Source organism: Poecilia reticulata, linkage group LG20, assembly GCF_000633615.1.
Source record: "Poecilia reticulata strain Guanapo linkage group LG20, Guppy_female_1.0+MT, whole genome shotgun sequence".
NCBI classification, from domain to species: Eukaryota; Metazoa; Chordata; class Actinopteri; order Cyprinodontiformes; family Poeciliidae; genus Poecilia; species Poecilia reticulata.
Window position 1 is genome coordinate 20,857,809 of NC_024350.1, and position 72,089 is coordinate 20,929,897.

Here is a 72,089-nt window from a genome sequence, read left to right on the forward strand (position 1 = left end):
ATGACATGACATTATGTCATGGTTTGGTGGGTGGAAGTGGTGAGGAGAAACGCTGAGACCCAGGTTATAGATGAAGATGATTTTAATAATGAATAAACTCCGGACAGTCCAWACACAGGCAGCACGGCAGGAGAACTAGCACACGGCTAACACCGGTAGCAACTGATKCGGGACTGGACACGGAAGCTGATGCCGACTTAGGACTTACAGTTCTACTAAGACGACTACTAAAGTTTAACYGACTCAGGACTTAACAGTTCTACTGAATGGCTAACTGACACTAAGAACAGGACAAAACRACGTGCGACTAATGATGACTGACGTTTGTCGATAGACAAGGATCCGACGAGGAACACAGACAACAGGTGAGACTAAATACACTAGGAGGGTAATTACAGGAACGAGACACAGCTGGGATCCATCAATGGGGAGGACAGGACAGAGACTCACAGGGAAACAGGACTAAACACAGAAAATCTCAAAATAAACTATACTGAACAACACAGATCATAACAATTTAAGGCTAATCTTTCATTTTATTTTCACCAATGATTAATCTGCAGGTTATGCCAAACTTAAATAAAACAATGAAAAAAAAGCTAAATGACCAAAGATCCAAGTATTTGGAACTTGAAAACGTTGTCAAGATCTTTTTTCAAGGTGTACTTGATAAGGTAAACTGTTCTAAAGATAAAAGAGGCTCCAGTGCCATAGCAGCAAAGGGAACCATATACAGTGACTGATAGTACTTTTTTTTGGCTTATTGATTATTGAAAAGAAACAAAAAGGCTTTTTGGCAGCAGTTTCATTATTTTCTGTGAAGATAGCAAAAAGGCCACGAAAGAGATAGGTTTCCAGTAAAGTGGCATTTTTAGGATGTCAAGTCTCCATAAAATCCAGTAGAAATTAATATGGCAACTGGCAATTAGAGAACTACCATTATTATTATTATTATTATTATTATTATTATTATTATTATTATTATTATTATTATTATTTGTCCTGGCATACATGTGGAGGATGCCACAAAATAACATTTTAATTGACATTGTGTGCAAGTTTTCAGTAACAAATATTTCCTTTTGCCTAAAATAAAGAGTTACATTGTGACAGATCATCATAATGTGGTGACGATCTGCCTGAGATGTTGTGGGTCTTCTTTTTTTCAAAATCCCTAAGAACCGAGTTGGTGTTTTCTTCATGAGCTCTTTGAAACAGAATCATTTTAAAACTAAATCTAGTGGACTCCATCAGAAAACTCAAACTGGCTTGTTATTCCTTACCACAAAAGGAAAATGATCCATGAACATCTTCAATTTAACACAGAAATTGCTTACCAGACACAAATTCAGCCTCATTCTACAAACACCTCAGTTCCCAGATGTAGAAAGCATGTGGCCTGATCTGAAGATCCGGAGAGGGAATGCATAAGAGAAGACCCGAGACTTAAAAAGGAATGTTCAAAAACCCCGTTCTCAGTTTTCTCCAACCCTCTGAAATCTTGTAAGAACCAAAAAAGTGCTGCCCTATTTATGCAAAGCACTAATATCAGGGTTGCCAACAAATGTTGTTTTCAACTATTTTTAAGACGTGGATTCATGTCTCTTAGTCATTCAATTGACTGATTTATTTCTTTTGTTAGGTTTTGGTAGCATAAGTCGTGTGTGTATGCAGACAACATGGTAAATTAACTCTTGGCATTCACAGGACCCCCAGGAGAGCTGCAAAATAATTTCTGGGGGTCGCCAGATGGTTGCTGAGGAAAAAAAAAAAAAAATCAAAAACAAAGTGACTCACTTAGACTGGATAATGGTTTGTACATTGCTTTGCCTGTGCCAGAGATTGGGAGTTATCTACAAAATAATAACTGAACTTCCAAAGATAACACTGACTGATAAGCTCAGCTATTTGCTTAAAAAATAGTAGCTGAACATCCAAAAGTAACAATGACCTACAATAAGCAACAGACATGAACCATTAAGAATTAATACTGAATCAAGACTATGACTTATGCTCCACTTATCCCAGATCAGCTTGTGGGGCCAGAAGGCCCTTGAGAAAAACTCTATCCCTCTACAATCTCTAACTTATTCTGTGGGATCTTGGAGTGTTCCCAGTGGGATGTCCCTGAAAAACCTCCAAATCGGCACAGAAGGCATTCTGATCAGATGCTGGAATCACGTCAACTCTGGCTCCACAATGAGCCTCAACTCCCCCCAGGGATGACCTGGCTTTTTCAGCAGAGCATCCCATCGTTTTGAAGCATTGCTCAGCAAATGACCAAAATTAGTCAATGCATTTTACCTTTTGAACTGGAGATTCAAAAATGTTAAAACAGTCCTTTAATTTCAAATTGTTTGGACTCTCTAACTGAAATGCTAACTTTAGCAACCAGGGTTTATAACTCTCAAAATGCTCTCAAATTGTTCCATTTCAAAATTAAAGCACCTTTTGAAAACATCAACCTTTTAAGTAAGTGTTATACTTTCTATAAAGCCCACATTTATCTATTCTAAATGTTTTTATTGGTCTGATGTAATTGTTTAATCTTAAATGTCATGTTTTCATTAGCTGTGAGCTGAAAATCATTTTCAGGATTTCTATTATTTGTAAAGATGAGTGTGCAAAGAAGTAAAGGACACAAAAAAACAACAAAAATACAGAATAGAGGAGCCGAGCCTGATGTTGGCACAGCTTTACCTTGAACATCTCCTTTCTGTCATTTTGGCTTAAGAAACCTTTAAACTCTCTAAAGGTCTTCCTCACTACTTGTAACATTTCTTCACTTTAGCAGCCCTCTTAAAGTCTGAGTTGCCGAAGTAACAACTTTTACCTAACCGAGGTAAAAATCTTAGAAAAAACTTGAATTTCGATAAATTTTAAGAATTTTTCTGAAACTAACTACGATTAGTCTTAGGATTCTTTGAGAATATGGACCCAGTCCTGTGTGTCTATGACAAAATAAGTTTGTGCTTCGCTCTGTTGTCTTTAGCACCGTGGAGTCCAGGTCAGCTTTGAATGTTCAACCTCGCGTAAACACTTTATCAGATGAGATCACACGTTGACACCAACGGGACAGTGCCTTGAAAGAGAGACTTCACTTAGACAAAACCTTTGTTTTTCTTCAGTTATTAATTTTCCTTCAGGAAAAAAAAAAAAAAAAACATGTTCTATTTATCTTAAAACCTGACAACATATCCCCCCCTCTGGTTTAATTTTGACATGGGTATACATAATGTGATGAGGAATTATCAGGTAATTACAAAATCCTGTTTACATCCAGCCTCAGATACGTATCAGGAAACTACAGTTGACAAGTCGCCAGGGGAAAAATATCCGGTTTTCATTTGTTATTTGACTTTTGGATTTTAATCAGTTATGAATGGCAGCTAATTAGAGATCTTCAGGGACCATCACTCTCTGAAGCGTCAGCGTCTCCTAAATGCACTGTATGTCACGGAGGTTGGACATTGACAAAAAACCTCTCACTACTTCACGGATTTAGGTGTCTTTTTCCTGAAGAGTCTTCACCAATCATCTGTGGAGGAATGTGCCGGGTGCTTGTGAGAATGTGCATGAGGGCGCGAGAGACAGAGAGAGAAAGAGCGCGCGCGCGCGCGTATGTGTGTGTGTGGGGGGGTGTGCGTGTGTGGGAGCGTGTGTTTCATAATAATAAGGCGGAGTGAAAATGAAGAGGAGCTAAACTGTGTAAGTCATTTCTCATTTCCTTGCTTCAGTGGCTGTCAGGAGAAAGCCCCACGTTTCTTGAATGATGGTTCAGAAAACAAAAAGTGAACAACAAACCCCATGGCTGTAGAGAGGAAAAGGAGAACAAGAAGAAAATAAAAATACTTAGAAGAAAAAAATGACAAATGCATGTTTTTTTTTTTTTTTTTAAATGACCAAACCAACAAACAAGGCAAAAAATCCCAATATCAATACCCTGATAATACCACAGAACATGCCCTGAGAGTGAAACATAATAGAGGGAGGGTAAAAAATCACCTGTACAGTTGGCACTCGTACAGTTTTAGAAGGACCTTTCAAGGGGCTGATTTAATGTGAGAGCATCAATCCTTTTGCAGCGCAGGGCCTTGACAGCAAGTGAAAGTAATCTCTTCTTTATTAATGGGACTTTTCACTTTGGACCCGGGGCCTTTGGTATTCCATTATGGTACTTTCACACTACAGACCTAAAGAAAGAACAATATGAAATCAGATCAAGTGGATGCGTTATGAATCGTAAGTGGGAAGTATTCCTTTGTAAATCCAGAAGCGCTCTTTTAAAAAAGTGAAGGTGGGGAAGAGAGAGAGAAAGAGAGAGAGAGAAAAAGAGAGAGAGACATGCAAAGCTAAGCTCTGAAAATAGCTTAGACGCAGAATATTTTACATTCTTTAAAAATGTGTCAAGGGATGTTTTTGGAGGACCTTTTATAACAACAGGGAACATCTTAGGTTTCAAACTATTTTTTAACGTAGTCATTCTCAATCTAAGGATCTCCTTCTGACTGTAGACCTACTAACTTTTCACTTTTCTTCAACAGTTGGATGTCGACATCAAATGTTTTGGGCAAAAATATACCCAGGAGCTGCAAAACGTACTATTTTCTGAGATAAACCCTTCAAAGTGTATTTTTCTAAAGTTTTTGGATGTGCTTAGTGTTTTCTAACATTTGGTGTTGTGGCTTAACCTTTGTTTGCTTTTTTTTTGTTACCATGAGTGTACCAGCAAAATTAAAAATGCATCTAAAAGTAAAGACTTGCTCCAACTCAATCAACATGTAACTACATCTAAAATGATGTAGTTTACAAATTACAGCTGTTAGTATACTTATATGCACTGATTTGTTCCATGAAATAATGAAAAGCTTGTTTCCATATTGTCAACTTGAATCTGCATCCCCTGAAAGAAGAAACCTGTAATTTCCACTGGGTTGTTTGTTGTTCACATTTTGACTACAACTCTGTTTTATGCAAATGTGGCCTGCCGAAGCTGAGAGGGTCACTGCCCTTCACCAGCCTGTTGCTTGCAGGAATGTTGCTGAATTTGTCAGGGACAGAGGCAAACAAAGACGCCTGTCATGAAAACTACACTCCCACTCCAAAGAAATATTGCACTTTAATATTCCTCTGGACCGCCTTCAATTTATATTACTATGACTTCCATGCAGAGTTGTACTTTTTATTTATTTATTTTTTCAAAAATCTTGTAAAAATGAAGAGTAAGTCTGAGCACCGTTCAAACTCTAGATGCAGTGGAAAGGCATAAACACCACATGTAAAGAAGCAATAGAATAAGGCAGCTTTTAAAATAATTGTGTCCATAAAAGTAGAAATGTCATGCTGCCCATCTGCTTTGTTCTCAGTTCCTAATCTATCGCGTGCTACTTGAAGAGTAAAAGTCATCACTCGGATAATCGTGTGACTTTCGATTTGCAAGTTTGAAACCATTAATCCAGGCAAGATGAAAAGGAAAAAAGAAAAACAGAAAATCAGAAGTAGAGAGAAGCTGCCTCTTTCACTCGTGGCCAGAGGAAGTTTGAGAGCAAGAAGAGCATTTCAGACTGGAAAGGAGGTTTGAACAAACGTCGTCAAATGCGAGAGAAGAAGGAGAAGAAGAAGCCTTGACAGAGGGCAGCGCAATGTCTGAGTAAAAAATAAAGAATCCTGGTCTTAGATTAAAAAAGATACACTCTTGAATAATAAAAAGTAATTTAATGACTTTTATTTATTCATTTTTGTTACTGTGAGATCAAACTCTCTCACACATGCTGAGAGTAAACAATCTGATTAAATGTGAAGCCTTGTAGGATACATGGAGGATTCCTGCTGGTGTCACTTATATTACAGTAGAGGCTGGAAGTTGTTCACTGCTGATGACTCTTATGTTTATTCATACTCATCATCACGCCTTGCTTTGGTCGTGCCTGACATCTCTATGTTAATTTAATAAATAGAACTCACACCTTAATACATATTCATACATCTACTTAGTCTCAGATAGACCCGGCCACTTGCTTTCTGCTCTTCATCCTGTTCAGTGCTATTAAAAGGTTGGAGGCTCTCTATTCTCATCAGGACCGAGTACTGTGAACGAGTTGCATCTGTTAGTTAGAGCAGCAACAACAACAACAAAAACTACTAATCGATTCCACTGGGTGAATGACACAGCATTTGTAAAACTAAGGCAAGTAAATTTCAGGATAATTTAGAGCGATCATGAGAACACAAAAGTAAATTCTCAATGGTGCTGGTCACTATTTGGCTGCGTTTGACATAAAAGTACAGAAATACGGGCAGACTTTCTCCAAAAACTCACGCAGTTCCTCATGTAAATGTGTGCAAACTGCAAACTGTTTCAGTGCTGAGGCTTTATTTGCTCAGTTGAGCTCATTTTGGGCCAGACGTGCAAATATGCTGGTGAACTTGTCGTTTTTAATCTGAACAATGAACTTGTCTGTGAGCTGCTTCTTGTGGAGTTATTGCTGAAAACTCCCAAGATCTCTAATATTTTCACAAATCTTTTTTTTTTAGAGAGAAACAAAACAAAATACATATAACCTACAGATCCAGCACCCATCTTGATCCATACAGTAATAGTTAACACAACCAGTGTTGTAAAACTCAACATTTTTCCTCAGATTTGAATCCTTATATGTTATAATTATGTTCACATCACCAAACTGAATGTGAATCATTTGCTCCCACTTCAGAAGCTTAAGGCATACATGCAACTAATGAAAGAAGGAATGGCTCTCCAAATCCTTTCAGGCATCTTTTCAATCATCTCACTGTCTGCCTAATGAGAGTCCCTCTTAAAGACCCTCCAGTGTGCATTGTGGCGCTGCGTGATGAGTTCGGCTCTGGGTTTGGAAAAGGGGAGCTGAATATCAAACCTGTGCAAAGACAGAGACAGTTGACAGAGTGAAATTCTTCACGTTGCCGTAATGGGTATAATTACACAAAGAAAAGGGCTGTTAGGTTAAATTACCCGTAATATTCACCGTGGATAATGGCAGAAATTCAGAAGGTTAAATGACACCAGTAGCCGAACCCCTTTCGACATCAAGGTACAATTGAAAAGGAAATTATAACTGCGCTTTTACAGGCAAGTCCAATGCATGTTAGATGGTGAAGATTGGTTTGAAAAGACTTTTAAAAGGCCTTTAGAAGCTATTGTGAGGTGATGATTTAGTCTAAAAAGCACTGGCCGGTTAGATTGTTTCCAACAGTGGAAGCTATTTGAAGCCCACTTTGAGTTCGGAGGATGTCTGGAAATTGTCCTGCTGAGTGCTGCACCTACTCATACAAGAAACCACAGAGGGAAACGCTGAATAAATCCTTGCAATTAGTTGTTTCCATTGCCTCTTTCTTCCTTATTTCATGTTCTTTCTTCAAAACAGACTTGTGCATGATTGTTTTTTTTATATATTCCTTCAGTGGGAACTATATTCTCTCTGGTTCAATCCCTGACCTTCACAGCCAGCAAACCACCCAATTAGCGTATGGGCAGGTGAAGAGGGCTGGCCCTGATCACCACGCAATTACCTCGAGTCATCCCACGAGCAACCGCCTACACAGCTGCATGTGGTGTTTGTCTAATGACCATGAAGAAAGAGGGGAAAAAAACAGATCCGGCGTTATTCTATATAGCTTTCTTACTATAGTTGGTTCCCAGCAGTTCCTTCATACATCTCAAATCTCTCTCTCTCAACCTTAATTTGCAAGGAGTTATAAAATAAGTCGCCTCTCTGCCCTTTTGATTGCTGGCTGTTCAAAATGAGTGGCTTGATGGGCTCTCAGATTGGCACATCACACAGCATTATGCATGTGGAGGATTTGATATTTGCTGTATGTACCGAAAGGAAAGAAATGCAACACGTTTTGAGACATGACTCGGTTGAAAGAGTGAAAATGTCCAAATGTTTTACGAAACTTAGGAAAACCAGAAAGCCAACAAAAGTATACGAGAGTGATCGAGTGAAAATAACACAAACGTAAAAGTGTTGCATTTACCTGCAGCCGAAGTTTCACAACAATCGTCTGATAAAACTATAAAAGCTCGTTGGTAAAGAAGCTGACTTTTAACAGAGGACTGTATCCCAGCTTAAGGCTAATTGAGCAGAAGGGAACAGATATAACGTAATGTGAAGCTCATTAAGGAAATATTCACAAGGTGTGGATTGTGGCTAGAGTCTGTCCTTCAAGAGCCGCCACACACATGGATGCTGGACATTGGTTTCAGTTTCACATCCCTTGTATTAGACTTATCCTAAATCACAGATAGAGGAAGAAGTATCTTACCTCAACTAGGGAGAAAAAAGACATTCTGCAGTCAAGATCGCAGAGTCCATAGGAAAAGTGGAGAAGTACAGAATTCAAGTAACTTGAGGTTTGATGGAAAGTTTCCACAGTCAGTGCTTATTCAGGATCTATGTCATGCTGGAGTTGGTCAACCCTAACGAATTTTATCCAGTTTTAAGAGCCGTCTGTCAATACATGTGTGATCCTTCTGCAGACAAGCTTTGTGTCTTTGTTGCTTTCATTTTCCAGCAGGACTTTGCACCTGCCCACATAGCCAAAAGTACCAATGGCTGCTTTAATAACCACTTATCACTGTGATTGATTAGGCAGGAAACGTGGCCTGGCCTAAACCACATAAAGAAAACACAGGTTACGGTCAAAAGGAAGAGGTCACTAGAAAAGCTTCCTTAACACTTCAGCAAAACCACAGGATCGCCTCCACTGATGCAGCAGTTCCTGCAAAAGGTACAGGAACATATAATGTACATTACATGAACATACTTTACAGTAAACCTACAATTCTGTTATAAAAACATGTTAAAATACCTTGTATGATATTGCAATTTTATGAGAAACTAAATTTTGGGATTTTTTTCTAAATTAGTTGTAAGTCATAAAATATAAATGAAAAGAAATAAATGTTTGAAAGGTACCAAAGTTTGAATGTAGTCAATCTAGTCGCTCTTAAATAAATTGACATTTCTGTGATATTCTAATTACTTTAGGTGTAAGAAATGAAAAATGAGTTGTTATAAATTACTTAGTCATACCTTTTAGCAATAATGAAAGTGCAATGTCATAAGGAGATGAAGAAAATAAAAGTGTTAGTGACATTATGTTTTATTCATCTTATAAAAAACCACTACAGACTGTTCTCAACAGACTGTTCAGTCCCAGCAGATCGTGTGCAGTAAAGCTAATATGCACTTCCTGCTCAGTGCAACAAAGAACAAAGTCAGGGGGAAAAAAAGCTACAAACTTATAGCTTAAAGATAACAAGATAAGCAACATTAAAATTGGTCCCAAGAGTTGGTGGAAAGCAGAGCTAGATAAGCTGGACTATGTGATTGTAAGTAACTATTCTGATCTGTTTCTAACTGAAAAGTGTTTATGGTTTAACGCTGGCGTCCTTATCAGACCTCTGTCTGGTGTGTAAGAGGCGATTGGTTAACTACTTCCTTCAGGAATGCTTCTGTTGCTAGGACACAGTTGTGATCTACAGCTGTAAGGTTACAGAGCACAGGGCCTACAAAGAAACATCTCAGGTAAAACTACAAAAAAAAGTGAAAAAGTGAGCTTCTTTTAAGTTTCAGACGCAGCAAACAAACTATATGAACTATCTTTACATAGCTTCATTTTAGTCTTACTAATACTTTAGGAGCTAAGACTAAAATAAAGCTGAATTTAATAAAACGTTGGTAGGTTTCAATGTACATTTAGATGTATAATGGACATCTGTACAGCTCCGTGGCTTTTGCTGAAGGACAAAAAGGATAAAATGTCATGAAATTTCTGTATAAAACATTAGTTTATGTCTGTGCAGACTAATCTATCAAACTTTTACTAACTCATTTTCTAAATTTTCAATTCAACCAGCTGCTTTTTTTTAGCTTATGGGATAAATATCATATTGTATTTGGATTAAATTTGCACGATTTTGTGATCTGCTGTGAATGTGAAGTTTAAGTACCTCCTAAAAAGATAAATAAACTGATGAACAATAGAAGAAGAAAGTAGTTTGAAATGAGAGTGGAGAGGAGAAGATGGAGAAAAGGGGGAAAACTTGGAATATAAATTGGAAAAGGGTAAAACAGAAGCACATTGTGGACTAAACCACTGATTATTATAATATCATTATAATTTGAGAGCTTTGTTCAGATCCAGCTTTATTCAAGTCCCGAAAGGCTATTTCATGTTACAGGAAGTGGGGAAAAAATCTATAAGAAGTGATAAAGAATATAAGAGCAAGCTTTTTAGTTCCTCTAATCCCCTTTTACATGATCTCATTGGAATAATGTTTCCCACTAAATGGTGCACAATCCCAGTCAAACAGGCTGAAATTCTGTACTAAGTAATAAATATAGCATTTAAAAGAAGTGAAGAACATAGAGGAGAGTTAAGCAGTATGTATGGTTTTAGAAAGCAACAGAAATACAGCTGCCAAAATGGATTGGATATGTGAAGCTTCCCAGCAGTAGCTGTTTTTATATAAGGCTTGATATTATCTTCACAGCAATGGTTTGACATTTTAAAAAGTACACTTTGTCATTGTGCAAACTGTCAAGATGAAAAAAATATGTCAAAGCCTGCAGCCTTAAAAGCCCTAACATCAGGGAGAAGAAGTGAGCCTGAAATCTAACAACAACAAAAAAAATACAAGAAATATTGGTACAAATATTTACCCTACATTATTTATATATATATATTTTTGTCACATTTTACAAGCACAATATATTTTCTTTAGGTTTTATTCAGATTTTATGTAGCAAAGCAACGCAGGGCATCAGGAACACGGCTTGCAATTTCTTTTAAATAAAAACCTCAAATGCGGGTCAAACGTTTGTGTTCACCTTTACTCAATAAAAAATAAAACATTTGAAAGTCACGAATCATTTTCTATCATCTTCAAAATCGAATGCTGAATTACTTTGTGCTAACCCAACAGATTAAGTCCTAATAAAATGTGAAAAATATTCAATGAGTGTGAATATGCCTATGAGAAATCACCGATGTCTGTTTGATTAAAGCTTACTGGACAGAAAATGTCCTGGTCTTTTTACCCTTTAACAATTATTATCAATATATAAAAGGTTGGGGAGGGGGAGGGGGAGAAGGCGTTCTTTAGAAGAATGTATCCTCCTCTGCTCCTCCGTACCAAGGGGTGAGTCTTACTGCATAAGGCTTGGAGTTACACACAGGTTTCTCAGGTTCAAATTCCAAACAGGAGTCCAATGAGCTCAAAGACCCTGAGGACGACCCTGACCCCTCGTACGCGTAAGTCCGAAGGCAATCAAATGGTGGGACGTAAGGATCCTGATCGGCTTCTGCCAGTCTGTCCAGGATAAACTGCCTGAATACCTCGTCCTCCGGCCCAATGAGGTGTGACTCTCGGAGCGACATCCGTATGCTGGCCCTGACTTCCTCCCTCCGCAGCTTCCTGTCCCTCCTCCTCGGATGGGGTCGCAGCGGGACGGGAGGCTGGCAGAAGTCCAGGCCGGCTCCCCTCTCTCCGTAGTAAAGCACCTTCTGGGAAAAGGTGTCGGGCAGCTCCAACTCCTTCACCTCCACATCCGTCCCCTCCTGTTGCTTACGCCTGTGCCTCCTCACGATCAGCATTAGAACCGACAGCGCTGCAGACACGACACAGTGCGAGATCATTATAGTTAAACACCGGAGCATGAGCTTAGCGAGAAGAAAAAAACCTCAAAAAAACAAAGCAAGAAAAAAATAGACACAACATACGGTGCCTGATGGAGCATGCATGAAAATAATAGCAGCCAGATTTGTTTTCCTGCAACATGTTTTCCTGCAAATATGGAGAAAAAAAAACACATTGGTAATATCTTACTTTTTTTTTTTTTCACTTCAAAAATAAAGAATAAATTCTTTTATTCGCTCCATGTGGCACAGAATACTAAAAGAACATTTATCTTTTTTTTCCTACTGTTTTATCAGCCTCTTGTTCTCTGAGAAGTGTTAGCATAGCGGGTTTTGTCATTAATCTTTCATGTGATGGGCAAAGGGAGGACACAAAGCAGCTAAGGTCATAATAAAGCTCTTCACTATGCACACCCATCAGTGTCCCAGGATGGCATTGGTACTGATGTATTGCAACCAATACACTCATTACCTGGCATCATTGCACTGCACGCTCCAGCATTGTAATCGTGTGTTAAAGGCACGCTGGTGAGTTAAAAAAAAAAAAAAAAAGCGGTGGCTTCAACAATGAAAGCGGAAATTTGTTAATGAAAACCCTGCTGTTTCATATACTTGCCAAATAGTTGTCAGGTGGAAGTGCTTTAGTTCACATCTGCTGGAAAAGAGGGACTTTATGAAAACAACATTTCAGAGAAACATGACTTAATTTATTTTTTTATGCTAGCAGTTTTATTTTCTTTTAAAGTGTTTTATGGTTTGTTTACCAATGAGAATCCCCGGAAATGTGTAGTTTAGACTCTTCTATCACTTATCTATGTCACCATGTAACACATTACCTCACTGCTGGCCCAGCAGCTATTATACACCCTCTGACAAAGAACGAGCTGTCATCTCTTTGCAAAAGGTGCTTCTGCTTAGTAGAAAATGTCTGAGCCTTAGAGCAAAGCAGATGTTCTGGTAATAGCGACAGAACCGAACATGAACTCCTGGAATAGAGGGAGCTCTTCACATAATGGATTATGTGGGGGGGGGGGGTTTAATCTGCTGCCACCCAATCGTATTAATGTTTGGAACTGTTACCAGCCGACATCAAACATAACTAATTTTGAAAGTGAAGCGGATTTCAAAAAATGCAGACAACCCAGTTCAAATGTGGGTTGTCTACATATGAACTGTCACCTTTTGTTTGCATTTTTTTTCCTATAAATAAATGCAATCAAAGGGTTAAATATGTCAAAATTATTTTAACTTGTTAACACAATTTTAAAAATGATCTACTAAGATGCATAGAGTGCGCACGCACCGAATCTAATATTTTGGTGAAGCATCTTCTCGTTTAATTATAGAAATGAGTTTTCTTTAGTTCACAACCAGCATTAATCATAGTGAGGGTTATTAACCTGATTTCAAGCTCGGCTGTCCAAGAATAGGATTTTTATGACATTTGATCTTTTGCATCCTTTAGCTTCAGCTTGCAAAGAGGTGACAAAGGATCCAAAGGATTTCAATTTGCCAAGATGTCTGTCAGTAGAAGACTATGAAAAAGTATCCACATCATACATCTGCATCACGGCAGTGAACACAGTTATCATGAATATTAGAAGTAGAAGGAGTACTGGAGAAAAAAAATAACCTATAAATATCAAATATTTCTCAACATTTGATGGAACCAAACTTGGTCTTCATCAGCAAAACTTGGTAACACGCAGCAGATCGGAAATATTTTACTCAGTTTTAGATGTCTACATTATATGAAAATCCACTTGCTGTGGTAGAGGGCAAAGACTGTAATTATATTGTCTGAATCCAGACTCTGGGAGATCTGTTTTTGCAAGGTTGCTGTTTAAATTCTTCCTGTTGCTGTTCCTCAGGTATTTTTATTTCCCCCCCAGTAAGAAAAACCAGAGAAGCTGCTCTGGCAGCTCACTGATGTAACAAGAAGGGTAAAAGATACAGATATGAACTTATACAAGTTTAAAACATGCGTCTATGGAATGCCGGATAACATATAAAAATCTCAGAGAGTTGTTACTGATATTTCCTTCGCAGTATCTGACAAACCTGATGGAGCTCTACCTCAAAGCTCTGACTACATAGTGACGCAACATAAGCAGAATACATTGTTCCTCCAAACTCTGCAGAAACTCCTCTGTTGAGCAAACAGACATGATCTGTCCCAATGCTAGAATCACCATGTCAGTTCATTATTGTCTGAAATTTGGGGTGGGGAAAACCTTTTCATTTTCTTGCGAGCTCTACTGCTCACTTACAGGATGTGCAACGAGGGCATGGGTTCGTCATCCTTTCATATTCTCTGAAGTTTTGCTATTGTTGTTTAATTGAAATTCTTAAATAAATCAGGATGCCACACGGCTCAGTGGTAGAGCAGGCACACCATATGCAGAGGCTACAGTTCTCAGCGCTGCAGTCCCCAGTTTGATTAGTGGAACCAAATGTACGTGCTGCTGCACGTCCTCTCCATCTCTCTCTGCCCCTCTTCCTGCCACTGGTACAGCAAAAACCTTTAATAAAAATAATAACAATCCAATTTAAACATCCAGTGGATGGCCAGTATTTGCAGGGACTGGATCCACAGCCGCCAGTGAAAGACTAAAATGCACAAATTCTTGAGACCCTTTGTTGAGAAATATTTATTTTATTAGCTCAAACGCCAAAACTACCTTAAAATGCATTAATATGCTCGGTGGAAAGTAGTACCAACTACCTCTAGGAGGTCCAGCCAATCAGTGTGGCAGAGTAGTCCTGGCCAGCCAATAGTGTGTCAAGTAGCATTGTACCTATGTATTTCAGGTCCCCTCTCTGCATTTTCCTTAAAGTATTTTAGATATACTCTATGAAAAAAATATTCTACAGTCAGGCAGATGGAAAGAGAGAAAGAGCTGAAGGATTTTCCAACATGTACTGGCACTATCCTCCATATGTCTGGAGTAAATACTGAAGCAGCAAAGCATTTATTCCAGAGAAATCCTCTGAGCCTACAATCACAATAAACCTTGTTGGAGGATGTGCTGCGGTCAGATGGAACCAGACTTCAACTTTTGGAGCCATTATTGCAAATGAGTAGTTTTGGCTCATCATGCATCACTAAAAGAGCAACATGCCTCCACTAAAGCACAGTGTTGGTACCATAGTGTGTCTTCAGATGAAACTGTAGATTTTCTCAAGGCAGTTTCTGTTTTGTTGATATTAAATCAAAAGCACACTTGCATGACAGGGTAATTACTTTTTTCATTTTGGTAGACATAAAGACCACAACCTTGTTCGCAGATGGAATGGAGTTAATCATGGTGTCTCAAATTATTGAGATTTTTTTTTTTTTTGCTTCATGCCCAGTCTGTCAGTCTGCTCCCAAATGTTTAAACAGCTTCCAACATGGCAACTGATCGCAGCAGACTGTTTCTTCATCTGATCCATTATCATCTCCACATCTACATCTTTCTTCCCATAGACTAGAAGCCAATTAATGGTTTTCATTCCCTAAAACGGGTGCAGACAGTTTCAGCCTTTCCCACTTTGTGTCTTTTTAGTCATTTGGGATCTAAATTTGACAACTACGAGCCACAGAACCACTAAAACACTAACACTGTGTTAAGGTCACTTGGAGACACAATTGATCCTCAAACTATCTGTAGGTCTTTCAGGCTTTTCTATACCATCATATTAATATGTAATGGCTTATTTGAATGAGTATATTAAGATTCAAGAAAATAATTCAACTAACCGCTAATTAAAATTAACCTGGGTAAAAGTCTTGAGGTTTTTTTTTTTTTTTTTCAATTTAAATTCCTATTTCAACATTAAACTTTAACATTTTTCTACAGATTTCCACAGTGGTTGCAGTTTTCTGAAATGCACACATTTTGAGAAAGCTGTTGAACACAATTGTTGCTATTTTGATAAACTGATATTTATCTCACTAATAAACAGATTTAAAAAGTTGGAAATGCAAAACAAACAGCAACAAGATTAGATAAGACTAATGACACGTTGACATGGTAACTTTATGGCTACATGACTTCAGGAACCGTAAACATTGACTTTCACTTGTTAAAAACAAGTCATCGTCGTCGCGTCCATTCACACTTACCAGTGAGAGTGACCAGGCAGACTAAAATCCCTACTAAGGTCTGCATGCTGACCCCGGAGAGAGCGAGAGCCTCGACCCCGGCGGTGGGACAATGTCCAGCCGGGAGGCAGCTGCAGACGCCGATGGTCAGCGTGGTGGTGCTGGAGAGGGCCGGGGTGCCGCTGTCGGTCACCACCACAGGAAGCAGGTACCGAGTCTGGTCTTTACGTGTGAAAGTGCTCCTGCGCGCCACAATGCCCGCCGTGTTATCTGGAACGACGACGAGAGTGAAAGACAGGTTTTAGTGGCTGCTCCTCTGTGTGTGGATACCTAAAAAAAACGGGAGGAAAAACCTAATATGCCTAAAAATTTGAAATCAGATTTTCCTTAAAGATGAATGCAAAGATAAAAATCAGTTTTCATTGCATGCGTTTCATTTAATTTGACCACTGAAGAATAACTGAAGCGGTGTGGCATGTAGTAATACGCTTTCTTTAATGTTCATTTTCTTCACTCACTATTCATCTGCCTGCCGCTGTCTGGTCCTCGCATGGCTAATCACCAATTCAATGCACCATTGTATGTTTCATTATAGCTTATTTAATACATTTTAAAGTAGCCTACTTTAAGTACTGCTGTCTCTATTTATTGTAAACCTTTAGAAACAGTTACATCCCTCTGACTAACAAAGCAAAAATTTCCATTTACTTTCTCGAGCACAAAACTAGAAAACATCTAGAGACACTCAAAGGTTTATGCATGTGAACAATATTAATTTGAGAGTGCAGCAGTCGGTGAGTTATTTCTCAATTCCTAATGAATCATCTGGCCTGGTAATTATTATAATCAAAAATACTTTATTATTATTAATAATCATAGTATCTTCTGATGATTTAATTAAGTAAAAAGAAAACCAAACAAGCAAAGATTTTCTCTGCGCAAACTTCTACAACTACCAGGAGAAGGTTTATAATTAAGAAATTAAACATTCAGAATAGTAGTTTAAGTGATAAAAGTGAAATTCTTCCCAAAGGTTTTGGGTCTTTCAGAAGTTTCAAGAAAGGGGCAATCAGGCTGTTTTGATTTCTGACAGTTAGTGTTAAATTGAGGGGGGAAAGGAAAAGAAAATAATTCTGTTTCAGAATCCAAACTTCTTAAAATGAGCATATCCACCAGGCGGTGGGAAAAAGAAACATTTTTGCAATTGCTTCACACAAAAACCAAATAAATGTTGCAAAATCGACAATCCAAACAAAAATCTTTATTTTGGTCTCCTTGGTTCAAAGCCGATGGAGTAAAACATGTGCTTAGTTGTCTTTCTGTTATATAGAAAGGAGTTAAAGATGGTCAGAGAGCCTGGTCAACCAATCAGAAGTGGATTTTTAACAGCATGCAGTTTATGTCACATTACACATTTAACGAGAAACTATTAGCTTTCTTAAAGACATTCTTTTGCTGGAAAAATCTTAATGTATTTACAGAATTATGCCTTGTTTTCATATCTTCGGCATATCGGTAAATGAGGACAACTTTTGAAATTCAATTTCTGACCTTCCAGGAGGTTTAATAACTGCCGGTTTAAATATTTTTCATTTGAGACGATACAGAAGCAGCTTCTCACTTTTGTCTCCCGCTCTCAGCTCAGTCTTCTTCTACTGATGACTCACTGACTGAAATCTTCCTCCACCGTTTGAAGAAGCCAGAGACTGAGAAACTCAACAAACTGCCAATGAGAGATGAACTGCTGCATCTGCTGCCTAAACACTTCAATTGTGTAATTATTCTATCGAATAATAAGATAAGCTCTCATTTAAATTAATCAATCAATAAGTTATGACTCTATTAATGAAATCCGATAATTGAGATCGGAGGTTGTTTGAGAAAGAGTCGCTGCCCTGCAGTGAAATTCATCCTAACGAAGCTGCTCTCTCGTTTCTAATGTTCTGTTTGCTGGTTGTTGTTGGAAATGTGTGTTTGCAGCCTGAGTTCAAGCAGTTTTGTTCTTCTATTGGTGTGATTGTAGCCCACAGTAGCCATTTCAAAATGTGTAATAAATCGACAGTTATTTACTGTCTTTTCAGTACATCCAGTTGGACTCTATGATATATTACACATTCAGACATCACTACTTCTTAAAACCATGAGTTTTGAGGCTACAAATCACATTTACATTAAGAAAAATGAAGATGTTCATGGTATGGAAACAGGTTTTCTTGTGTCTAAATGTAAAAAGCAGACACGGATGTGTTGAAGGGCCTCAGTTAAGACAGTTAAATGCATATGAAAGCTCATATCTTGGGTATTTTGTGCACTTTTTGGTGTATTTTCATTGAATGAATTTATGCTCACAAAAGTTTTACAGCCACGGTAAGGAAATGCATACAGATTGATTTTTTTTTTTTTTTTACTGGTGGGCAGAGGTGTGCGCTGTAGCCTTAAGTCTTCTGCAAGAAATGTCAGGAATGTTCATAATGACATTTCTTCTTCCTGGAAGAATAATTACAGATTTAATTTATGCCAAAATGTCCCTGCAAAAAGACCAAGTCGCCCAAGAGCTCATTTGCTCGACTTGATGGAGGACTTATTCAAACTGCCACCAAAGTTTGCTGCCTAGACTGAAGCTAAAACTATAATCAGTTACATTTGAAACTACTCAGCGAAAAACAATGTTCTTTCTTCAAATCAGATTCTTTAAATGTACATTTGTTGCATGTCTGCAAACAGCTCAATGCTAGAAAGCTCAGATTGCAAGCAGAAATAAAACAAAAAAGAAAGAAAACAAAAACTAATTTGGCTCTGTCCAAAGAAGAAAAATGTACCTGCAGCTTTTATGCTCTGTTTCCACACAGCTTAGAATATTGTCCATAAAGATGGAGTACCTCACATCCAGTCTAAGAAAATGTTTTTTGCTTTTTTTTTTTTGTAGGTGGCTGAAAACTTAACAGGAACAAGTTATTGGAAGAAGGCCAATATTGTTGCTGCTATTTTCCCCTGCAGTTTTAACAAAATTCAGACTTAGACTGAATAAAATGAAACAGCAAGATTGCAACGTGAAATAAATGAAACTTCCAGGTGTCGCTCCGCCAAACTGTGTTTTACCAGCATGAGCTAACGAGCAGCTAGCTGGCATGGATGTTAACTGAGCGTTCTTTGGAAATAGAGGCTAAAACGTATTAACTCCCTGAATCTTAATAAACCAGCAGCATCCTCATGAAGTCTTGCGACCTGCTGCAGCTGGAGAAGCAAAGCAAATAAGGATGAGCCACTAGATCAGTGAGCTGAGCTTGTGGCACCGTATTCGAAGAGACTCGAGGCTGTAATTGATGTCAAAGGTGGATCATTAATTATTAAACAAAGGCTGTAAGTACTGACACAAATGTGATTTCTTGGTTTTCTATTTTGAATACATTTGCAAAATCTCCAAAACTTTTTTCCCGCATCATCATAAAGGGGTAATTGTGTGAAGCATTTTGAGGAAATAGATGAAGTTATTTGGAATAAAGTGAAGCGCCGTGAACACTTTTCAGATACACTGTAGAGCTTTGGACTTTGACTAGACCTTCAGAATTTGCTTTGTGATTTTTTCCCCCCCTTTTAAAACCAGAAATGTTTAATACCAAAAAAGAAACCCAACTTTGAAATGTTGTGCTTATTGAGTATTTTCAAGGATTTTTGTCAGGACCAACATCCTTTAATTTTTAATTCAATTCAATACTCCGAATCCAATGTGGGAACAATGTTGAATATTTTACCAGGCAAGCACTCAGTGATTGTCTATTCAGACAAATTATGTATCTGCAAGACTTCTATAAACAGAATCCAGCTGGATGTTTAATAGAGTCTTCATGCAACTGAAGAGGCCTTGGTGAAATAATATGAAGAAACCATGGGCTAGCAGATAGATAAAATGATGAAGCAGCTTTCTTAAATAACAATAAAACACTAATTACTAGCTATTGCATAACAAATTACTTAACTTGAGGACAGCGAATTATCTGGGTGAGCACTACTACAGAATCTATGAACCCATTATTCAATTCTAAAACGTATTATTAGCTGCCTTTCCAATTAAATGTGACCTTGATTATCTCTGATGGTGAAGTTCGGATTGATGCGCTCCTGGGGAACCATGGAGTAGTAGAAGTGGTGCTCCTCCACAGCCTTGTCCGGGTCGACAGCACTGAGAAGATGAATGAGCTCAAGAGACACAAACGGAGAGAAGAAAAATAAGCACCGCAATTACTGAAGCACAAACATAATATAATGCGACGCACTGGGTTTTCGGCTACCTATTCATCTCCTTTTTGAGGAATAAAAAAGAAATTGAATTCGGCTGCTGGTAATTTAATGAGTGCACCTGGTGTACAAATATCAAATGTGTTCATGTCATCGTCGCAGAAAAGATAACGTGGGATAAAACGAATATGTTCAACGCATTACGCCATACTAAAATTATAGCGTTGCCTCAAAATAAAATCCCCAACATCATAATGGACATACTTCTCCTGCTTGCGTGCCCTCGCAGATATACGGCTGGTAATCCCTCGCAAGCCTTGGCACGTTGTCGTTTACGTCCAGCACGGTGATGAACACCGCCACGGAGGAGGATAAACGGGTTTGCACTGCAGCAGCGAAGACAGACATCCACTGAAGTCCACTGGGTGCATGTATCACAGATGCTTTGTGAAAGCTGTGGCAAAATAACACTTCAGACTGATAAATGTTTGGTGCTCTTTGAACACGGCCGCGCTGCACAATGAGGACAGCTGAGCAGAACCGGAACGTGACAATCAATGGATGCAATTGAATGAACCACAAACTTCACAAAACTGAGTGTTTTGCCATGCACATGCTATTAAACAGCGTGTGTAGTCAAAAACGCTGAATATAAGCCGGAGAACATTTAGCTGGTGGGGAAGTAGAAAAGAAGATGGTTTGAACCTCTAAAAGCAGCAACAATCCTGAACATTTAGCCACAGCAAGGATGGATGGTTTAGATCAAAGGATGTTCATATGTTTGAATGTCCCAGTCAAAGATTGAACTAAAATTCAATTGACAATCCAAGGTGATATTAGACAATTAAATAATATTTCTGTTCTTTATGCAATTTAAGTTTGTTATTTTGCAAAGAATAGTCTGTCCAGCTGACTTCAGACAATGGGAGGTTAAAGAAAAAAGACTTTCCTCTTTAAGGATGAGAAATATCCCAGTTAGATTGTGCTTAGCAACCAGTTGTGCAATTTTTCAGAGTGACAAACCAAGCTTTTTATTTCAGATTTCAAGCTTATTTGAAAAACGAACTATAATTAATTTCTTAATGGACTGAAATGCTACAAATAGAAAGTTGAGAGGCACGTCATAACTTTCCAGGTGCATCTTTCATAAACTCATGTTTCATTCATGGACTGTTTGCATGTGAAATAGTTTGCCAACAGTAACATTAAAACATTAATGTGTTCTCTTTCTGTCTTCTGTCTACATTTTAAAAAGAGAAGGTTCAGGCTCAAATCAATCATCTTTCAGGAAACTTAATGGACGACTTTTTTTCCAACTGAAACCAAAACTTGTTCACTGCATTAAGCCATGTAAATATTGAGTGTACAAAACTACATCAATAATTGCTACTTATGACTGGCACTACTGCTGTCTATCAAACCATCCAGCCTGGTTGAGTAATCGTTTGATCATCTAACTTCACTGCATGGCCTCCACAGGTACATCCTGTACCTGCACCATTTACAGTCACCATCAATCAAGCATTCCAGGTGAAAAAACTGCATCTGTCTGCAAAAGAATAAAGAATTACAGGCCCTTCTCAATAATTTAGAATATATACATTTTAACGTATTTCGTCCGACTGGAACATCTCACAGAGATTTGCTTCTGTTAATACAGCATGGAGGTGATCAGGCTGTGTCTCTGCTGAAGAAGTCCAGCTTGCTTTAGAAGTGACCTTCAGCTCACCTGTTGGATCTGGGTTTATTCTTTTTCCAGCTGACAGTATTCAGTCAAATCTCTGGGGTTTAGGTCTGACCAGTTTGCTGAATTAAATCAGGATCTCCATAAGGCTTGTCAGCAGAAAGTATTGAAAGAGTTCCTGATAGACAGACACCAACTTTGAAATTGAGATTATTTAACTTTTGGGCCATAGTTTTTCCTTCCACTCCACTTTCCACATTTTTTTTTCGGTACTCTGCGAAAAACAAGCTTAACTCCATACATGAAGAGCCAGCAGTTTTCTCTTTAACTGATTTAATTGCTTAGGTCATAACATAATTTTGCATTCAATTGTCTGTTTCAAAACTAGAAACTGAAGTTTGTTTTTTTCACAATGTGAAGACAATCAGCAAAATTAAATCAGCAGAAATCTTATTTGAAAAATGAATCCATGCCACCGCTTCATTTTTATTTTTTTTAAAATCAAATTACAATTAGAACTTTTCATTTCCATCTTAATTTATTAAGTTTTTACCTCTATACCAGTATATACACTCACTCCAAAAGTAAAAAAAAAAGAGCCATCTAGTTAGTTGTGACTTTCCTAAGCAAAAATAACGTTGGAACACGTTGATTAGAGGCGTCGAATGGGAATGAAAATAAATGTGCCACGGCTCTATCAACAAGATCCAGATCAAGAAAACGTCCTTACTGGTTTCCTTGGCTTCAACGCTCATGTTGTGCCAGTCTGCAGTTTCTCGATCCAAAGCCTTAGCGATAGCGATGGTTCCATTGTTTGGGTCTATTTTGAAAGCGTTGGTGGCATCGGTCTTCTTGTCGATTGAGTATCTGGAGGAGAGAAATTCACAGAAATGGCACATTTTACACGGAAGGCTGGTTTCTGGGCAAAGAAGACGTCGCAAAACCGCAGGGAAATTAATTAGACAAACTGCTCTTTTTTTTTTTTTTATCTGACAGATATCCAGCAATGCAAGTACACACACACAAGCTAGTGAGAGAGAAGTGACAAGAAAGTGGTGCAAGGACACAGCACCTTACTCTGATAACAGATTTGTTTATGCTTCCAGTCAATATAAATTGATTTTCATTTTTAATTAGCAACCCTTGTTTTTCACGATGATATGTGTAACTGATGAGTAATTTATAAAACACAGAAGAAACGTTTAAAAAAAAAAGCATGAGATTTAACAGCATTTTGGAGGAGAATGGATAACTTAATTTTTCAGACTTTATTCCTTAATATAATGTTTTTAGTTTTATCCATCTCGAGTATTGTGTATGATAATGCGTTGCAAGAGGTTTTTATTTTTGAAATAATCTTGTTCAAATTTTATTTCCAGTCCATCCAAAGTATATGAATGCTCTAGGTTACCAACTTCCACCAACTTCCAACCATCACTATTGTTAGAGAAATATATATATATATTTTTTTTCCTAGAGCATTGTCTTTAAAATAATCATACATTTAACTCTTACCTCACTTTAAGGTGACATCATCACTAATTCAAAGAAGGTCTGGACATGGCAAACTTAATCATATTTACTGGAACTCTGGAAACCCCTAAAATGTCAGCCTGAATTTATTAATCAATGAAACACTGTCACCGCAGGGACAATAATAGACGCTGCGCTGAGCATGATATGCAGCACCTGCCACTCTTAAGCTCTGCTGAGATGGACTACAGGCAGCGCTTGTACGGCTGTCTCCTCTGCAACGTGCCCCACTTGCAAATGACGGCAAATCTCAATTCCATATGCCACCTCGTACGGTGCTTTATTACATTTCGCACGTTCTCTGCGACGTCGCTTTGCGATAATACCGCCGCAATAGATAGAAAAGCCCGTGAGGTGCGAGAGAGAAAGAGAGAGAGAGAAAAAAAAAGAAATGTCATGATTTATTCAGGAGGGCTCATTTTCCACTAAAGTATTATGAGATAAATATGACCATGTTGTGGGTATCCAGAGATCAAGGAGGATGATGGATGCAGCAAGCCAGTAAGGCTTTTTGAAATGGAATGATTTTTCACCCTGTGGAGGAAGCTGTCTCCAGGTGTTTCGGCGTTGGGCGTCTAACCCGTCATTATCATGCCAGTTGTTGGATGCTGGATGGCAGATGCCCCCCGAGCCCCCGAGCCCCCAACCCCACTCCTGCTCACACTACCTGATGGGATTGTTGACTGTGTCAGTGTCTCTGGCGCTAACGGTGCCAACCACTGTTCCCACTGCTGCATTCTCGGGAATCTTCCACTCGTAGAGAGCCGAGAGGAAGACAGGCGGCTCGTCGACATCCTCCACAAAAATCTTCAGCGTCGTCCTGTCGCTGAACTCATCCAGAGGCAAAAACCGAGTGTCTGGGTGGTTGTTAGCTGCCTCTGCCACCATCGTGTAGCGTCTCTTGGATTCATAGTCCAAAGGCTGTGAAACAATGAAAAAAAAAAATAAATAATAATAATCTAACATTTCACAACAACAATACAGCTCTTTGTTTCTGATCAACTTTTCAATCAGGTTTCCCTGAAACTTGTGCTTCAGACAATTATTCCACTGGAAGTAAAACCTGTTTAATGATGTTCAGTAATTGTCAAGGAGCTCCAAGCTGTGAGAACGCTCTTAAATAATGCTATGGTTTTGAAAAAAAACATTAAGATGCGACTAATAGGAAAACAGCGGGCGAAACATTACCACGCGCTCAAAATGATTCATAAACAAAGTCAATATTTATTTTCCATTTCATGGCGTTTAAGTAGAAATCTCCTGCCTGTCGTGAAAAGCAACAAATTACTTACAGTGTTTGTGCTGGAAAACAATTCTGACTCATTCTATGTTAATTGGAAAAAAATATATTTTATTTCCAACAATATATGTGTAGTTACATTATGACCAGACAAGGCGAGTCGCACAGAAATAGTTGTACAGTTTACAATGTTTTAGGACATAATATCCTACTGTCTTTCACTAGCAACGTTTCCATTACAAACGTGCGCAAATCTTTGTTTAGATTCAGCTAATGTAAAAAAAATCCCCCACAATTATACGAGAACAAGCTTATCTCCGCTATAAGTCATTCAAAATCTTGCATACATAGCAAGCAGCTATGTATGCAAGATTTTGGGGAAATCACAGTTGACAATTTTACAGAAACACTATGGATTTAACATGTTCTAATAACACACAACTTTTTATGAACTGTGTGATGCTGTCAGAGCTCTGGTGGAGCCAGCTGCATACTGCATACAGCTGCAAAACCAAACCACAGTTCTCCGACTACTACTTCCTGTTGTCTTCTTTGACATTTTCGCCAGTAGTAGCATTTGGCTGTTGATCACCTGACTGATATGATGTGAAAAAGTATTTTCATTGCAGTTTTGCGAATTACATCTATTTCAGTATGGCTGAAAAACCACCTCATCCTAGAGCAAAAAATGTTATCAAGAAACAAGGATGTTAAAGACTCATTTAGGACTTAGTTGTAACAACTTCCATCAAGATGGATTGATAATTTACTAGTACATGGGGGCGTTTACATTTGCACATTAGTCCAGGTTGGTTTAGGTCGCTTTTTACCCTTATTTAATAAAGTTATAATTTTTTTACTCTATCTTTTTTTGTGATTTGAGCCGTTTTGCCAGCATGACCTCTTTATTTTAAGCTTCCCTGGAGGAAAACGTCGCAAAACGCATGAAGTCAGTCTGCGAATCGTGTTTTCTACCTGCAAACAAAGTCACAGAATCACTGCAGGAAAATATATGAGCAGTAATAGCTTGGTTTTTTTCAAAGCTGGACTTAACAGGAACATTTACCAGACACAGTAAAGATGGATGGTGAGAGCAGTGAAAAGAACTATACTGAAGGAAGAAAGTGTGCACACTCTTAAACTCCTCTATATTACTGAACTTTTACGAACACCTGCATTTCAAAGAAAAAAATTCAGTCGTAAAAACCAAGGTTTTCTTCTGCACCACTCTGACGACCATTTGTAAATTTCAGCAGAATGCGAGTTGTAAAGTGCAAGGGCAAAAATCTGGATGGTAAGTTTGCCTGAACTGAACCTTCATTAGGTGGTATTGTGCTGTGCAACAATGTAATAGGAAAATAATAACGACTGGACTGTTATACAGTAATAACTGTGAAAAGAAGACTGCTTCTTTGGATCACACATGCAGATATATATTCCTCACTATTGTGACTTTATGTGGAAACTAAAATATTAGGGTTTCATATGCAAGTCACGCAAGTTTGAGTTACTGCTAGTCAGGCTTAAAGCTGCAGTAAAGCTTGTTAAAACTATCATTATGTTGTGACAGTATAACATGAGACAAATGGAGGGAGAGACTGATTGTTTTTCAGGTCTGAAATTACGTTTCATCCCTGAAAAACACAAAACTCTACTGTTTTAAAGCAAAAATTAGCAGTGTAGTAAAGTAGAAGGATGCCTAATTTCTGAAACGCTGATCATATCCTTGAATCCACTGCAGAATAAATGTGTTTACAACTGATGAAAACTCCTAATTCTGTCATGCTGAAAAGTTTCAAATATATGGAGAAACTAACTCTAAACTTTTCAACCAGAAAAAAAGAGAGTACACTTAAATGTACCCACGGATCAGATTTGATTTTCTGCTGATCCATACAGAAACGTTACTCTAGCTTTCTAAATCTGATTAAAAATTAATTCTGACTGAGCCAGACTAGGTCAGTCCGATCTGATTGTGTTGTTTACATGACGATCTCCTTACTTACTACTGATTGGGCTATTAAGCTGATTATAGATAGTCCATGTAAACACAGCTAATGAGAAATGAATCACTGATGAAATGAAAACATCCTTCCCCAGATCTTTAAATACTCCACTGTCAATAAAGCATTTAGATCCTTAAAAGTGTCTGAATTAAAGTTGGCTGAGAGATTCACAGTACTGTGGGAAAATATGTGCAGACCTTCATTAGTACTGATTGCCCACCATAAAGCCCTTCAAAGAAATACCCGAGGGGAAATTGAATGCCTCTTACTCATTAAATATGAATGCATTTTTTTCTACCGTCTTAAACATTTCAAATGCGTCCAGTTGAATGAACACTTTTCACCCAGACTTTACTGCATTTCATCAGCAACAATGTGAAAGGTCTCGGAGAGGTTTATAGGACGTTGTGGCGCTCCTGACAGAGTGATGGAGTGAGAGTTTCCTGTTATGTCTCCTTTGAGCATTTACAAAATGTCTGTGGAGCACTAGTTCATTATCATTATGGCAACATACAGTATCTAGGTCATTGGTGTGGGGATCGGCTGGTAGTAGCAGTAACCTACATGTGTTGGTCATCACAGGTTTTGAAAGAAGAGTGGCCAAGGCTAGAAACCGTCATGCAAATCCCTGCATTGGAAATAATAGAGACACTATAGGAACCTTCTTTACCTGTAACTGAAGGAATCTTACCACGAAGTTAAAACAAGTTAAAACCCCCATGTCAACAAAAATCCAGCCATAGAAAAGGGTGTGAGGGAAACACAGCCAACTCCAATTTGTGCATTTAGTACAGTTTGCTAAGAATCTTCATTTTCTTATGCTACAGTTCAAATATGAAAATAATCTGCCGTCATACAGGTACATAATAGTCACAGCTTCATGCTTTAGAGCCTTGATGAGATCGGTTCTGAATGATCAAAATAAAACAAAAGCTTTGGATTTTCTGGGATTTGGAAAAAATATTTGTCTTGTCACAAGTTTTTGACATACGGCCATTTTCAAAAATGAGAATGTTTTGGGAGCATGAAAATTACAGTATTCTGCTGCATCAAAATGTTTACTCAACTTTCGCAATGATGGCTTTTTTTTTTTTTTTTACCTTTGTTGTATTTACCAATTAATTAATCATCTGGAAATTAAATTTCAATGATCAATGAGAGGGCAGCCACTTGATAAGAAAGTAACTCAAGCTCGCAGTTTTACTGCATTTTCAAGCATCTGACATGGTGAGGTGAGCAACGCCTTAAGATGGCAAAAAATGTAGAAAAAACATAATATTATTATTGATTCATTGCTGCGATATTTTAGTGGTGGGCCCAAATAATTCTGACAGGTGATCAAATTTGGTATGAGTGTCAAATACACATATTGTGATACCAAACCATTATTTTTCCAGGACAATATGCATTTCTACACCACTGGAATACAGAGGATATGCAGTAGTGTGACAGATATTAGAGAGCATCCTAGGGCAGATGTAATATAGGTGGTGTCACGGTTGCCTTCACAACTAAACATAGGTTTTCAATTTTAACCCAATGGACACTTGTTTGAACAGTCTTGGAGGTATTACAGACCTTATGGCAGTCTGAATCCAGTGTAAAGGGCAACCAACTATTCAGTGAATTTGCAGAATGTTTTTTTCTTAAAGTCACAGTCACTTTCAGACAAAGAAGAAAGAAAAGAAGGAGTAAAACATATTCTCCATAGGAAGATAACGTAAGCGTATATGTACAGCAAAGATACTTATTTCAACCATGGCCAAGTGGCAATGAAAAAGAAATGCTATGCAAGTTCAATGTGTTTGTCTCTCATTTCACAAAGTAAAACTCATATCATGTAGATCAAACCATTATTTCTTGTAATTTTGATGTTTACAGGTTATAAAAACCCAAAACCCAGTCTGAGAGAATTAGAATACTGCAAAAAAAAAGTAAAAGATTGTGAACTCATGGCGCCACACCCATATCAGCAAATAAACTCAAAACATCTGCTAAGGTTTCTAGAACCTCTAAGAGTTCTCTCTGTCTAGATCAACAAGAAGACCAAGATGAGCTAACAGTTGCTATCAAAGCAGCCTGGGCTTCTGTTACACCTCAGCAGAACCACAGGCTGGTCGCCTCCGTGCCAGGCAGGAGTAATGCAGCAACCCGTGACAAAGGAGGACATATTTCACTCCACGTGTAATTAATCTATAAAATACATGAGTTTCCTTTATGAAATGAGTGGCAAAAAGTCTGAAAGGTTTTCATTAGATAAAATTCTTTTGAGATCTCTGTGAATGTAAAGCAAATTGCATATTTACTGTACGTACCATGGCCAGAAGGATCACTCCTTCCTGTGTCACTGGGTCTGTTTCAATGATAAAAGTGGAGCTTTCGTTCAGGTCATCTTCCAAGCGGTATGTCATTTTGGCGTTAGTGCCAATGTCTCCATCTTCTGCCATGATTCTACCCACTGTGGTCCCAATGGCTGCATTCTCAGGCAAAGCAAAGGTGTACACATCTATGGAAAGACGAGACGTTTAGACATGTTTTAGTGTTACTTTATGCCTTTGGAAATGAAAGTCAGCATATAATGGATTGGCCATATTTTATCAAGTAACAACAACAAACTTAATTGTACTTTAATGTTTTTATAAGAATGTCCAAGACAAAGTTGCACATGGGTGTGAAGATTAAAGAAAGTCATGCATAGTTTTCAAAAAATAGTGACACTACCAAGAGGTCCATAAAAACTCTAAAGAAACAGCAGTACATGTGGTTCTCGCCATAAAACTGGCCTTTATGAAAGACTGACGAAAAAGAATACCATTGTTGAAAGCGGGGCCCCACCACAAATAGTGACAATTGCAATACTAGTATGTACAACGCACATGGAACATTGCCTGCGTAAGATTTTCTAATATTGTGTAGTGTAAAAAAATATTCGTCAGAAGTTCAATTTGCAAAAATGCCTCAAGTCATGTACCGGATACAGCAAACCTGGAAGATGCTATGGGCAGACGAGAAAAAATGTTAAATTTCCAACCTGCATGCAAAACACTAAACGCCCAGTTCACCTTTAACATTCTCATAGTGAAATACGGTGGTGGCAGCATTATTATCTGGGAATGCTTTTCTCCAGCATATCACAGTTTATCACAGTTAATGGGAAGATAGATGGAGCTTAAATGCAGAGCAATCCTAGAAAAAGACTTTGACAGGGATGCAGGTTCACTTTCCATCAGCATAACAGCAATAAGCTTACGGACAGAGCTACAACAGAATGGTTTAGATCAAGGCTGTTGACATATTAGAATTCCTTCATCCAGATTTAAAAAATCTGTGGTCGTAACATGAAAAAGTAATAAAAGATGGCCGGGTATGAATGCTTTTGAAAGCTACTGTGAAATGCAGCAATTTATGCAGCAACATATTGTTTACAGAAGGCGACTGTAAGTTGTCAATAGCCAGAAAAGAGATTCTGCAGGTTTCTAAAGTGATATGAGAGACAGAACATTGAGGTAGATAGTCAATTTGAGTCAGTCCCAGATAAGTTGTGGCAAACCCCATATAATCCCAGCCTAACTCTAATAAGAAGATGAGAAAATCTGATTGTGTCTTCGAGCGGCTCCTGTTTGAGGGACTGGCACTACTGGGAGCCACTCAACAGGCAACCAGCTGCTCCTGGGGAAAAAAAATAGCCCTGCTGATAATAATTTGCAATTATGTGACAATGCAGAGGGCACAGTTCAAAGTGAAGTGCAGCCATCTAATATTAATAAGGCTTTTTTCACCAAACACAGAATCCATGGGATACACCGGCGCCTGCTATGAATTGGGATGTGACATTAATAGTTAAAAGCTCAATCCTTGCTGGCTCTTTCCTGCAGAATTGATTTCTTCCCACTGCAGTCGTTTAGTAAGGTTTATCCCTGAGAAGGCTCAGTTTGTTTCCAAAGGTCATGACGAATGTCCTTTCATGTGTGAATGATTAAATCCAACCAGCATGTGGCACATGTACGCGCGCACACGCAGATGCGTGCAGCTTTCCCATCCCATCCTTTCGACTGTCTGCTTTTTAATTTTGGGCCGCCGGCTGAATGCCACGACGTGCACAGTCAATCGCAGCGCCAGCAGCAACAGCCGCCCACCTGAACCAGAGGAGCGAGATCAAATAAATACCTTGTTGGTACAATATGAAACACTTCCTCGATGTCTGCAACACTTTGTACTCTTTCACTGATTACCAGAGTTTTTTTTTGTTTTTTTTTGTACGTGCGCATGTGGCCCTCAGCGCTCGCATCAGCCGCGAGTCGTGTACGTGACTCACGTTGCTGAAACGTGGGCCCGTTGTCGTTCACGTCGGTCAGAGTAACGGTAACCGTGGTGGTGGAGGAGTAGCCGCCGCTGAGGCCCAGCATGTCCTTCACCTGCACCACCACCAGGTACTCCTCCCTGGCTTCACGGTTCATATCAGCCCATGACGTCACAACGATTCCTGCAGCGCGGAGGGAGAAGAGATGGAAAGAGTGGACGGAAAAAGTGAAGTATTTGGTTCGTTAAGTGCATTTCTGTGGGTCGTACGTGTGTTTCATTAAACGAAAGGTAAATAAACAAAGATTGCCTGCAGCAGTCCTTTGGAGAGCCGTCCACAACAGTCATCAAGAATTTAATCAGCTAAGAAAAAAAATGAAATGTTAAGTGCTCTTTGAGATGGCTTAATGGTTCTTCTGTCTGGCCAGACTGGAGGCTGCAGTGAACTGAAGAACAATTTCAGGATCAGACTGAACCACTGGTACCTTCAAGGCCATCCTTTCCATCGGTGAGTCATGTCATTTTATAACATGACATTAAACTTTACAAAAGCTAATCAGAAACCAAATATCCTCTGACCTAACCGCTTCACTTTAAAACTCATCTGAACTGTGTTTAATGTTTGACACCAGTGGATTAAATGCAACCAATACTGCGTGGACACATTTAATTTTTTTTAAAAGAGTTTTAAACAAAGTCATAATGATGATATACAAAGTATTTTGGGCGTTTGCATTAAGCAGAATTCCCCGATAAATGATCACATATAGCACATCACTCAAAACCACCCTGACATTTTTAAATGTTAAAATTAAAAATATCTGCATTTACTTCTTACATCTGAAATCAGCAACAAACTTAAAGACCTGTAGACGTTTACAGTGAACTGCTGCCTACTGCTTTCTTTAAAAAAATATAACAATGGGCTCTGTTACAAGTCGATTTGTCCTCCCATGTACTGCATCAATTTGCATTTAAAATTTCTTCAGCGTCAATGATGCCCCCGTAAAGCTTTTCACAGTTCAGGTCAACAATGTGTGTGGGAAGTGCTGTGGCTGACCCCGGTATTAAAGCATGAATCCTGTATTCATGAAAACTTGTTGAATCACATTTTAGATGAGGTAACTTGTTCTGGAAGAGCAGGAAAATGTGTCACCATTCATGTTTGAAGATGAGAGGATCATTGAGTCTAGTCCTGTCAAACGAGAGGTATTTCAGCAAAGTCAAAAATCTCTGAAAAGTGTATTTATTTTTATGATTAAATTCAAAAACTGAAAAAAATATCTTGTATAGATTTATTACAAACCCTCCCGACCCCACTAAGGGACAAGGGTGTACAGAAAATGGATGGATGGATGGATTTATTACAAAGAAAGTGAAATATTTTAACATATTTCAAGCAATAATTTTTTATCATTTTGTTGACTTAGGCTTCTGAGTGCAAAGAAATATGTCATATTTTGATGTGACAAGAGGTCTGTGGACCACTAACAGGCTGTCTGTTTTCTTATCTCATGTAAGATGACTGTGATGATTGCGACAGGCCTGGTTCTGGAGGATTTAGCACAAGAACAGCAACAGCTGAATCCCATTTCCTGATGGCCTCTCCAATATGGTGGCTCCTGAAGCCCTGACTCCAGCTACAGTCTATGCACCATAAGTCTATGATCGATTTCTTGAGTAACTTTTGGCTCTACTCTCCTCGTTGCAGCATGCTGTAACAATTAAGATCCTTGCATACATCATTCTGTGGATCACCAAGCGTTCCTTCCAAATTCCTGTAAATCCATCACTTCAAAGCCTTTATGACTGCTGCTGCTGCCTGGGCAAATTTTTCTAGGACACAGTATCCTTCCACCAAGCTTTCCATTAATCTGCTACAATATATTGTTCTTCAAAAATTTGGCCTGTTAAGCAATTATCTGAAAAAACCCAGCAATTAGTGAAACAAAAACCTTTTTCCTGATAGTTTAAAGTTTTATTCTGAAAAATTGCCCCTCCTAATATCTTTATCCTTTTAGGCTTAATTTCTAGAGAGGAAGAATTTGGACACAGCGTGTCGGTTCAGTGCCGTACCCGTCTTTGGCTGCACAGAGAAGTAGGGCTCCCCCTGCAGGATGGAGTAGATCAGCTTGGCGTTGTTGCCAAACATGGGATCATCCGCATCTGTGGCTGTCACCTGGGCCACCGTGGTCCCTGTGGGGGCAGGGAGCGGATTGCACAGTCAGAGTACACTCAGGCAGCAGTTCCAGTCGACAGGGAAATAAAGTGATTATGCCACAGTCCCGCAGGGTCTGTCTGTCTGACTCAGGAGGTGGAGGGGGAGGTAGTGGAAATGGAAAAAGTGGAGAGCAGAGCGAGTCTGAGGGAGAGTTAGTGGAGGGATGTTGACAAAAGGGAGTGGTGGGGGGGGTGAGCGCGTTGGCCTTTCACAATATAGAGCAGGTGTGCGTGACAACCTTTCCAGCCCTGTAGGGACATCTCTCTATCCTATTGCCCCAGGTTTTCTCTCCTTGATTCAGTTTTATTTCACTATCTTTCACACTTGCCACCTCTCTCTGAGCTGACCATATCCTTGCCCTCACCTTGGTTTCTAAGATATCTTGCTCATGCCTGCTCTCTGTCTCATTCTTTCTTCCATGTGAGTGGTCTGTCTTTCATTCACAGGCGCGGCTTTACCGCCGCGTTTCCTATTTTCGGCTGCCCTCGCTTCAACCTTCCCCTTTCACTTTCCCTCTCTGAGTCAAATTCATTGTGATTTATTACGGGTTGGGGGGTATTATGCAGCAGAATCAGATTACATACAAAATGAAATGGTAATGTTTTTTTTGTGTTTTTTTTTTTCTCACATGAAAGTGCAATGGTTATAATAAGCTTATTTAAGAAATCTATCAATAAAAGCATCCAAGCTGTGATAGAAAATCCAATACTTTTAACTTCCGGAAAGGGGAATGACAGACGCTCCTATGCTTCTTTGTTCATGGTCTTCAGTTGGGATTTCATTTAAGACAGTTTTCCTTTTATCTCAGAACTAAAAGGTTGGATCAACCTCGTTACAGTAAACATAGCAGTAAATGGAAAATTCATGAAACACACAAACCTTTACTGCTTTATAGTTCGGAAATATACTGGTTATCTTTCTCTTTCTTCCTGGATGTGGACACAGAACCTGAAAACATGCTGGACTCATTATTTTTAACTGAAACGCAGGAGATGGTTCAGCACTCAGGACTCTTCTTTGAGTTAAGAATCTAATTATAGCTCACTGTTTTGTCTTCCTTCGCTCTTTGGTTCAATTTAGGCAACAACCGTTGGGTGTTTTCTGGTAAAGTTCTTTGCCAAAACTTTCAGTCCTTCCACAATTTTCTCATTTTTTACCACAAATATTTCTTTTGTGTTGATCCATCACATAAAAACTCAAGGTAGATCCGGACAAAAGAAAATATCTAATTGAAACAGTTGAATATATCTTTCAAGACACTGAATCATTTGAATAAAACGAGTTACTTTCATCTGACATTACCTGAGAACAACAGCAAAGACGATACGTACCTACTGGACTCATCTCAGGAATGCTGGAGACATACGGTTCGTTCAGGAACTGCGGAGCGTTGTCGTTGATGTCCTGCACTTTGATTATGAACTCAGACTGGGGCTCCACTGGCTCCTCGGTCCGTGTGTTTATAGCCTGGGCCTGAAGGACATAGAAGGCCTTTTTCTCGCGGTCCAGCTTCTTCAGAGTCCAGATCTCTCCAGAATTCTCGTCTATCTTGAACACGTCTCCAGCACCTTCTCCTGATAATACGTACTTGATAGTAAAACTGCCTCGATCAGAGTCAGATTTGACCTTCAGAGGAGGAAGAAAGGAAGGTTTATAAAGACTTTTTCTGAGGCAAATGATAAACATGTGTTTTCAAAGGGAATAACCATGTCAAGGACATGGCGGGCGTTCAGTTTGAAGCATCACCTGGCCAATAATTTGAGAAGTCGGATCTTCCTCCTGGACAAACAGCTGCTTCCAAATCCAGCCCCTCTTTTGGCGATGGTGCAGAACAGTGGACCCCCGGGCCAGCTGTTGGGCTTCCAGACCCTGAGTATCTCTTATATCACTCAGTAACCCGCCGGGAATCATAGAAAACACTGTCACCACAGCCAGCACCCCCGGGGTGCTCATTTTTACTGTCCGTGCATGCATTTCCTCTCCAGCTCCCATGGTCAAACAGCGATAGGAAAGAAGGGGGTTGTTGTGTGTGTCGGTAATCCTTTATTCACCAGCGCTGCAGATCATAATCTTGCCAGTGCTGCATCCCATCTTCCGATATAGTTTGTACGCAGATTCATAACTGAAATAACAGTTCACAATTAAATTAAACCTGCTAAATGAATGACTTTGTGCACAAAATTTCTGTTGAATGGAAGCACATTCTTTTCAGCAAAGCTGCTTGATTAGGACATTTTTTCCACTTTGCCAAATCAAACTTTTAGTCAATGTCGCCAAAACAGCATTCAACGTTCAGTACAAATCCTGCAGCGCGCCTATTAATTCACCCAAAATGACCCACTCACAGCAAAATCCTGCAATAGCTTGAACAAAAATGTTGACTGATTCATTTTACAGGTCCTCAAAATCATTAGCATAGTGTGTGGAGAACTGAAGGTTTGTTGTGCATTTTACAGAAAGCTTCTCAACTTGTCTACGTCAGTGAAGCCATGATTTGTTTTACATTTAGACAATGCCCTGTATTGTGTTTTATGTCTGGGATGGTGAGCCAGATCATCATTCCTTAAGGATGACACTATACTCTGCAGCTGACTAATGAAGACTTCTAATTAGATCAATGTCTCCCTGGACACGGAAAACAGAGACGCATATACCGCTGACAAACTCTGAGTCAAATCGATGCAGCAATTATAATGTGCAGCGAGATCGGGGTCAAGAGTGCGAGGACAATGAAAGTCAGGACCAACAGCAAATTTGTTAGGCGCTTCCATTTACGTGTTGTCTGACAGGCCTGGGGAACCCTTTACAAGTTTAACACACACATGCACAAGCAGCCAACTTTGTTTTTTTTGTTGTTTTGTAAATCATGGAAAATGCTAATTCACTTGCTTTGGTCGTTGTCGACGTCAAACTGACAGCTCACAACAACAGGTAGCTGGAAGTGAGTGAGATATCTGCCTTTCAGCAACACTCTATGTCATCACAATTCCCATATTTAATCCTGTAAATGTAAATTAGCTGTCAAGATTCATTTGCAAAAAGCTGTCCTTACACAGGACTTCCTCCTAAATGAAATTTCACGAAAAAGACCCGAATGAGGGCATCTGTTTGTGCGTTTGTATGTCTGTACAGGCCGTATTCATATCTCTGAGCATTGCGGAGTGACACTCCAATTAGTGACCAGTGAATCGTGAGGCGTTGTTGTCTTTCACGGTGGCTGCCAGGCGTGTGCCTGGACCGAACGTCTCGAGGCAACACCCAGACAACAGCCCCTCAATGATGCTACACCAAGCAACTGCCAACAAACCAAGGAATCGGTTCCAAAACGCTTCTGTGGGCTGAAATAGTGCACAGGTCAAGAGATGTTTGGCTGTCAGCTTAACAAGATGGGGCGTTTTTGAAAGTGAGTGATGAAATTGTGGATAAATAAAGCCAGAGAAGCTTCGGTCAGGGTCTGGAAAAGGGAAATGTCAGGCATGAGTACAGTAAAAACATGTTTGGTGTGTGTGTGTGCGTGTGTGTGTGTGTGTGACAGCCATGCTTATAGTACTTGATAACAAGAGCAGCTAAACCAAAGTGTGGTTTTAAAAGCACATTTTGTAACACAAGCATATCAGCACTTACATGTGTTAAAGTGTTCTGGAAAAAAAAGCTCTGAGGACCTAAAACTAGAGAGACTCATTGGACTAAATGGTATATTTTCTCCTTTTTAAAGAAATCCTCATTGTACATGACACATGGAACATGTAGAGTGGCCTGTGCTTGACAGCCATTCATTAAATCTAATAGGCCTTCCTCCCATTCCCAGCCAGCCTCCTGCAGCCCATACGTACCGAGCAGCGCTGACGCTCTGCTCTGCCACATGACAGAATGACAATGAGCTGCAGTCTCACCATGTTAGGCACTAGATGCGCTGAGACTGTCCCATCATTTCTCCATACGTCTTCTAGCTCGTAAAACGCAGCTCTTCTGTAGGAATGGTTCCAGGATGCCATTAAAAGGTATCCTAAAGTGCCAACACATTTAGACGTTGTACATCGAAGCAAGGCGATAATGAAAAGGAGTCCGTCTTTTGACATTGTGGGTGACACATTAATATCAATTCCTGTTGCTGCCTGAATTAATACATTAATGCTCGAGCAAGATGTCCCACTGAAAAGAGCATAAATTATGTTGCTTTAAAAGAATCAATCATTCTGACTTGTTCCAATGCTTTTCCACGTTACAACCACAAACTTCAATCTGCTACCTCCGTTTCTCCGATTCACCAAAATAAAATTGGTGCAGACGGACGGATAGAAGTTTTGTTTCAGTGAATCGTGTTATTTTGAAATGACAAGCTTAGAATTTTAGATTCTTTAAGTGTTTGATTACAGAAAGGAAATCATCCTATCTGCATTAATGTAATTTAACTTCTCCTCTCTTCTCAGTGCTCTCAGGATGCTGTTTGTTCACTAATTTCCACTAAACATCTGAGGCATTTCTCAGAACAGCTGGAATTATATTGAGATTAAATTTCACAAAAGAAGACAAGGAAAGAAAATGTTTTAAAGGTGTGATTACTTTTACTATGCACTATAAGGATTCACTAGTGTGATTTGTTTCCAGCTATTTGAAATTGTTAAAGAAAAGTGCATCTACTAATTGTCACTTCCTTAAGATCACGCTTTTCAGAAAAAAATATCCTTAACTGGTCATTTGGGAGTCAGCCAGTTCACCATTTAACTTCATAAATCAACAACTTTGACACTGACGTGTAGGTTGTGTTTACTAAATCGGGACCAAGACTAAAGCAGAGGGATGTCAAGTCACGATGCGACTTATTTATGTACGACTTTGTTTTATTTTATTAAAAATACAAGGCATAATTTCTGCTTTGCAAAATATAATGAATTTAAAGAGATTTCTAAGTATTAGCACCACATTCTGTTGTTAATCTGCTTCTGAGGGAAAAAACAAACAAGTAAGTTCTTGAATGGTGCGACCATAGAATAAGCCATAACTAGAGGGGTTTCAATTACAGTCAGCATTTGATTGCCTTTTAATTAGGCAACAAAAGCATAAAACACATGCTGTCTTCAATCATTAAATAAAGAATGCAGTGGAGTGCACCATATTTAGCTCACTGTATTTTATGTTGGTGTATTTACAAAAAAAAGTACAACGCTGAGAAATTAAATGATGAAGAGAAGATACTTTTTTTTTACTTTATAATTTAAGTTATTCATTAAGTAATGAGTTTTATGTGTTATTAAATGTAAAAATCATTATGGTTATAACTTTTCCCTGTGAAATATGTTCAGGCTTGTAGCTTACTTTCACAAAATTAACTTCTACAACCAAAATTGAGAAATTGTAAAGAAAAAAAAGCTCTATTTTTTGAGTTCATAACCTGAAGATTCAAAGGTAAAATCATTCAGCGAGGTGGAGGAACGCTGGAAAAATGTCTGTGAGCAGGAGCTTTGAGACCTAACAAACCAGCACCCTGTGGGAGGAATAAAGTTCTCTGTGATTAGTGAAAAATAGTCTGCCTGTACTTCACTGATGCAATGAATGACCATTTGTAACACAAGCTTCAGCTGGACGTTATTATTTCTGCTCAAGTTCTCACCAGCATTGTTGTTCTGATGTGCATGCAAATGTAATAAAGTCTCAAAAAAACAAAAACAGTCTGCCAAAAAATAAAATAATCAACCTGTTTGGAAACCGGAATTTGTTGAGAAAATGCAAGTTGGAGTTTTTGCAATTAATTAATTTGGAACACAAATTGTAATTATTTGATTAAATTTGCTATAATTTTGTTAGGGTTGTACTTAAGGAGACTCAATCATGAATAAAAACAAATGAGGGTTTTTTGTCGTCTTTTTCAACAAAGTATTAACCATGTATAGCCACTGAGGTACTTCAGTTTGTCTTTTTTTCTTCTTCTCATGATTTTCATCGTTCTTCACTTGAATTGTACAGGACAGATGCTACATTGTGGGCTAAGTTGTGTAACATTTCACTATATTGAGGGTCTTTTCATACTTATGGAGTTGTACTGCTGCAACTAAAGCAAACTGTGGTTACTTTAATATTTTAAAGACAAATGTTGGTAACTGCTTATAAGCAAAGCCAATAAGCAATTAGCTGGAGTATTAATAATACTAGTTAAATATTTGTTATTGTTGTTAAACACCATATAATCTCACTGAATATTATAGTGCATTGTGATAGCAAAGGCAATTTTAATTTAATTTTGAAAGTACTGAAAGTAGCATTATTTAAAGTTGAAATAAAGATGAAAAGAATCAGTGTGGACATCTGAATGGCTAACTGACTAAGATATTTCCAAACTTTTGTGGTGAGGAAAGGTGAAGTGCTAAATCTTTTCAAAAAATTTAGAGAACAACATAACCCAACCAAGTTTAAACAGCAGAAATAGCTAAATTTGTCACTTTAAAAAAACACAAAAGGGCTGATCTAAAATCTTGTCAGGCTAAAATGTATTCCTGCTTTTATGCCGTTGCACTAATAAAATGTCTGAAACCAAGTTTGACTGCGTCGCCACACCCACCTGTTTGTGCGATTCACTGGTCCCGGCTGCCTCCAACAGAGATCACTACTGGGTTTAAGGAAAAACAATCAGCTTAACTAAAGATCCTGGTGCATAAAAAGAAATTCACTCGACACAGAAACAGAGACGAATGATCATACTTCTTACAATGCGTAATCCCTTCAACTGACAACCTCGCCTTTTCTTCTTCTTCCCCCTTTTCTGTCCTCCTCCAACTTTCTGAGGAAGAACAAACACAGGCTCTATTGTCTGAGACTCCAATCTGAACACTGCAGAACACTCGGGGCCTTCATTGACATTCAGATAGCCCCAGCCCAGACTTACAAATGGTTTTTTATCTCTGGTTTTTTTATTTTTTTTATTCCTTGGTTTTTTTCTGTTTCGTCTTTGTGAACAATCCTGTGCTTATTAGAGTTGAGCTGGAGCACTGAGCAGATGGTATTTCATCCACTGTAAGGTCTCCGTTTTTGCTAGTGATAGGACACCAACAATCTGTTTTTTGACATTCAAGCGGAGGGAGCATGCTGTTTTTCCACATTTCTTTTGAATCTGGTTCTATTTAAATAGTAAAGGCCCCACCGCCGCCGCCGCCGCCTCCTTCAGTGAGTGACGGTTGTGAAATTAATCCAGAAATGTTTGTCCTTCCATTTTGTCCTACATCATCAGAACAAATGGAAAAAGAATGAAATGTATTAATCTATGCACCAAAAAACTGCGTCGATGTTTAATTTGTTTCAGCAACTTTTCCTCGTCAAACATTATGTAGATGATCCACTATGGTGGGAAAACAATGTTCTTTATTGTAAAATCCACGACATTATGTAGGTTTTAAACATGTAATGCCTTAATTAGCTGCTAATAGCTGTAACTTTTTTTTGACATGAGCACATTCACAGTAATTTGACATTTTTTAAAGGGATCTTGAGGGGGGCGAAGAGCAAATTAAACAGCATAAAACACAAGGAATTCAGCATCTGACACATTAAACTGAGGAATTCAGTAATTTATTTCTTTCTTTCACTGTATAATTAAATCCCGAATGTATGCAAAAATTTGCTCGCCCCAAGGACATGTTTGAAATAAATACTGACTAGCTGTGATCTTTACGCCCTCAGGCAGCACCGCATGAAACACAGACACAATTCTGTGGTAGAAGTTTCTGCCTGGGCTGAATACCATCGTCAGTACAAACATACAGTTAATCGCTGTGTCTGTGATTGCAAATTAGTCTCTGCCAGTCTGAGAACACATACAGAGGAGCTGCAGTGTATGTGGCATTAAAACTGAGATGAGTGTCTTTTGAGAAGCAGCAGCACTTTGCGACGCTTCAGTCGTTCTGGGTTCCAGAAACATTTCCGGGTTTTTGAACCAGTATGAATTCAAAACGTTCACAATGAATTTTGGACATTTCCATGGATGGATGGATGGATGGAGAGGCTGACAGAAAGATAGATAGATGCAACACAACATGTTTTATATAATTCGGTAATAAAATACTTTGGTTTTGCTACTTATTTGAAGAAATTCTCATACTCAATTTTGATAATATAATCTGGACTATATTCCATTTTGAATACTCTTCCTTCTTTTACCGTTTTTATCCAGACATTGAAAGCGCTTCCACTGATTTTTTTCCAAACTTTTCCAGACTGTGTGACTACTCATGTTGTCTGAGAATGTGTTTTTTTTTCCACACCCCTCCCCTTGTTAAGTTCTCCAAAGCAATTATAGTAACTCCAATTACCAAAAGTTAAAAGTTGTCATTCTTAAGTCTTTTTTTTGATTTGACAACCCAATTACCTTTCGTAAAAATACCACAAGACTCCTCGTTATGTGCTCCTCGTAAGCACACTAACCTCAGAGGGCTAATTACACCCCTAAACAATGCTAATGGATTCCATCATTAAAAAACTCTAAGAGGTCCAAACCAACACCGTCGGTGCAAATGTCCCCTAAGTGACCACAGAAGCCTCCCTGACAGGGTGGAATTTGTTATTTCGGAGGTTGAGATTAGTTCTCTGTGTGAACTCCACTCCCATTCTGATTCCATATCAAACAGAGAAATGTCAGGACCTGCTCTGTGACATTTAAAACCTTCATTGTAGACCCTGTCTAATTGAGCCTCCCTCATTATAATGACGGAGTGCGGGCAGAGCGTCGGAAAGGAGCATCAGAAATGAAAGCTGCGGTTTGGAATTATTTACATTCCCTTTCTCCCGACGCGGCGGCGGATACGACTATCTCTTAGTCTCCTGTGACATTTTCAGCGCTGTAAAATAATGGGTGCAGTCTAACGGTCAGCATATTCGAACGAAGATAAAGGGAAGTCTGGTCAAATAAGCATTCACCGAGATGTCATACTGTATAAATAATGTGAGCTATAATTATGATGTAGTGCTCTCTTATTTCTTGTACATCTAGCTATCGGTGGAGGTATCTTTCTTGTAGCAGGAGCCACAAAAACAGACAAAGCAGCTCTGATATGAAACTGATCGTTTTTCACATTTTCCGGCCTTTTGTGCTCCACTGATGAATGCCTCTAAAGATCTTGTTGAAAACCGGTTATTTCCCAATCAAACACCACATGCTGACATAAAAAGTTCACAGGAGATGGAGTACTGAACTGTTCAACTTTGTCATGTCGGAGGCAGATGTGCCCTTCACAGCTTGTGTACATATTGTTAGATTGTCTCTGTGTAATTGGAGGAGGAATAAAGCGTCATTGGCATTCTGCTCAGTCCGCTGTGGTGAATTTGATGAGGATGTCACATTAAAAATGTATGTTCCTCGTACGTTCTTTGGCCTTTGTCTTGGACACTTATGACAAATAAGGACAGAGCCGAAGCCGCCCGAGGTGGATCTCTGTGTTTGAGAGGAAACATCAGCATCTTTTTTCACTGTCTGCCTCCTCCACATGAGAGGAGCGGCTGTCAGCTGCTGGGCCTGATTTATGGCTATAAAGCAGGGTTGAACAAAAGTTTCATGGACTTCATGAATATAACCCTGTCAGAAAAATGTGATCAAAGCGCAAAATCAAGTCATACAGTCTCAAATTCTTTACAAAGTTAAGTTAATCCAAGTCTGCACAGTTGGCTGTTTTTTCTTTTGTTTTTTGTTTTTTTGGTATACGTTTTGAAATTTTTGCTGACATTTTAATTTTTCTTCTTCTTGTAAAATTCGTTTGTTTTAGTTTTGCCGTTTGATTTTGTATGCCACGTTGTTTTTGTAAGGTTTCCAGCACCAGTCTAACAGCTTGTTCAGTCCAAATATGGAAGGACAAAAGCAAATCAAAAGTGTAGAGTGTTCACTGATGCTCCACATGTATCAATATAGAAATGAAGTGACAAAGGGAAAATGAAATGAAAAACCTTCATTTGTGAAGGCAACCAATCAGAGGTGGACTGGGGAAGAAAATGAGACCCAGCAGTTCCAGAACATCCTGGGTTCAAATCCCTGCTTGGACTCTTCCTGCATGGAGTTTGGATATTCTCCGGATGTGCGGGTTCTTTCCAAGTACTCCAACTTCCTCCTGCAGACCAAAAACGTGAATGTTAGGTTAACTGGTCTATTTAAATTGCCCTTAAGTTTGTGTGATGTATCCATGGTGCATCCCGCTTAAAGCCCAATAACCTCTGAAGAAAAGCACCAGCTCCCCCTGCTACCCTGTGGGTACAGACAATGGATGGATGTACAGGCTTAAATGATCTGGGAACATTTAAGCTCCATCATGGAATGGGTAGCAGGCTGTGCTCCTCATGCACCCCAAAAACCCAGATCAGTGTTGATCTGTCAGTGGAGCATGCCACCAGCAGGAGACTCTTATCAAATGGCTGCAGTAAGATTATTAATGATTTTTTTTTTTTCTGTGACTTAAGGGAGCAGTCACAACTGCTTACACCAACAGACGACAAGCCAGGAAAGACGACGAGAAACGTGTAGACAGTTGGACCAGTGAGTTCTTCATGACCTTGGTTTATATGATGTGTTAAAGACGCATCATCAGATCGTATTTGCTGTTACAACACTCACTGTTAATGTGACAAGACGTGGTGGGGGTGGTATTGTTGCTGGTACTTGAATGCACAATGGCTTTTAAGAGTCGTCACAGATGTGGCAAGCAAATTGCACTTCCTTGGTTTAATTTCTAACGGTACATAAAATAAACTGAGGTAGTTTTATGATGTTGCCACAGAAATGGCAGCATACAAGAGAAGCTTTAATAATTTTGGAGTTGTTCTTGTAAATTTGGAATTTTTTTCATCATAGAACATTGAAATGCTAGATGAAAAGCTATGGCGTTTTTGAGACTTATTTTGTTGTAATGAGAAGCCATGAACAGATCCCTCTTTAACAAACCTTGTTTATCTTGGATGGAGAAAGCCACCCTCGTTTCCAGTGTACATGACTGGAAACTACTTTCCTTAAAAAAAGCTGATATTAAAAGTCTTCACATGAACCTCTATGACATTTTCCGACTGGAGTTGTTTTGCTTTCTGTCCAAGTTAGAAAATCCTGTGGAATGTCTATTTAAAATACAGAAAGGATGACAGAAATGTGCTGCAGAAACGATACTGGCTCATCAAGAACTCTCACAAAACCTCACTTCAAATAGAAAAGTGAACTTTAAAATTTAATGAAAACATAAAATTAGGAAAAAAAGAAAAAAATCAAAGTGCATGGGTGAAAGAAATTTTTCCCAGACCAGTGATATTGGAATAAAACTGCAGCTCGATGGTATACAGAGAGGCTTTTTAGAATAATTTGCAGACAGACAGCTCAGCTCAGGCAGCTGCTTGTAACATTAGACATCTTATGAGAAGATGAAAGACGTCTTTTTAAGAGGAGATTCTTATATTTCTTATGAAAGGAAATTTATAGAATGTTATGTAGCTTCTTTTAAGGACTGCACAGCCTTACCATAAAGTAAGATTTGCATTGCATCAAAGATTAAAGACAGAGCTCTGAGATGCTGTGTTATGTAGGTGGGCCTTTTGACTGGATGATGATCTGCAGAATGAGCAACTCAGATGGGAAAGAAAATGCTGGAAGCCCACATCTAATTGCTACTGAGATTTTGAAAGTCGAAGTGGAATAAAAAATTCTTTCAGACACATTTCATCTGAAATAAAAAAAAAAAAAGAAACACGGCAAAGCAGTTTATGCTTTACAGCAAAACACTTTTAAAAGCTGCACTGAGGAACAAACCAAACCGGTGAATAAGACCATATGAGCTGATACGGTTTGTGAATGAAGCAGCCAACAGACCTCACTCAGTCATGGCAAGTTTTCAGCAAATGTTGTGAGAAGCTTGTGGAAAGATTGCAAAAGACTAACAGGTGATTCTACAAAAAAAAAAACTAAAGAGATGAGTGTAAACTTCTCAACTTGTTTTCATGTCTTTTTATTCAGTGTAACTGTTTAGTTTCAGATGTATGTTTTGCCGTCTTTCTCGTTTTCATAAGTGGTAAAGTAAAATTTGCTTCTATGAAAACTAGATATAAAAAAATTAGATCAGCATCTACTGGCCCAGTCCAAGTAAAGTAAAAACCTTTCAAATTCCCCTTGATGTATTGATGAAATTCTTTGTAAATCAGAACATATTTAGTATGACGCAACATTTAATGAGTGCAGGAAGTTATGTGACCTGAACTGCTGAAAAATGTTTACAAAAAAAAGATAATTTTCGATCTTAATTCTTATGCAAAGGTAGCATATTTTATTTTTGTCCAGAGTGATTTACTTAAACAAAAAAAGAAAAAATCTTGTATAAAAGCCTCTTTCGAGCTAGAGGTAAAAAAAAAAAGCAGTTTTTTTAATGTCATCTCCTGAACTGACAACATTTCTCAGAGGATTCACTCGAGGAATGAGTTGAATGCTCAGCGTTCTCCAGGGAAATATAGTTTGGAGTTAAGAGTGTGGTATCCATCACGCTGATGAAATGCATAATTAATTGTCATCTTTCTTGTATTCCTCTTTCCTGCCTTGACCACGAAGATGAAAAGTACAAGTGGAACAGCCGCGTCGTCGAGCCGGATGACATCCGTGTTAGTTTTCTCTCTCTCTATCTCTCTTTCTGTGGCAAATTAAACACAGATGATAAATCAGCAAGGTTAAAAAAAAGTATTTACACAAATAAGTTAAAAACTATCGATCCAGTGCATCTCACTGTCGTAGCCCTCGGGACGCTGCTCCCTCGGAAGAATGCACAACTCCCCCAGCCGGGGTTCATTTGAGACGCAGACTGTGTCTGATTGATCAATGAGAACCACTGCCGAGCCATCAATCTAACAGCGGCAGAATAGGAAAAAGGGAGCATTAACATGTATAAGCTGCCGTGTCCTGACAATGTCCTCTACCTTAAGTTGGTAGGAAAACAGCCACCTCTGGGGACAAGTGGGAAGTCTCAGACCTACGACACGAACGTGTTATATAAGGACAACACGAAGGATGTCAGCATCTTGATCTCTTCTTTTTTTCTTTTTTTTAACTCCTGCGCAGCATTTTTGCCCGAATTTTACAAAAACACAAGACTCACCTTCAAGCAGCCCTCAGGTAATTATTACTGTAAGCTGCTAATGAAAGCATAAAATTGCTGGCACCTTTTTGGCCACCTCCCTGCTGTTGCTGTGTTTTAAGGCAAATGGGTGATTAATGAGTGATTTGTTCTGCTATTGCTGCTACACAGCTGTTCTATACTGCAGTGATAATTGGGCAGAGCGGCTAAAGTCGTGTTTGTCAAGGTCTTTTACTCAGAGCTATGACTAAATAAAGAAAAAAGAAAAAAAGCTAACATTGCGCTTGAGGAGGTCAGCAAACGAGGCGTTTCTGTACTGAGCTGAACATCTGTATTTTCATTACAGTATGACTTGTAGCTCAAAATTAGTTGACTAGCTGAGGGAGACACATTTTGGCAACTTTATCAGGTAAAATTTCAGAATTATACTGTAGTCAAATATCTAATTTAATATAAAGCCTTACAGTCGCTGCATAGTTCAGTGGTGCAGATCTTCATTGCCACTTGGCCCTGAATCTGTAAGCACTACAGCAGCTTCATGCTTCACCGGTAGCATCTCGAAGTAGAAAGGTGTGTCCACAAAATGTTTTTACGCTTCACTGTTTTGAGGTGGATACTAATGAGTTCACTGGCTCGTCCGACTGGTTGCTTTCAAGTCGCTCGACTGACTGACTGAATGCACCTTTTCTGGAAGACAGACTGGGATTGTTCCACCAAAAATACTGGACTTCTTCCAGTTCCACTGCTCAAAAAATGTTTCCTTACTTATTATCTAATAGCATTGCAGCTCCATAATGACGCCTTCTGGCTATGAAATGCCAATAAGTTTTGTTTTTTTTGTCAGATTATAAATTCATATAATGGAGCCAAGTGTTATGAGCCAGTGTTGGGAGCTGTGTAGAAGTCTCCAAATGAACTATTTATCTAAAAACAGGTATGCTGGAGCAGGGAAACATCTGCACTGATTTTGAAATTTGAGAAATAAAATCCCAGTTTAATTTGATGCTAAGACACGGACCTGGATTTAAATTGGATGTGGGATGGCTTTACACTTTGTGGCTTTGTCACACTAAATCCTCAAACTTAAATGTATTTCAGTGATTCTTGAGAATAGGGACAAAACAGGTCCTATGGATAAAGCACAACATTTGAATAAAATATACACAAAATATTTTTTTTTCAAATATCTTACTAAACTAACCTGGGTCATGTGAGCACAACAATGTATATTTTCCTGGTGTTTGCTGAATATTTTTTTTATTTGTCGGTAATACTGAGTAAAAATGTCACTAATAGGGTCATTAAAAAATTGTTTTATATTTCTTTTTGTCAGATGGTGATGACAAAGTTCTGGGTCAGGTCGATTAAAAATGTAATTTTTAAAAAAATGTTGCAACTGGGAGCCTTACATTTCCAAAACATTATTTGTCATATTTGCATACATAAGGTTGAGAAATAATAATAATAAAAATAAATAAATAAAATAAATGGGAAAATTAAAACACATTTTGTCCCTATTCTCAAGAATCACTGATTTAAATGTGTGGCGGACAGACCAACATATTCTAGTATACGATTGTGGGATGGAAGAGTCGTGTTTAATCTAGTTTTTACTAAATAAAGTATGAAAAGTGCAACCTACCCACTTGAGAAGACAGTATCTGGGGTGTAGCAAAATGACACAGATTAAGCAAATTAAAACAGATGGACCATCCAACTGTGTTCGGGTTATTAAAGTGACCCCTCTGTTCCTGTTTTATTAGAAATGTTTAATGAGATCCCTAATAAGAACCACACTGAACAAAATTGTTTAACAAGAATAGAAAGTTGGAGTTTTACTTCAGTTTCTTCTTTTTTTTCTTCTAAATTTAACATTAGAAGCTAAGCAAAGAATATCACAGACAAATCAGCTGCTTGTTGAAGCCACAAGCAGCTCATGCAAGTGTATTGGAAGTTGAACCGTTTCGCAAAAGGAATCTTGACAAAAAGCTGACAAGTGGTGAGAACAGCATGTCTTGTTAGCTTTTGCCGCCCTCATTTTTGCAGCTAATCTTGGAGGTTGAGTAGATGACATTTCAGTAGCTTCGCCAACCATGCTGTCAGGTTTTTGTTTTTTTTTACAGACTGAAGAGAAAAAAATAAATGAGAGAAATCATATCGCTCTCCATGGAAGAGCATTACCACAATCTTAGTAAGCAGTTAATTTTTGAGATTTGAAATGACATTAGTTTACATTTTTTTTACTGCATCGAAGATGTTTTTTTTTTTTTTTAATAAGCTGCAAATATCTACAGGATATCTGTCAGCTCCAGGGATAAACATGAGCTCAAATAGTGGCATTCAGATTGCAGCAGATTTGGTTCTTCGGTGCACAGTCACAGTTATATTCACTTTTGGGCATTATTCTCTCAGGCCTGCAGTTGTAGCTAATCCCTGCGCCCAAGGCACTTCAGCAATAATGTACCTGTAAAAAAAAAATCCCCATCCATATCTTTATGAATTGTTATGAGATTAGTTAATGTAATACTTTTGGGGGATTTATCATGTGTGCTTCACTTATGCAGCAAAATGTACCCAATCAGATGTGGCCAACTAAGCTTAATATTAAATATAATTTAACTTCAGACTGAAGGTAGACATACAGAAACAGGTATAATGTTCGGGTTATTTAAATTTAAAATAACTAGGAGCTGCATGCCCTTCCCTTGCATCAAAATGAACACAGACATTTACGCAATAGATGGTAAAGCTGCACTGTTGGGGGTAGATGTTGGTTGGAATAGGACAAAAAGTTATATAGCCTTAATGAGACGATGTTAAAGTAATTTAGTTGCCTGCTGGAGACTTTTCCTACTAGAATGCAGAGAGAATAATTCAAACACATTTAAAACTTTTGATTTGTTTCCCTTCCGTCTTTGGAAAATGAAAGACGCGGGGCACAAGAGAAGGTGCAGCACCTTGCACCTTCAGATTTATGCTTGAAATGCAGCAAGGGGCCTCCTGTAAAAACTGCAGGACAAAATCTGATTTAATAAGAGGAAACACTGTATTATTATCCTATAATATGTCAAAACCTTTAAAAACAATGATTTGGTGCATCATCCGGAAAATATGTGTGTTCATCTCTCAGTGATGAAGGCAAATCAATTTTTTTTAATTAGACAAAGGTCTCTCGAAATGCCAGGTCTTGTGTTAAATCATTACATGGGAACAAAAAAGTAACTGTATTTATGCTAATGGATATTAATTTCTTTGTGACAGCCAGCAAGGCTTTTAAAGTAATTTATATCTCTCTTTGAGAGGTTTCTGTGGAGCCAGCGCCACGTTTGCGTGTTTGGCAGATGAGCTTCCCTTTTTAAGGAAGGAAGACATTTATCCATTCAAAACATCGAGGATCTGTAGAAAATATACTTGTTTTGTAAACTAAACCATGGGCTTTTAAATTGCTAAGCAAGAAGAGAAAAGTAATCTAAATTCAAACATGAATACACCAAAGAAAGAACTGGATGGGCAGGAAGACACAGTCAATTGCAGTTTTCAACAGATAATTGTCATGATTCATGATATTAACAATGTTGATACTCTTTTTTCTTTTCAAGTGCTTTTCATTGTAATCTCGCATTTGTACAGTTTTCGGGGTTTTCTTCTACATCTGTTTCTATTTTTAGTGTATTCTTGTTTTGTTTTTTTTTTTCAAATAAGTAATTTTTCCATTTCATTTGAAAACTAAAGTAACAAAGTCTGGAAATAAGGAAAGCTTCAACATTCAGGGACGACTGATGTCATCTGCTGGTGTTGATCCAACATGTTTTCTGCAGACGATGGTCGACGCTGCCATCCACCAGCTCTGCTACTCGCTGTTTTTCAAGAGATTCTTAGCTACCAATTGCTTCTTTGTACTCTATAAACAGCCACATCTTCAAGCAGCTTCCTAAACTCAAAGAGTCATAACTCACCGTACTGTTCAGACACAATAACATGGGCTGTTCAGCCAAACACAGATGCTTCTCTTCACTGGTATTTTACCTCTCTACCTCATGGTTTAGTACCTTGAAATCAACATTACTTCCCCCATATCCATAACCTCCAGGAACTAAGAAACCTCTAATATTCAACTTGATGTGCTGGTATAAATCCAGCATTCCTTCCTTTCTCCCGCTTGTCTTCTTGCAACAGACCAAGCTCACGTTCCAGAATTATTCCTCCTTTGCCTCACCCTTGATGGTTCTCCACTGCATCTCTGATATCCGGACCTCAACCCACACTACGAACCCTGACCTATGCCTGTTCTACTGAGCATACCCTGAAGAAGTAGCCTGCTTTTTTGACCTTGTTTCTGGTTTGCTGCATGAGGATCTTTGTGGAGTTTGTCTGTCTTGCTCTCAGAGATGAGATGCTCAGACTGAGCGCCGGATTTATCCTCCTTTCCAAACGATCCTTCAGTGATCCCAAGCCTTCTCTTACATCACAGCCGCTAAAGTCTTTCTGCTTCCCAGGAAGGGAAGTTGTTTAATTCTTGTCATCCATTCAATTTGAATTTCTGTCATGACTGTGTTTTAGGTGGAGTTTTTTATAGGACCATGTTTTGATGCTTTGAAAGTCACTTAACCTTCCTCTCATCCTCATTCTTTTGCTTAGCTTATACATCAACAAGCTGTATTGACAACAAGCAATTCAAAAGGTCTCAATCATAAAATGGAGAGCAAATACATATTTTCTAATAAAATGCAGATCTTGGTGTATCAGAATTAAACTGACTTTGAAACATGTACATTTATCTTGTCTTAAAATGATCCCATTTGCTTTTGTGATAGCATTAGTGAAATAAATAGGTGTTTCTCATTAGAGGTATGCAGACAGACGTTGTTCTTTTACCGTTATAGGGCGGTGGGAGGAAGAAACCTAGCACCTCTGTGAAGTGTGCCGGAGGCAGAATCAGTTAAAACACACTCCTTGACACAAGGAATGAGAAGACAAGGAGTCCCTGTTAACATTTTTCACTCCACTAAGCTGTTGGAACAGTAGATTAAGTGTGAAATGTTGTTAAAGATAATTAGGCAGGGGCCAGAGTAGGAAGAGTGAGAACAATCCCCGTTGATACGGCATCGCATGCCACTATTTTATAGATTGACAGAAATTACAACTGTAGTTGTCAGTGATTTTCAATGATCCTTAATGTGAATTTTTATCTTGCAGACAAAAACAATGTTCAGCTACATTCACTAGCATACTCAGTGAGCTTTCCACAAGACTTGCTTCTTTACTACAGTAAAGGAGCAAGGTAGGAACATGACAAAAAAGATGCTTTAAAGCTTTTATCTGCCACAATAAGCACAAACAACAACAACAAAAAACCCCTCAGCAGTCAATAAAATAAATCTGAATGTCAAACATCATATTTCTTGGTAAAAAATAAAAATGGAAGCATAGGAGAGCATAAGAGTCCTGACCCGACTTTAGCTTTTCACTCAGTTGCTGGTTCTGCGTGAGCTGCTGGATGCAAGCAGTATTGATTTTTAACAAAAGCAAAAAGAATACCCCATGGGAGCCTTATTTACCATGTTTGACATGTTGTAGAGGAAATAGTCATTTTCACACTATGCTTTTGCATCGTGAAGAGTCTCCCAGGCACACGCTCTCTCACCTGCCCTCTCATATTTCATGGTCTGAGTGGGCAACACCAGAAGAAAAGGTTCCTCTATGCGAGGGGGACACTGGGAAGAAGCAGAAGCCAAACCAAATGTTGAAAACATTCATCAAATTATTCACAGGAGCAAGCAAGAAAAGAAGGATAAAAACTATGAACATTAAGTGACATCATGTATTTTAACCCTTCACTGCTCAGACCCATTTTAACATGGCTTAGATATAAAGCAGTATCGGTTTTTCCATCTTTCTTATAAGTTTTGCTCAACATGAAATGCCTTCAGAAACCGATGCGATGCAATCTGCCACTTCAGCACAACTAGCTGCTAACCAAACCACACTATTCAAGCATTTTATGACTCTACTGATAATTATTCTTCTTCTTGTGTTTATTGGTAGTTGGTAAACAATTTTCCCGCTGCGCATAGATACCACCAACTGGTGGGTCAGATTGCAATGATTCTTTTTTTGCGCTGTGTTCATGCTGTGCTCCTCTGTCTCTGACTCGCTAATCAGCCTCTTTCAGCTCACCTGTGTCTTGCCTGATTGTCTCCCTTTCTACACCTGTGCTCTCTACTATTTGAGCACCTGCTTCACAACCAGATTTTTGACTTCTCTGTGCCAGTAGAAATCAAGCAGTCCTTCCTTGATCTTGTTTGTTTTCTTGTTATTGACTAAGTTCATGGTCCTGGGTTATTCTTGCCTGGACTTATCCATCTCTGATATCTGGACCTGGACCCACGCTACAAACGCTGACCTATGCCCCACAGAGAAATGCTTCTGACCCAGATATTCTCTTGGATACAAGCTTCTGTTGGCATACAACAATCTAGAAAGTTAGCTGTTGAGACTTGCGAGACCGTTTGTGATCTATTTATTGTATTTTAGTCAAATGGTCACCATTCAGGCATATAAGTACTACAGTAATTGAAGTTCTTCCAACCATGAGACCTATGCTATTAATAATTAATGTAAACAATGGTTTTAAATTACATTTAACTAGAGCTTAGAGTTTTTCATTTGCTCTGCTACATTCTTTTCTCGAATAACTTTGGTTTTATGTTACATCTGTGACTGTGCTGCTCCCTGGAAAAGCTCAGGTTTAGCAGCACTGCCGGTTAGGAGTTACAGCCAACCGACCAAGATGAAAGATTGACTCCAGGATTCATGGAGTTAAAATCCGCAATCAAAACCTGCCACCTCCATTCCTCACATGGCTCCGTGTAAGGATAAAAGAGATCATAAACAGCATTGGGTCTGCTCTACTCAAGCTCTTGACGTGACCCACTTATACAGCCACCTATCGCTCTCCATTCCCACCGACATGCTTTCCTGGTCTAACCTTGAAAAGACAGTTATTTTTATTATCATCTACAAATTCATTTTATGCAGTTAAAATGAACAATTATAATCAAGTGCTGCAACCTTTTTAATATCTGTATCGGTAGATGTATATGGAGAGATGGATGGATGGTCGATCATTTTTAATTATGTTGCGTTTGTATGACAGCCTAACTTGCTGAGACAAAATGAAAATACTTTCTGATCAGTTTTTGACTCTAGATGTTTGTATTAGTTTCAGACAAGTTTGTTTTGTTATTAGATGGTTTGTTATGCATTTTATTGTATTTTAGCCATTTTACTTGAATCATATGTTTTGTGTCTGTGACATACCATTTGTAGACTTGATATTTTTCATGCATTTTGCGTAGCGTTTTGGGCCAGTGTGGCAGTTTAAAGTTTAAGTTTAAGACATTTTATATTTATGATTGCTAATAAAGCATGTTACACAAGAAACTGTATCTTACACATTATTTTAAAGGCAGTTTGTGATATTTAACAATTGGAAAAATAGTAACTAACATGCTTTTTTTGCTACCACCTAAACGAGACACTGTTTAAGTTGGTGTGAGTTAGAACATGTAAAGCAGTAATATGATTATAGAGTGTGCATTTAGTTTTATGTGTTCAGTCAGTAACTCAAGTCACCAAACATTGATGGTTAAAATGTAAGCAATCTTGCAAATCTGAAACAAATAATGTCCTTAAATTAATTTAGGAAGCAATAGTTTTATTTTTTCTAAACTAGAAACAATTATAGAAACTCTTTTTTTCCCCACATTCACTTTTCTATTTTAATCTTTCTAAGACCATCCAGTAACCATGGAAATAGATATAGTTGAAATAATAGAGATAGCAGACAACAGAAGAATGTGTTAATTGTTTTTCCTTGTCTGCGATGCAAAATGTGAGTCTCTGAGAAATAAACTCGGGGAGTTATGAAAAATGACTAGGACAAAGCTGCATTGTAGGCTATTTATTATTCTCAGACTTGGCTGCAGGCACATATTCCAGAATTACACCCGTTTAAACCAGGCCTTTAGATTGAATGAGAAGAGAAAGAGAGACTGCAGACAGACTGGCAAGTGTAAAGGAGAGACTCCAGCATGTGTTAATCGTATGGTGTAATCTGAAGTGTGATAACTTCTTGTGTCTGAAGAAATGATTTTCAGCTTGATAAAAATCATTAAAAAGTTTCAGAACTCTTGTAAGGGGAAAAAAGAAAACAAGAACTCTGTAGTCTAAACCTAAGAAGCACTGGTTGCAAACAGAAAAATGAAAAATTAAATGTGCAAAAAATAAAATCCGATATCGCATCAGAAGTTAATTAAAAAAAAGGAGGTTTTATTCTGGCACATGCAACCAGTTGGTGGAAACCAAATGATTTTTCCAGGAAAAATAATTATGAATTGAAACGTATTTTATTTGTTACAAATCTCCGTCCCAATGCTTTTGGCAAACACAGTTTCTCTCATAATTAAAAGACTTGAAACAAAATTAAACACAGTTTCAACCCTTTTCACATTGATCAGCCAAGCAGTAAATTTCCAGAACACATGTAGATCAAATGTGCAAACTCTGAACTTTGAGCATGATGTCAACATCAGTTTAAATGTAGCTCATAATACAGAGAAGCTGTATAATTTTATAATTTAGTGGTTAAATCTCTGTTTTTTAGCAGCTATGCTTCTGTCAGTTACATTACTAATACAGGGACATCGATTAATACTTATAATATGTTAAATACTATATTTAGTTTTTGAAGTATTTTGTTTTTTACATCAAAACATGTCCCAAAAATATGCTTAGGATATTTTTCTATTTCCCAAACACATAGTAGTTGCCCTTATTTCAAGGAAAACCTGATTCATCTTTAGGAATACTGCTGGTAAATTACAAGATTTGATTATTTGGCAGCTAAAACACCCAAAGCTTTTATGGAGAGATCTAAAAACTTTTTTTTGATTGGTTATAAAGATCCAGGAAGTAAAAAAGAAAGAAAAGAAGCAAAATAAGATCAGATTCAAGCCATACTTATGAACCAAAAAGAAGACGAGCAAAAAATAAACTTACAAATAATGTGTCACCAATGTGATCAGAATAATCCTGCAGCAGCCTCAAGTGCCTCTTCAACAGCTGAAAGTTGTTGCAGGAAGTGGGACTTTCTTCAGACTCCAGTGCACCTGTCTACACTCTCACAGTTAGGCAAAAGTAAGACAGGGCACAAGTCAAAAAGTGGTGACAGGAAGTGAGGTGCAGACAGGGGTACTGAAAAGGCATGCCAGGGCCAAAGTGACAGCCTCAAGGGATTGGATGGCTGACACGGTGGGTTAGCAATGCCTCACAGCAAGAGGGCCCTCATTTCAGCTTCCTGTTTGCCTGCAGTTCAAACGTATCCACAATGTGTTTTAGGCGTCAGGCAAAAGGCATCGACATTTCTCTGTTTTGCACATCACAGCCATAAACTTCAGCCTATTTCAATGTGATGAACCACCACAAAGTAAAGTGGAGGAAAAAATATTTGTAACAAATTGTCTTTATTAAAAATAAATTTAAAAAGTTTTGTCAGCCCCCCTGAGCTGATACTTTTTGGAACTATGTTTTACTATCTCTTAGTTGTGCTACATGCTGCATCTCTACCAGCTTTGGTGATCCATTCAATGCAATACAATTATTTAAGCTCTGGCATTAGTAAAAAGTGCTGTACATCAGTTTGCTAGATTCTTAATTACATTAAGGTCTGAACATTGACTAGACCACGCAAATATGCTTTGACATAACCATGCCCTTGTGGTTCTGTCTATATGTCTGGAGTTGCTATGCTACTTAGAGTGTTCATAAATCTCATTCATATAAAATTTTTAAGGTCATAGACTGTACATGTGACCTTGAAGTTTTCAACATTTCAATAAATTATAGTTTTCACTGCAATAACATAAAACTAATACGTTTTAAGGAACTTAAATAGGAAGGTTCTCTGCTTCCCCTTTAAGTACTTTGCCCTTATCTCCCAAAAGTTGTGCGCAGACAAAAGATTCCCCAGTGGTTTGTGCATTGCTTATTTGTTCCAGAACAGTGCAACGACTCGGTATGGATTAAAGAGGGTATTTTAGCAAGATGTTTCTATTTATGCTGACTTTGGGATAAATATGGGGGTTAAATTAAAATAACTTCAGTTTTCCTTAGCTTGCAAGTACTAATGTCACTGGTATCATTTTGGATTTGTGATTATTGCTACTGTTTGGGTCCCACATTCATGACCACTTCACCAGTATAAAAAAACACATCATCACACTGGTGACACAACATACTGGGTTTTTTCTGCTCTATGTATAAAATACCCCAAAACGTTGCTGCTTATAGAATAGGTCCAACCTTCCCCAAACCCTTCACAGATATTGATCATGTCATTTGAAAACTGTATATTACAAATATATATATAAAAAACAAAGAAACACAGAGATCACATAATCTTACAGAACACATTAATGGCTCCGTTGTTTCACGGAGCTGTCACTTTGACATTGCATCTCCAGGAGAATCTGAGCCATTTGCCCCACTCAGACTGACAACGCTGCTAGGTCCTGCTCTGAATGTCAGTCTGGACAACAGAAATGATAAAACCAATTGAAACTTTCAATCTCTGTCCTTCTAATAACAAACAGAAGGAGTCTGTATGAGGCAGGACAGAGGAAGGATGAAAGCTCTCTCTTATTGATGGCCTCGTGCCAGTAACAGCAGAATCGCCATTAGTGTTTTTTTTTTTTTGTGTGCAAAACAACATTTGGGAACAAATCTCCTGGAGCTTGACTCAATGCATTTTTTTCCCTCTGCAAAACCGGGTCTAGATCCATTCTCTTTTTAAAAGGAGAAGAGTGGAAACCTTTGTTACTCATTGCATTTAAGTGGACCGACTGATGTTCTGTATGCAGCTTCAAATGTCACTCAAGAACTATGAAGCTTCCTTTAAACCCCAGCCAGCATGGTAATAGATAAATTCAGGTAATTTGAAAAATAAAAATAAAACTCTACCATCTGTAGATGGAGGAAAAAAAAAATATTTCACTAACTAAACTACTCATACAGGGACAACTATTAATACCAGAGCGGCAAGTGGTTTGGAGAGTTTTTCTCCTTATTAAATTAAATCATCATTCAAAAACTGATTTTATATTCATATTTGTCTGATATTAAAATAGGTTAATCTGAAACATTTAAGTGTCAAAAAAGCCAAAAAGACAAAGGGATTTGTGACAAAGTAATTTTTCTTAGCTCTACAATAGTGTCGACCTCAAACTGCATAAAACTCGATGTTTAAAATGTCCCTGCCCCAACGCATGACTCTGACAGCGAGATGTTTTCAACTTTACTGAAACTGCAAGGTTTGCACCGCGTAGCATTTGTTCAGTCAGAAGTTCAAGGCAACATTATTAACTGAGGTGCTTATTAGGTCAATCTAGGCCCAATGCGGTGCTATCGCTCTCTAAAATAAGATCGCATTGGAAGATCCTCGTGGGCGGCCCGGAGTACATAACAACCCTGCTTCTGTCACCGTGTCCATCAGCGCATCGATCCAAAAGGCCTTATCAAACAGCATATCTCCAGCTAACAGGGTGCTGAGGATTGACTTCGCAAATCTCTTCTCGCTCTAACTTTCTTCTGGATCTCGGCACAGCGTCTTTCGTCTGTGGCTCATAATCAGCCGGGCTGATCTCGTCAGAGCTCCTGTCTTTACTGAAGAAGAGCTTTAAGGTTGCAGAAAGCCAAATGAAACTTATTTTACCCGATTCTGCTACTCTGAGAGGTTTCTGCTTCAACAATAAAAAGAAAGCAACTATTTCACCCATCAACACTGACTTGAGTTATTAACATGTTCAAGTGCCTCACGGGTTGTTGACTTTAAGATTTGTGCAATATTTTATTGATGCGCCTTGTGCAACTGTTGCATCATAGATTACAAAGAACAAGCAGCCCAGACGGCAGGAATAAGTGGGGGGAACACTGGAGGATCGTCAGAATAAATCAGGTAACGGCAATCGTTGCTCCGTCTCGTTTAGTTTTTTTACGGTGACGAGGATGTAAGCGTTGCGTCGCACTTCCTTGCACCGATCCAAAGATGACACAGAGCGATAACGCATACGGGCAGCCGCTGCTGTAAAGGGACCACATCCTTCAAGTGGAAAAATAATCAGGGGCAATGAGCGAGGTTTAACTGCTGTCCAGTAATGTGCACCATCAAAGAGCAATAACATTTCAGGAGTGAGCCATTATGCTTTGTCAAACAACTTTCATGAGCATAAAACAGTATTTTACACTCATTGGTACAGGGAAGGTGATTATCTATTACAGCATTTCATTCCAAGATGGGGATGTTTTGCAGAAAAGTGTTTGTTTTGAGATCAAAGGGAACAGTGGGTGACCTCAAGACTGTCGATGTGATGTATAGAAATGTAGCATGATCCAAGATGTGTCTTTATTTGAACATTATTACATTTTTAGGTTGCCTTACATAATGATTAAAGTTGAAAATAGAAACCACAATGATAAAAGAAACCTAATCGAAACACGTCCATCGAGATCAAAGGTCATGAAACACCAAAGCAAAAAATACAGAAAGCAGGTAAAAAATGCTGTGGTGGTAGGAAGGAAGTACGGACCATGTGGCGCTATGAACAGGTGGGATCGGAGACGTGATCTGAATGTGGGCAGAGATGTTGATGCACAAACGTTCAGATGGTGTGCATTGTAAAGTAGGGAGGCAGAGCAGCTAAAAGGTCTTTGTCCCAAAGTGGACAGATGGAGTCCAAGCTGTGGGAAGCAGAAAGGCAATAGAGAACCTCAGCGTAGAGGCTGGTCTACAAGAAGTTAAGCGAGATGTGCGGGAGTGAGGTTGTGAGGCTGGCTTGTCAGAAAACCACATGCAAAACCACAAAAGATGCAACCGACATGAAGAAGGTACTCTGGCCAGAGGAGAGCAACATGAAACCTTTGGCCGATGCAAACGGCTCAACACGCTGTCTCCATGTCGACACATGGTGGTGGTAGCATCATGCTGTGGGAATGATTTCCAGCATGGACATGGAAGAATGGGATATGGACGGAGCTAAAATCAGCAAACAACACACGACCAGAGCTACAAGACAATGCTTTGGAGCATACTCATAATTTGCAATGGCCCAGTCAAAGTCCAGATCTATATCAAGGCAGAACTATGCAGCAACATTTAAAAAAGACAACAAAACAAAAAACTGTCTCCATTTGGGTAACCGGGTAGCTTTACAGGGGCTTTGCAGCATCTGCTTAACAGTTATGGACCACTTGGTATACGACACATAATGCCAACAAAACACAAAGTTTGTGCTTATTATGTGAAAACATCTGGAAGGTTTTAGGGGTGTTAATACTTTTGCAAGGTTCTATAGATGCTGATACAGATTGAAAACGGTGTTAATCGGCTGAACCTGCATTTGAGCAAAACAGTACAGTATTTAAATATGCAAACAATTAGGTATTAATCCTGTTAGACGGAGTCATGTTGTTTCTTTTATTATAAGACACAAGTCATGATTCCAGTGTTTCTTAATCCTCTTGGCATTTAAACAAACAAAAAAGTCAGTCAGGAAGCTTTTTTTCCATTGAACTTAAACATGATACTGTAGGATTTTACACAAAAAGGCATGCATAGCAGAAGTAAAATGCATAGTGCATAAGAGTTTTTGTGCACGAAATATATGTGCAGAAATGGTTCCAATCTGTTGGAAAACTTTAAAAATAATAAGTCAGTACAATGAATACTCAGAGGAAAACATCCTTGTGTAATGTCAGTGATCTTATAACATCAGGCTGGAAGATTTTTACAACAGTTTATCAGTTCTGTCCAAAAAAAAAAACAATCTTTCATGCAGTGGGAGAATTTCCCAAGTCTTTTTTTCATAAGTTTACTATCTTAGCTTATCATTTCTCTTTTTTTTGCACCTGGCGATCTCCACTCGGAATAAGCTTGAAAGATAATGGAGGATTTGGATACTGACTGCTGATAACAATTCTGCAGAATCCCACTTACATAAAAATAACAACAAAACTGTTTGAGTACGTTCATGGTCTACTCTCTACCTCTAAGCAGGTGAGTCTATAATGAATGCTTCATTTCCTCATGCTTTCTGTTCCTTATAAAACTGATTTTCTTCCTGAATTTGAAGACTTTATTTTTCGTTTTGTTGTTTGACACTGAGGATTTCTGACGTTTTTAAGCAGGATTAGAGGTTTGGCAGGTTAACTTCTGGTTCAACTTTGGGTTTTTAGTAACACAAAGCTGCTTCACTTCATGACAGAATTTTATTTTAAAGTCTTTAGTCAAATTGAGGATGACAACTCGCAGTCTAAACCGAACCTTTCCCCACAAAGAATGAAGATTCACCATGAACATGGGAAGAAATGTCTGAGAACGTCTATGGTCAAATATCCAGTTACTCACAATCAAAGCTACTGTAATAAAGGAAACAAAGATAAAAATTTAAATCCATATGAAAAAAAAAATTATAATAAAAATTATTTTTATTTTTATTGTTGCTTTCAAAATATTTTTATTATTTATAACCAGAACGTCCAAGCAAAAACTACAAGAGTATTTTTTCTAACAGTTAAAATGTTGCTGACAGAGTTGATTCTGATTCTGAGTGCTTATTGAGGTCTGTGGTTTAACATCTTTAACAAAATAAAATATTTGCGTACATGTAGTGATATATGACGACATTTATTTAGACTTCACTGCTCTCCAGTTGCTTGCTCTTTCTCTTCCTCCTCTTGAATGCTCTTTTTCTCATTCCTAATAGATCCTGCTTCCGTATCTTAGAAGCCTCTGAACAGCTCAGCATCCCTGTGGGACGGGAGCTGCCTCAGCTAGCCGTCTGCAGTGATTGACACCACTGGAAGTGTGCAAAGTGAAATTAGAGCCGGTCTTAAATACATTTTCAAACTGTCCTCTTAATTGAATTATTAAATCTCTGATTGTGTTTGAGTAAAGGCTATTTTCAATTAGTGGTAAGTAAACTCTGACAAAGTCTGATGATGAAGCTGGTGATGTGTCTTCAAGCTCTAAGATAGGAGGCCAAATTCTTCCCCAACTTAGAGAGGAGTGTAGCAGAAAATAAAACCGAATATGCAATTTCCTTTCTTCTCCATACTAAAGAAGATCTGAACTGTACAGACTTTAAATTACTTTTGTAAAGCAAGTCCCAAAAAATACCATTGAAATACAAGTAATGTTTGTAATTGCAATGTAACAAAATGTGAAAAAAAGCTTTGTAGATAGAAAAGCATTGCTATGTCTCAGACAAATGTCTTTAATCTCAATTTTTACAGGCTTTTGATTTTTGTATTTGAACTGTGCCAGTTTGATACATATTGTAAGGAAATTTCTCAAAATCATTTAGATTAAGAATGTGCCGTTTTGATTAACCTTTTCAGTGCATCATAAAAGATGAAAACAATCCTTGCACAGCTACTGTATCCTCAAATCTACACCCAGCAACCCCTTTGGAGCATCAACTGAGCAGGCTGATCAAAGCCCCGCGGTTTAAGCCACAGCAAACAGATTTTGCACAGAAACGTAAAATCCGTACCGTTTGTTCTGCTCTGCGAAAATAAACAGACATGAAAAGCATTTCTTTATGTTTTACCGAGAGACGGGAAACATAAATGTATCATTCAATTATCTGAGAGCATTAGAAGAAGATCAGACGGAATATTTCAGCCCTAATTCTGCCATGGCGCACGAGCAGCGCTGTGTGTTCGGCACTGCAGGAGGTTACCTTGATGTCGTCTGTGAGTTTATAGGTTTCTCCATATTTGCATAACAATTGATACAGCTGCAAGTGCAAAGACTCCTGCTTTCTCCCCCCGCCCCATATAAACAACAACAACAACAAAAAAATCAACCTGGCGATATGACAAATTGTGTGCTTTGTTCATTGACCCTCTAGGGTCAATTATGTCTGCCGCACGAAGACACCAAGAGCGCCTCAGGTTCACAAGACCATAGTGTTGGCACGTTGATCGATGGCAGGGATGCTTATCAGCCACAGTGTGTTACAGACACCTAATTGCAATTGATCCCCCTTCGCTGTACCATTAATTGTAAATCCTCTCTCAATCACAAACTCCACACACACTACATATGTTGGAGTCAAATCTCAAACTTCATTCATTAGAGGGATCTACATCGGTTTCCAATATGGCCCCAGACAGTGCTGAGAGTGAGGTGCTGCTCAGTGTGCTGAGCGCTGCTGGGCTCCGAGGCGTCTTGCATGGCTTGAAGGTCAAGGTTGATAACGAACAGCTGAGAGCTCTCATCAAGATGTCGACTCACCGAGTTCTGCTGTCAAAATACCACGATGAAAACCAAAGCAAACCCAATCTAATGAAATGATTGATCTTTTCACCTCAGTATTGGCAATCACTTGGCCAGTGGCGTTGTACCAAGCTGAAATGTCTCAATAAATAACTAGCCGTACTAAAGTTTGTATTGACAATGACTCGTTTCCACTAAGCGGTACGTCACGGGTCGGTGCGGTGCGATTTGAAACCCTATTTTATGGTCCAGAGTATCCAGGAGACTGTTTCCACCATTAGTTGGACTCTCACAGGGCAGGTGGGGTTAAACCCAAACACCTAACACACAACTGCTTGTTACAAGACATGACTATTATCCAACAGAGGTGGGTTGAGATACTAAAAATAGCACTTAAATGTCGCACTAAGAATACATTAATGAAAGTGCTCAGGTAAGAGTAGAAATGTATTTGGTAAGAAGGCTACTCAATGACTAAGCACTATGGTTCAGTGGGGTTCAAAAGTCTTTGGATTGGCTTTCTAACCTTTTTAATGATGATGGATGTCAACAGTTATTTAGATAAGGCAAGGAAGTGCAGTATTTTTAAGCAGGATCTAGCTTGGGAGCTTGTCCACAACGTCCCACATGTGGACAAAAACCCCGACAGCTGAGAAACGGTGTGGATCAAGGGGCCAAGACCGAGCAGGTCGATCAATCCACCCTCCCCTCTCTTCCCCAAGGCGACATGGAGTTTGCCACCCACGGGAAGGCAAGAAGGCGCCACTGTTCAGCAGCCAGTAGGGAGCACTCCTCTCCAAAACCCCTGCAGAGCCAAATAAACAACCCCAAACGCAACGTGTCCCTCCCACAGCTGATGCCCTTTGGATATACCAGAACAGCCTTCATGTCAGCCCACCCCCTCCCCAGGCAGCCTACTCTTTACCAATACTGCCCCTGCATGCTCCTCTCTTAAAGTAACATCACCAGCGCCCCCGGTGGTCCATAGACTGCAAACGCACAGGATCATTCCCATACAGTCCACCAGTAAGTGCAGGACCCAGACTTAAAATGCCAAACACCGAGCCAGTTTACAAGGATTGTAGTAATAGTAGTTTCTTTGCAAAATGTTCTTGTCAGTTTAGGAAAGTAAAAAAAAAATTAATAAATAATGAAGGATTTTTACAGGATTTTTGAAACTTAATATTTATTGTTCAGGGTAAGCAAAATAACCTTAGGATGTCAATGCCAAGACCCTACAGGTATTGCGGTTGCTGACCCTGAACAGCAAGAATTAAAAGAGAAGGCAAATATGAACTCAGCCAACGCTACCTGTTTGTAACTTGATGAAGCTGTGCAAAGTATTGTGTTTGCATAAATGACGGGTAAAATGAGTAATGTTTGCGTTTTCAAAGACAAACTGTATGCTGCTTCTTTGTTTTGTAAATCTACACAATGCTTCCTGGACTAAGCACATTCATACGAGGAGATCCTCGCCAGAGGCTTATTGGAATAAACATAGCACTTGACAGGGTGACAGGCAGAATGTGGCTACAGGGCTAACAGTTCTCCAGCAGCCTCCGCCCTCTGGCAACAGAGTGTACACAACTACTCCAAGATGCCTTGAAAGAAATGTGTTATTAAATACGGCAGTGTGGAAATAAAGATGTCAGCAGCAATGATACTTTTTCATTTTAACTCCAAACTTATTTGCCTATAGAGGAGGATGAGTTGTGCAGCTGCGGTGAGTTGACAAAGGGGTTCCCCCCGCTGCACGGAGACTGATATGTCAGCAGAGACAGCGGCTCTGCCTCAGTAGACCCCTACCCTGGTAAGGACAAACTAATATAGCAGAACTGCATATGTGGCGCTTTTTTAACGCACTTAATTCTCCTTGCACAAACGCAGACCAGGCCGAACGCATTCATAACATTCACCGGTGACGGACTGAAGCTGCGGTGAGCACACCGCGTGAGCGCATAGCTCACAACTTTTACTGACGGGAATGATGTGAAAGCACCGTACAGATGATTCATCCGCTCATTTGTCTTTCAGCAACCCAGTTGATCTCAGTCTGGTCTCGCTGCATCCATCTCTGTTAGTGTCAAGTTGTTCTCTTTCATCATTAAGCGAGTATCAATAAATATCACAAGGGCAAAGTGACAAAATAAATAAGGATTTGCACAGAAAAACATGCAGCGGGGTTTACTGGCTGTTCTCATAGGATTGTTGCTATTGCTAAACATGTAGCATAAAAGGAATAAATAATTTCTAAGAACATCAGGCGGATAATTATTTTGTGTCTTTGAATATGCTATAGATATTGAAAATAACTTAAAAAAAAACTCACATCACACCATAGACCCCTTGAAAGTGGCCTCTGTCTCTCTTGTAGCTCTGCTCTTTTACAGATTTTCAGTTTTTGGTATTCACATCTCGAGACTGTCCTTTTCATACGTTTTTTAAGGATTGTTTTCATCTTCTGACTTTTTTAGCAGACAGTGAGATGTTTGCAACTGGAGCTTACCAGCTACTATTCAATCCATTTTTTTCCCTGATCCACCCTAAATGATCACCAGGCCATTTAGGCTGACCAAAAAACAGCTTCCTGCAACACGCCTGATTGATCCACAGCCATGGAAATGTTTTCTCTTTTGAAAGAAATGCACCTTTTCCACCTCTAACACGATCTCATCAAAACGTTTTTACATTCCATCATTTTCTCCAAATAATTTTTTTTCCCATGAAGGTCATACTTCTGTAGGAGCTGCTGCATAGAAAAGTGATTCTGAAGGTCTTATGCAGTCAAAACGGGAAGAGAAACGAGACATGATTTGCCTTTCTATTGCACTGTGATTAGTTCTCTTGGAATTAATTGCAAACTCAGAAAAACAGCATCTCTTTTCTATTAGCTTTCTGCTGCTCCGTGGACATTGGTCATCGTAATTCTTAAAATGCTAAGCAGCTGCTAATCTGCTCCTGGATGCAGATTGCTGGAACAAAGGAGTCAGTGTTCACAAAGCAGCGAAATTTGCATAACCTGCCCTTTGCTAATGAGAACTGTGTAAAAGCCACAGCCCCAACAAGCTAATTAAAACCAAGACTTTGGTTAAAGCTATCTGATCATGAAAATCTCTCCAAGTGCCCCAAACTTTTGCAGTTCCCTCCTTACTTGCTTCGACCAATCAAAATTAGCGCTAATGGGAAGTTTGGCTCTTTTCGAGAGCCGGCTGTTTTGGCTCAGGCGTAGGAAGAGTCTGTTCTCAGTGCTGAAACGACAGATACAAACTTATTCTACAAAGAGCCACCTGTAGTATTAAAAGAGCTGAGCTTATTTATTACACCTAATCATGTCCTTGTACATGAATCTCAGAGAAACTAATTACATCTCGTTTTGCACCCATTAATCTGTGATGATGTTTTTTTTTTTTCTGTCTCAAATGAACATCACAATCACAATTTATCACAAAAAACCTTCACACCGTGTTCTGAAGCAATGAGGCCGGCTCATAAAATAACCAAATTATAAATCCAAAGTAGCAACTTTACACCTTAATTTGGAAACTTCTTAAAAAGAAGATGCAATCTAGTTTTCTGATCATTCAAATTACAAAAAGTGTTGCATAATTTTTGGTTCATTTCGGATAAAATAAATCATATAGTCACGCAAAGGCTGCAACTTTTTTTCCCCCTGATTGTTACAGTGCTGTAGCACTCGCAAGTTTTAAGTCTCTTTGTGTCATTTCTTAGTTTAACATTAAAGGGATTAAATTACAGTAACGTTTCTATAGAAACCCATCCAATTAAAACATTTTAATACCATATTTTTCCTGTCTTCTTCTTCTGTGGTCTTAGAAACGAAAACAAACAACTTGTTTTTGCAACTATCTATCTGTCTATCTGTCCATCTACAACCAAAGTTCCAACCTTCCCATGTTAACAGTATCATGGTGAGTGGCTGAAAAACAACTAGAAGAGTAAACACAATTTAACGCTGAAAAAGCCAATTGTGTTGATTAGACGTGCCTCTTTCTTTTCTATTTAATTTGGCCTTCACTGGCTGCAGACTGACTTTTTCTTGTTATAACTTCAGCAGCAACACCAATAATCAGGCCTTCAATCTGTTGAAAGTCTAGTCCTCTTTAAGCCTGCTATTATTCTCCCTGCAATAGGCGTAATTGTCAGGATGGCAGCAACTACTGAACTTTTTCCTCTGTCTGTCTGGGGGATATTAGAGGCTTAGTCGGATTGCTGAGTTATTAGAGGGAGTTTCGCCAGTTTTTGTATGCCGTCTCCAAAAACATTCAGGTCTTAAGGCTCCCTCCAGTGAAAATGTAGTTCCGTTTGTGTTGTTTTTGTGGGTTTGTGGTGGACTGGCTGGGTATGCAGGATGTTTCCTCTCACTCCATAATAGCTGGGGTAGAGAGTAGCACCACAATAGTCCAAGGCCACAAAAAGAGGGATGTTTTCAATCTTTACTTTCAATTTGGGGACTTTTATTGGATGGATTATTAGTGAATCAATAACATCACTTTTGATGGAAAGTTGCATTGCTTTATTTAACACTCTGATGCGTAAGTGACTAATCCTGAGTGGGTCTTTTTTGACTCGTGTTACAAGCAATATGTTTTTATGGTACTTTTGTTATTTTGATTCAAAGTAATGTTTTATATAATATTTTGTTCCACACAAGAATCTCTTTTTTTAAGGTTTTGTTGGCTCTAGTGGCCTTTATTTGAAAGTAGTTTGACAGGAAAGAGGATTATTAGAGAGGGGGAAGACATGCGGCAAATGTCACCAGGCTGGGAATCGAACCTGCGACCACCGGCATGAGGACTAAGGCCTCAATACATGGGTTGTGCTTTGTCCCTGCCACCACAGCACCCAAGAATCCTTTCATTTTTTAAATATTTTTATTTTTCACCTTTTAAACATTTGTACAACATCTGCAACAATTTGCAGAACATTTTTAAAACATTGAAATGACAATTTTACAACAGGAATGGAACAACATCAACAAACAATCGACAATCCTGCTGTTTTGAACTAGGAAAAAATGAGTGCAGTCACTTGAAATATAGGTTCTTGTTCTGCTAAATTGCACAAGCCTGATACTCTTCCACTGACTCCTTTTAAAGAGGAGCTGGGCTTCTTGAGCTCCTGGTCTTGTTCTTGGTTTAGTGGTCCAGATCTCATGAGAAAAGGTGCAAATTGGACTGCAAAAGGCCCGGGATATCAAGGTTTCATTTTTGGACTGAGCTCTTTCTTTCTTTCCTTGGAGTGGAATTAAAAAATAAAATAACAATATAGGTCATCACATTAAATTTAAATTTAATATGAGGGGAAGTGTGTTTTCGGATCTCACTGAGATGTTCAAATTAACACATTATTTAAAAAATTGATTAATAGATTACTGAGCTTACCTTTAATATTAATCTATTGATTTATAGCATGTAATACATGAAATTTAAACCAAAGAAAATCTTAAGAGGGCGAGTTCCTTTTCAGAGCAATGTAGTATGTAAAAAAGCCATCTTTGTTTATTTAAGGTTGACAAAAATGAAGAAATGCACACTACTTTTTCCTTCATGAATATATTTAGGTGGTTTTTTTCCCGGAAAGAGGACTGCAATAACACATCGACAGCAGTCCATCACCTTTATCACCTTTATCGAGGGGGGATAAAGTTTTGGCGTAGCAGATCTTAAATGGACTCATTCAACTCAAGATTCTGGGTCACATAAAGTTCCTTCAATAAACTGAGTTTGACATCGTTTTCATTTTCATAATGCCTTCTTGTGGCATCATGCATAAATTTACATCGGTGACACACTCTCCAAGCCACAGCTGTGCAGCAAATCAGATCTGTGTCAAGAGTAACATAAGAGGATACCGTGTCCTGTTTTTTTTTTAATGTTAATGCAACTTTCCCAAGATTCTAATGAAATACTGGTGGGACGTTTTTGTTCAAACACGCTTTCATCTTCGTTACCAAAACTTCTTGGTGTTTCAGGGATTCCACATGGTGGTAAATTAAATTTGCCCAAATTAAGGTCAATAAAAGGCAACAAACAGAATTTGACTTGTTAGTAAATTTTTCAAAAAGATTTCATGCCCCCTTCAATATTTTTTTAACTTTTTCATTGATGTCGACTTTTTGTTTTAAGTTTGCTTAACCAAGAAATCTGTATAAAAATGATAACTACTCGCAGGACCTGAGCTGACGGTGATGGACTCAGTTGGTTCCACTGTCCGATGTGCTGTGCAGATGTTTGAACCACCTAACCTTTGGTGACTAGCAAGTCCTTTTGCACCTCACCATGAGAAAATATAAGTTTTCACAACTGTTTAGGTAACAGAGAGGCGTTTTGTAAAGAATGCAGGAAAAAAATTATAAATTTGACCTGGAATGGCGTAATGGCAAACAAATTACACCTAGGATCTACCATTCATTAGCATTCCTGCACGAGGTTAGTAGATCCCTCTTTGGTGTTTTGGTGTGACACGAAACGATGCAACTGCAGCATCAAGCTCAGCTATGAGCGCAAGTCTTGCCGTCACACCACAGCAGAAAGCAGCATCATCAGCAGCGCGACAGATGGCGCAGACATTCTTCCCCAAAAAAGACTGCTGCTCGATTTTGTGTTTATAGTAAAAATATTGTAGAGATAGTAAAAAACGTAGTCAAATGTAATAAATTCAAGTCTAGAATTCCTGTAGATGAAGACGCAGAGAAGATTACAATTGGTTTTTGATACCTTGAGCTCTATTGACAGTCATTTTTTTGTTTTAGACTTTCATGAAGACTGCTGCCTTTTTACCTTTGCAGTGGTTTAGCGAGAATTTTAAGTCTAAAACAGAGTTTGTAATTAATGCCAAGCAATATGGCCACATGAAGCTTTATCTTCATGGCGTTTGCTTGTTTACGTTGGTTGTTTCGATTCACGTATTTGCCGAGGGCTTTGTATGCAAATGAAGAAGAGCACACAGTTTTGTGGTCTGATGGGCCAGGTGTCTATACTCTGAACACATCCTTTAACCTGGAGGCAGTTGGACAACTAAATGAATCAAGGTCTCGTCCTGAAAGCAGAAACTGAACGACCAGATGTCCAGGTGTCTCCCTCTGCTGAATTTAACCATTTGTTTTGAGAGTGCTAAAGTGATGAGATGTTTTGTTTTAGCATTTAGAGATAGCCACAAGGCTGTATTGGTTGTGCTCCAGGCATTCGCAGTTTCTGCCGCTTTTTCATTTAATCAGACCGACCAGAACAGAACCTCTGCGTTGGGAGGAGTCCCAAATTTCCACATGAAACTCCAAGACAGGATATGAACATAGACTATAAAATAGGTGCGATAAATGCTTAAGCACAGAGATGCACAGTGGTGCAGTTGGGTCCTGGGTTTGAATCTCAACCATTTAAGCTTGACCAAAATCCACACACATTTATTTTTTAAGAAAAGATGTTCCCACTTCATTCTTTACATGTATCATACTTACCAAATGAGCGAACAGAAGCCAAAGAATTACCATATAAGCTTGCAGTAGTATACTAACCAGCTTTTTAAAAGCTATTTAACTAAATAAGATGTCTGAGCTGACTTGCCTAAGTTCCCAGTCTTAATGAGCTTGATTGTGTTCTTTTTAATTAAGCTCCACTGTTTCTGACAACTTGTAACCAAGAGCTGCAGTGAGGAAAAAAATAATATTGCAAATTACTTGTGATTTCCAAAGACCATTTGATTCACGCCAAACCAAAGGAGAACAGTTGTGAGCTTGTCATACTATGACAACAAGAGGTGAGCTGCAGACTGAGCTAATATCATACATAATACATTAGACTAGAGTGTTTATCCAAACAGGCTACTAATTGACTTCCCAAAGAAAATAGGGCTCTAAAGCCAGCAAAGTGTAACTACAGGCACAAGAAAACAAACAAATGATCTTTTTGCTTAATTTTTCTGCTACTTTACAAGCACAGCTTTAACATTTTTCAGTTAAACCCAGGGATGAACTTAGATTAGCTGCTGTCATAGAATATACTGTACCTACTTATTTCAAAAACACTGATCTTTACTTTAGATTTAGCAAAACCTGTCAGTTAGCAACTTGTCACGTTTAATTAGGACTAGGAAATGAAAGTGCAGTGCTGTGAAGGTCTGAACATACAAGGAAATTCATCAAACTTTCACACGTATGAGTTGTGTGTGAGTTTTATGTAGAGAGAGAAATATGTTTAGTTAGCATTTGGCAATTTGGAGTTTAGTTTTATACTTATTTCTCTGATTTACCTCAAGGAAAGACAATTCATATCGTATGTACGTCCAGAGGTGATGGTTGTATGCAGGCAGTTCTGAAGACAAAAGGGTAACAACCTAGTAGCGAGGTATACCTAATAAAGTGGCTTGTGAGAGTACATTATGTCATATTTGGAAATCAACTCCAACTTGAGTTGTTATGTTTGTCCTTTCTTTTCTGGGATCTGAGTAGAGGACCAGCCAGCAGACAAACTAGCAGCTTGCATGGATGAACTTCAAAACTCTGACTAGACATGCGGTCGAGACTCGGGTTGCGCTTCTCAAAAGACACCTTAACTCAGCTTGTTAACCTTACGTCGGCCTGTCAATACAAGCCAAAAACACCTTCCTCGCTGATGCGCATGACCTTTCAAAAGCCTGTTCTCTTTCATGACATTTCATTTAGCATCCACTCACTGTATTAGCTTTGGTCGGTGCTCATACCATACTCTGGCTTTGCTAATTCTTGTCACAAATTAAGCATGCTGGATAAATCGCCGTTATTGATTAAAGGGTGTTTTTTCAAACCTGGTTGCTCATGATTTTTACCTCTTGGAAAAAATCAATGCTCAAGTATTTGTCAGACACCAAGGTGACAGAAAAACAAAAAGTAGTGAATTGGCCAACCAACTCATTGACCAACCATCAACCCAATGAACCTGTCATTGGCTGTTTGGGTGTAAAGAACAATTTGACGAGTGGAAAAAAAAAAACCCATCAGCTTTGAGCAATGCATTTTTATTTATTCAGCCCTTAGATCCCAAAACATTTTCTCCCTCCTTTCAGTTTTGTCTGCGTTTCCCAGAGTTACTAATTATTTATATACCTATGAAGAGTCCTAGCAGCACAGATTGGCTGCTAAAATGTGGGTTGTGAGCGTTTGTGTTCTAGTCCTTTAATCTAAAATATATTTAAGGGAGACAGGGTCCAGACAAGACACAGCTCTACATCACCCACTGGGGTGCCTGTCTGCTGTAGCCACAGGGTCCGCCTGGGTGATTTATACCACAATAACAACGACTCTGATGGTAATATACTACAGGTAATTGAAAAGAAAATTGAATTAGGTCAACAAAGGCTGTGGCAGTCACTGGATGTCCCACAAAATCCTTACAAGTGCAGCATCATTCTGCTGCTCCGGCCTTATTAAATATCGCGCTGCAGCCTAATATCAAGTGACTGGATAATTGTTGCTATCTTTCATTTAGACTCGGCACACTCTGTTAATGTAGCTCAGGCTGTCATGACACACGTTGTGGCACTGATAAGGTTTTGTACAAGTTGTCTAGTTGTTTAATGGGAGATTAGATGTTATCTCTGCGGGAGGACCCGGTTGTTGAAAGGAGTTGACGACACGCATGAGCGATAAACCAGCACCGGTGCAAGAGAGAGCACCTCGCTAAAAGCCAGGTCTTAGCCTA

The 72,089-nt window shown here is 38.7% G+C and overlaps 1 protein-coding gene across 8 annotated transcripts; it reads right to left on the reverse strand.

Moving 5' to 3' along the window:
- Nucleotides 1–5,710: 5,710 nt before the first annotated feature.
- cdh19 (cadherin 19, type 2) lies at nucleotides 5,711–39,768 on the reverse strand. Of its 8 annotated transcripts, XM_008396565.2 has the most exons (14): nucleotides 39,692–39,706; nucleotides 39,545–39,592; nucleotides 36,882–36,994; nucleotides 34,735–35,110; nucleotides 34,320–34,614; nucleotides 32,844–32,963; nucleotides 30,784–30,951; nucleotides 28,784–28,974; nucleotides 23,890–24,143; nucleotides 22,420–22,556; nucleotides 20,270–20,391; nucleotides 19,849–19,966; nucleotides 15,791–16,039; nucleotides 5,711–11,654 (listed from the first exon to the last, which is right to left on the reverse strand). In XM_008396565.2, exons 4-14 carry the CDS (start codon nucleotides 34,978–34,980, stop codon nucleotides 11,146–11,148), a joined length of 2,409 nt encoding a protein of 802 aa, XP_008394787.1. In that variant the 5' UTR covers nucleotides 34,981–35,110; nucleotides 36,882–36,994; nucleotides 39,545–39,592; nucleotides 39,692–39,706; the 3' UTR covers nucleotides 5,711–11,145. The 8 variants fall into 8 exon arrangements, with proteins under 8 accessions (XP_008394787.1, XP_008394786.1, XP_017157479.1 ...); XM_008396564.2 differs by lacking the exon at nucleotides 36,882–36,994 and having other exon boundaries at nucleotides 39,685–39,768; XM_017301990.1 differs by lacking the exon at nucleotides 36,882–36,994 and having other exon boundaries at nucleotides 39,545–39,589; nucleotides 39,692–39,745.
- Nucleotides 39,769–72,089: the final 32,321 nt, after the last annotated feature.

Bases quoted from the DNA above. Each gene is read 5' to 3' on its own strand.
- cdh19 (XM_008396564.2), bottom strand. From the start codon at position 34,980: ATGGGAGCTGGAGAGGAAATGCATGCACGGACAGTAAAAATGAGCACC. The intron at 20,392-22,419 runs GTAAGGACGTTT...TCGCTGCTGCAG, and splicing joins CGTTGAAGCCAAGGAAACCA to TGCAAACCCGTTTATCCTCC. The intron at 11,655-15,790 runs GTAAGTGTGAAT...TCGTGTCTGCAG, and splicing joins CTGCCTGGTCACTCTCACTG to CGCTGTCGGTTCTAATGCTG.